At 35.0% G+C, this 59574-nt stretch overlaps 12 protein-coding genes across 18 annotated transcripts in view; 5 read left to right on the top strand and 7 right to left on the bottom strand.

Annotated features, from left to right (window-relative positions):
* Window positions 1-2625: 2625 nt before the first annotated feature.
* Window positions 2626-3253, bottom strand: LOC129942906 (single-pass membrane and coiled-coil domain-containing protein 4 homolog). Its single transcript, XM_056052032.1, has 2 exons — window positions 3096-3253; window positions 2626-3032 (listed from the first exon to the last, which is right to left on the bottom strand). Exon 2 carries the CDS (start codon window positions 3024-3026, stop codon window positions 2853-2855), a length of 174 nt encoding a protein of 57 aa, XP_055908007.1. The 5' UTR covers window positions 3027-3032; window positions 3096-3253; the 3' UTR covers window positions 2626-2852.
* Window positions 3254-3353: 100 nt separating this feature from the next.
* On the bottom strand, window positions 3354-4094 carry LOC129942905 (mitochondrial import inner membrane translocase subunit TIM14). The gene is made up of 3 exons (XM_056052031.1): window positions 3936-4094; window positions 3638-3877; window positions 3354-3572 (listed from the first exon to the last, which is right to left on the bottom strand). Exons 1-3 carry the CDS (start codon window positions 3936-3938, stop codon window positions 3459-3461), a joined length of 357 nt encoding a protein of 118 aa, XP_055908006.1. The 5' UTR covers window positions 3939-4094; the 3' UTR covers window positions 3354-3458.
* Window positions 4095-5608: 1514 nt separating this feature from the next.
* On the top strand, window positions 5609-14036 carry LOC129942902 (UDP-glucose:glycoprotein glucosyltransferase). The gene is made up of 16 exons (XM_056052027.1): window positions 5609-5791; window positions 5854-6065; window positions 6125-6725; window positions 6909-7104; window positions 7171-7384; window positions 7449-7666; window positions 7725-7940; window positions 8000-8641; window positions 8710-8889; window positions 8954-9194; window positions 11680-11971; window positions 12038-12158; window positions 12214-12527; window positions 12583-12877; window positions 12943-13176; window positions 13236-14036. The coding sequence occupies exons 1-16, from the start codon at window positions 5778-5780 to the stop codon at window positions 13881-13883; spliced, it is 4638 nt and encodes a 1545-aa protein (XP_055908002.1). The 5' UTR covers window positions 5609-5777; the 3' UTR covers window positions 13884-14036.
* On the bottom strand, window positions 13979-20719 carry LOC129942903 (arginine/serine-rich coiled-coil protein 2). Of its 3 annotated transcripts, XM_056052030.1 has the most exons (5): window positions 20510-20700; window positions 20025-20120; window positions 19509-19632; window positions 19181-19246; window positions 13979-14997 (listed from the first exon to the last, which is right to left on the bottom strand). In XM_056052030.1, exons 3-5 carry the CDS (start codon window positions 19521-19523, stop codon window positions 14083-14085), a joined length of 996 nt encoding a protein of 331 aa, XP_055908005.1. In that variant the 5' UTR covers window positions 19524-19632; window positions 20025-20120; window positions 20510-20700; the 3' UTR covers window positions 13979-14082. The 3 variants fall into 3 exon arrangements, with proteins under 3 accessions (XP_055908005.1, XP_055908003.1, XP_055908004.1); XM_056052028.1 differs by lacking the exon at window positions 19509-19632 and having other exon boundaries at window positions 20025-20105; window positions 20510-20719; XM_056052029.1 differs by lacking the exons at window positions 19509-19632; window positions 20025-20120 and having other exon boundaries at window positions 20510-20719.
* A 2136-nt stretch (window positions 20720-22855) lies between these two features.
* LOC129939293 (actin-related protein 2/3 complex subunit 4) lies at window positions 22856-23637 on the top strand. The gene has a single exon (XM_056047265.1). The coding sequence runs from the start codon at window positions 23006-23008 to the stop codon at window positions 23510-23512; it is 507 nt and encodes a 168-aa protein (XP_055903240.1). The 5' UTR covers window positions 22856-23005; the 3' UTR covers window positions 23513-23637.
* Window positions 23620-24248, bottom strand: LOC129939294 (uncharacterized). The gene is made up of 2 exons (XM_056047266.1): window positions 24091-24248; window positions 23620-24030 (listed from the first exon to the last, which is right to left on the bottom strand). The coding sequence occupies exons 1-2, from the start codon at window positions 24122-24124 to the stop codon at window positions 23726-23728; spliced, it is 339 nt and encodes a 112-aa protein (XP_055903241.1). The 5' UTR covers window positions 24125-24248; the 3' UTR covers window positions 23620-23725.
* A 1081-nt stretch (window positions 24249-25329) lies between these two features.
* On the top strand, window positions 25330-30604 carry LOC129942908 (lon protease homolog, mitochondrial). 2 transcript variants are annotated; one of them, XM_056052034.1, is made up of 12 exons: window positions 25330-25746; window positions 25804-26062; window positions 26150-26519; window positions 28041-28170; window positions 28239-28543; window positions 28644-28873; window positions 28930-29122; window positions 29179-29366; window positions 29433-29608; window positions 29668-30029; window positions 30090-30279; window positions 30347-30604. In XM_056052034.1, exons 1-12 carry the CDS (start codon window positions 25429-25431, stop codon window positions 30494-30496), a joined length of 2871 nt encoding a protein of 956 aa, XP_055908009.1. In that variant the 5' UTR covers window positions 25330-25428; the 3' UTR covers window positions 30497-30604. The 2 variants fall into 2 exon arrangements, with proteins under 2 accessions (XP_055908009.1, XP_055908010.1); XM_056052035.1 differs by having other exon boundaries at window positions 25331-25746; window positions 26201-26519.
* Window positions 30510-32383, bottom strand: LOC129942909 (venom protease). Of its 3 annotated transcripts, none has more exons than XM_056052037.1 (5): window positions 32259-32383; window positions 32073-32196; window positions 31918-32012; window positions 31718-31854; window positions 30510-31496 (listed from the first exon to the last, which is right to left on the bottom strand). In XM_056052037.1, exons 2-5 carry the CDS (start codon window positions 32149-32151, stop codon window positions 30626-30628), a joined length of 1182 nt encoding a protein of 393 aa, XP_055908012.1. In that variant the 5' UTR covers window positions 32152-32196; window positions 32259-32383; the 3' UTR covers window positions 30510-30625. The 3 variants fall into 3 exon arrangements, with proteins under 3 accessions (XP_055908012.1, XP_055908013.1, XP_055908011.1); XM_056052038.1 differs by having other exon boundaries at window positions 32073-32172; window positions 32259-32381; XM_056052036.1 differs by lacking the exon at window positions 32259-32383 and having other exon boundaries at window positions 32073-32252.
* Window positions 32384-40315: 7932 nt separating this feature from the next.
* LOC129942912 (uncharacterized) lies at window positions 40316-42750 on the bottom strand. The gene is made up of 3 exons (XM_056052041.1): window positions 42364-42750; window positions 42269-42299; window positions 40316-41122 (listed from the first exon to the last, which is right to left on the bottom strand). Exons 1-3 carry the CDS (start codon window positions 42532-42534, stop codon window positions 40974-40976), a joined length of 351 nt encoding a protein of 116 aa, XP_055908016.1. The 5' UTR covers window positions 42535-42750; the 3' UTR covers window positions 40316-40973.
* Window positions 41383-42267, top strand: LOC129942911 (general odorant-binding protein lush). Its single transcript, XM_056052040.1, has 4 exons — window positions 41383-41665; window positions 41736-41771; window positions 41916-42030; window positions 42109-42267. Exons 1-4 carry the CDS (start codon window positions 41465-41467, stop codon window positions 42195-42197), a joined length of 441 nt encoding a protein of 146 aa, XP_055908015.1. The 5' UTR covers window positions 41383-41464; the 3' UTR covers window positions 42198-42267.
* Window positions 42751-42852: 102 nt separating the features above from the next.
* On the bottom strand, window positions 42853-45132 carry LOC129942910 (transcription initiation factor TFIID subunit 6). The gene is made up of 7 exons (XM_056052039.1): window positions 44163-45132; window positions 43928-44097; window positions 43591-43866; window positions 43346-43537; window positions 43183-43289; window positions 43068-43117; window positions 42853-43011 (listed from the first exon to the last, which is right to left on the bottom strand). The coding sequence occupies exons 1-7, from the start codon at window positions 45018-45020 to the stop codon at window positions 42928-42930; spliced, it is 1737 nt and encodes a 578-aa protein (XP_055908014.1). The 5' UTR covers window positions 45021-45132; the 3' UTR covers window positions 42853-42927.
* A 2792-nt stretch (window positions 45133-47924) lies between these two features.
* Window positions 47925-59574, top strand: part of LOC129942913 (histone-lysine N-methyltransferase ash1) — a 13087-nt gene continuing 1437 nt past the window's right edge. Inside the window, exons 1-7 of one of the 2 annotated variants that reach the window (XM_056052042.1) lie at window positions 47925-48286; window positions 51942-52022; window positions 52089-52180; window positions 54117-54390; window positions 54456-58772; window positions 58836-59082; window positions 59146-59574. The exon at window positions 59146-59574 is cut by the window's right edge and continues 716 nt beyond it. In XM_056052042.1, coding sequence (XP_055908017.1) covers window positions 51954-52022; window positions 52089-52180; window positions 54117-54390; window positions 54456-58772; window positions 58836-59082; window positions 59146-59574 — 5428 coding nt within the window. In that variant the 5' untranslated portion in view covers window positions 47925-48286; window positions 51942-51953. The remainder of the gene's footprint in view (window positions 48287-51941; window positions 52023-52088; window positions 52181-54116; window positions 54391-54455; window positions 58773-58835; window positions 59083-59145) is intronic. The other variant, XM_056052043.1, reaches the window with a different exon arrangement.

The following is a 59574-nucleotide window of genomic DNA, read 5'->3' on the forward strand; positions in this document are numbered from 1 at the left end:
TTTTAATGTTCGTCGATAAAAATATTAAGAAAATTATTGTTTTATTGTATTTTAATTTGTTTTATTTTTTATTATTATATATATATGAATATGAATATTATATACATTTTTGTGCGTTAAACTGCTAAATTATTATTTATGAAATAAGAAATTGGAATTTGAATTAATTTCGTAGATCAGTGAATATGTTTATAATTTTTTTTTTAATAAATGAAGGATGTGATTTAAGTTTATTAACATAAAAAAATTGTTTTTGTTTACCTGGATGTGTTTTTTTCTAAAGCGAACGTAAGTATGTATATGGATGCAATCATATTGAACAAATCTTAACTTTTAAAATTGAGTCCCATAATGAATGCATAATAGTAAATATGGAAAGTTGATCTGTACCATTCCACGTTTCAAACATCATTAGTACATACAATTTTAAAAGTAATAAACCGAGGGACTGAAACATGTTGAAAGATATCCAACTCCTTTTGAGGCAGCATAAAACTAACTCGGTGGAACTCTGCCGGATAAGTCTGAGATTATTCAGCAAAGTTAATATGTATGAAAGCAATTCTCCTCCGATTTGTAGTTTTTACCAAAAAACTTACCATAAATCGACACTTTACAAATAAAATTCCTCTATAACAGCTCCTTAAGACAATGGGCGCATTCACAAAGCTAGTGGCTACGTAGTCAAAATTCAACTAGCTTTGTGAATGCAAAACTACACTACAAAGCTAGTCGATCTGGGACTGTCATATTGTTGACAAATGCAAATATATGAAATAAGAAACATTTTTGATTTGATAACTTTAACGTATCTTTACTTTGTAGCCGAATTTTGTACACTACGTCGGAGGGGAAATTTCAACTACTTTTGTAGCTAGATTTAGCCAATCATAATCCCTTGACTACGTAGCCACTAGCTTTGTGATGCGACCAATTATTCACCCATTCGTGTTATTCTTACCAACAAATTGTTAATAATAATAAGAATATTATTTTAAAAAACTTTAAATTTGAACAATTAACGATAGAGAACGATGAAGTATTTTTGCCCGTTATAAGTTCCCGGGCGCAATGTTCTGAACAATAAACATTTATTGGTATTATTTCCTGTGTATGTAAAGTGGAACAAAAATAAGGAACAAGTTATTATCAAATAGTTGTGGTTGTAAAACTAAGAAACATAACTTTGATTTTTTTGTTTGTAATATGCTCAAGAAATAACACGGGCGAAGATCTTGAACTCATCATTTTTAAATTACGGTTCTTACAAATTTTTAAGACCACCGCAGAAAAAAATATCAGTTAAGGAAAGCCAAACATTTGTCACACAAGAAGACATTGGGCTCTTGAGTTTGTACAAAGTCCACACGTTTTCAGCCTGGCTGATCATCGGCACGGGTCGTATAACACCTTAGATTCAGCCCAATTGGGAAGTTGAAGGGAAGGATATGTTTATAAATATATCCCAGGAAGAAAATTAGGTATTGCCAGACAGTGATACACTATACAGTCAGGGGAAAAGAAGCCATCAGCCAATATAATAGCACAAAGCCGATGGAGGAGGGGGTAAGGATTGGGAAAGGGAGGGGCGAGCGACCTTTGCTTTCAGGACTCTTCTGGAGAAATAATTCCCTAGAATCATTGACCTTTCACAGCTCAACAAGTTCGACGCTCAGGTAGAAGGTAGTTTAAGTTAGTTTTAAGTTTTATTTATTTTAAGTAGTTTTTAAGTAAAAATAAAAAAGGATAATGAAATTAGTTTTTTCTAATGAATACAAAAATAAATTAACTTGAATTGAAGTTAAATAGATCTAAGGACCAAAGGCATTAGTATTAAGTATATTTTTAACTTAGAGTGTCCGTATGGGACCAGTAAGTTAGTTGTAAGTTATGGTTAGTTAGGCTATTTTTATGAATTATTGTCTAGCTAGTTCGATCCCTGCCTATGTCACGGGTACTGCCTCTTGCGAGGAATTGACAAATTCTCCAAGAGTAATTTTTGTCATGAAAAGTGCTTTTTCTAATTAGCCGTTCGGATTAGGCTTAGAAACAGTAGGTCCCCTACAACCATAACAACAATACTTGCACACAGGAATGGCTGAGTGTCACAAGGCAATAGTTCTCAAAGAACTGTTGCGCCACCCAATTTAGTATTTATTTACTATTCATGTTCCACTTAATTCATTGATGTCACCTGTGTTCAAATAGTAAATAGGACTTACTTAAAATTTCAAACAATAAAATAAAAATATTCGATCGCAAGGGATGTCTTATTGGTATATACGTACATATGCCACTATTCCACACAAGTTTATTGTTTTTTTCGTTTGGCCTGTAACTATGGTAAAAATTCAAATATTTAATTTCGAAAAAATTTCTTTAAGGCCTGATATACCATAATATGTCCATATAATTCCTTGAATGTTTCATATTTCTTAAAATCCTTTTTAATATTATTTATGTAGCTTGACCATAAATAACCTTATTATCATTTTTTTATGTATATCTAAGTTATTTCCAAACGCATATGAATTTTGTTCATTTCCCTCCATTATTTCCGCTTACCTGTTGCTTTTGCTTTCTCTTCAATAGAAATTACATTCACAAAAATAAAAAAAAGATACATTCTTTAAAAATAAATTTATTATCGAACAAAGAGCTAGCATATAGATACGTTCTAAATCTATTATAGTAAAATATAGTTAATTCATCATTTAAAGTCCTTTAAATACGAGGTTCTACAGTGTTATTTACATATAGGTAGGTAGGTTGCACAAAGATACGTTAAAGACTATTGGAGGGTTTAAGGCAACAATAAAGGTAGGTTACTATTGTTGAAATTATTTTCTATTTTATGATTCCACAGGACGCGTTTTTATATAAACATAAACACTTATTAGTGCGACGATTGCACCTAAAATAGGCAGGACAACAGTACTTATTTTCTTTTGGATCTCGGCGTTTTCCAGTTTGCGTTCTTTCTTCTGTTTCCGGGTTTCTTTTACTTTGCCTTTAAGTTGTCTCATTTTTATCTAAAATTATAGATTTTTCAACTGTTTAAAAAGCCCGTAGCTAGAAAGGAGTATATAACTTACTGTTCTTCTCTTTCCAAGGACCTGTACTTTATATGGACTTCAAATAGTGATATGTGGTATGCAAAGTCAAGTGTAGTGTATACTATATCGCGAATTACTATTCACGATGACGATGACGTGTCGTGCAACAAGACCAGAGTAAAGGTACACCTCATGATTGAATTATGTTATGAATAGCCCAAAGTGGAATACTATGGAATGGTACAAATAAGAAACCATGGAGATGGACATAGGGAATAAACTTCAAAACAACACAACTCACATGTTTTATGCATTATTTTTATTTTTCAAAACATAATTTCTAACAATTAATAGTAATGTACAATCAGGTGTGTATAAATTTTATGTGTCATTGCTTTGAAATCATTTACTATTATCTAACAAATCTTTTGCTTCGTTTATTTTTGCAGCCAGATAGGGAGAGCCTCCGCGATCAGGATGATTCAAAAGCATTATTTTTTTATGCGCATCTTTTACCTGAAATGTCAATCAACACTTTTAAATGCATTTAAAAGAATTAGATGTCATTTTTGACGATTTACCTTTCCTTTAGATGCTGTTGGACTAACGCCAAGTATAAGAGAAGCTTCTCGTTTGTTCATTTTCGGATCGAATCCTCCTTTGTAATATTTTGAATTTGCTATGGATTCAGCATCGAATTTAGGTAGATTTTTGATGGCCTCGTTGATTTTAACGCTCATTGCAGGCATTCGGCGCATTATGTGCTTTCCTGCAAACCCCACGACCGCTACTCCTAGGCCCGCCAAAATGACTGAGCTAGCCTTAAATAATCAATAACAAAATATCATTCTGCATAGAATCACCAGTTTATTTGCTTACCATGTTTTATTTTGTGTTGTTTATTTAACAATTAATATTTGAAGATATTATTTCACAACTTAAAATTTGACTGGCGAAGCCAATATGAAACAACGCATACAAAAAAAATATTTAAGAAAATGACATTAAACAGCTGATAGCTAAATGTGATTCGATTCTGTTTTGTTTCGAATTGTACCAATGGTACTTTCGGACTGTTCCCGTTGTTAAACAAAGAAGGTAACGATTTAATACTTTTTTCCATAAATTGAACTTAACTGAATGTTAGGTTCCGCACAAAGATAGCTTAAATCAATCCAATGGGGGTTTTAATGATCTGATGCAACAATTATAATGCTTTATTTTTTACTAGACTGCGAACGCACCTTTTGTAAACTGTTGTAACCCTGTAAAAATGTCACCATTTGACATTTTGTTACGAAATAATTGAGTTTAGTCAAATATATTTTTTGAAGAAAAGACGCCAACAGTGTCTGCTGCTCGAGACTTTTTTTATAAAATATTTGTTCTTTTTGTTTATAAAATAAATTAAATAGAAGTGTATTTTCAACCTCGAATTTGTCTGCTATTTGAATGAAATCCAATAAAAAGTCTTCATCTGTTTACTTTTTTAATGGAGTTATCCCTCTCTACGAGCTTCTTGTTTCTTATCATCATTATCAGTTCGTATTAATTTCCATTTCAAGCACAAGCAAATATAAAAAGTGTATATTTTGTTCACACGACTTTTAGAAATACATAACAGCTTTCACTGAATGACATATGCTAAGCTGTGAAATATAATTGTAAATTTTATTCCATTGTATTTTGCTGTTGCATAATGTCTTTAGTATGATGTTGCAATGATGCAATGAAAAATTTACAAAAATGACTTTATCACAAACTCGCTTTGGCTTTAATCTTATTTCACAGAATCATCATCAAAAATCTTTCATGTGATTCATTCAGGTCAGCTGCACAACTACTGGGGCAATGGACACTCGTGGTTAAGTATTTGATCTTGCCATGTTTTAAGATTTATATTTTGTCTGCGATTAAAATTTATTTCTATGCTTGAACCCCCTGAGAATCGATGAATTCAAATTACTGATCTACGATTTTGCCCTAATGCAGAAATTCAATAACTAGTCCAGCGCCAGCAAGTTCAATAGCACCGCTAGACCTACATATATGTAAGTGCTAAATTTACTAGCATCTTTTTAAGTACTATATTCAGGGTTACCACTCGCAGGAAGAGAAGTTTTTAAAAATTGATGGTGCTGGCTGTTTTAATATATTTCGCGTATAATTTCTGCAAAGACTTTAAATTTCTCTTTGTTAAAGTACCTATAATGGTGAATATGACCAACACTAAGTTGCTGCCAACTTTGTTCAGCAACTTTTAGATGTCAGCCTTCGCGAACCGTCTATCTTTCGCTGACCACAAATTATTGAAATAACTTTTCTACCTATTTCTTAATATCTTTCAGTCCCACTTAATTTTGGTATTATTATATTGAGACATTTTAATAAAATCTAATGGATAATTTTGTTGCGCTAAATGCTCGTGAAGATGCGTTCAATCGAAACAGTACTTGAGTTTGACAGCAGACAGCACTGAACTAACTCCGGGTTCACACTCGATGTTCTTTTTTTTTAGTTCTATTTGTTCTCGTTGCAGCCCTCTTGTTTCTTGGTTGTATTGTACGGTGAGGTGATTGTCAACTTCTTTTGGCTGGTCATTTTTATTTTAGGGCATACGTGGTTAAAAATTAGTTAATAAACCACCGGTAGTTCGTGATTCCTTTAAAATAATATGTTTTAATCCAATAAAAACTTTTCCTGCATCAATAAAACTTAGTCATGAGTGCTTTAAGGTAACTTAAACAATCAAATCAGCAAGAAACATATTGCTACTTTTTTATTTCATGTTCTACAGGAAGCTTGTTACCTGCATTTTGTTGGGTGTTTTCTGCTTCACATTTACGGATTCCTCTAAAAGCTATCCAATTACCACCCTTATCAACGCGAAATGGGAACAAACGCCTTTGTACCTAGAAATAGCGGAATATCTAGCCGACGAAAATCCTGCCCTCTATTGGGACTTCCTTAGAGACATTGCTGCATTAGACGTTCCCCTAGCGCAAATAGGTATTGTTTAATATTTGCTACTACCACAATTATTGTAATGTAATATACACAATTTTAAGATACCGAATCAAAGCAGTACATCACATCAATGAATGTGGTCAAAAAACTACTAGGCAGCTCTCAGATTTCTTTACTTAAACTAGCTGTGTCTCTGCACAGCCTTACACCTCGAATTCAAGCGCATTTCCAAATTGCCAAGGAAGTAATTGCGAACGGAGATTGCATGACAGGCAATTTTGCGACGGTTAACAATGAAATTGCTTGCAGCGTTGAAGAAATGAGGAGCAAAATTAAGCTCAGTACATCGGGAAATGAAGAAGAAAACATGAGCTACGGCTTTGATCATGTATATCCTGGATCGGAGAATGCAACTGGCAAGGTAGTTGTCTTCTACGGGGACATAGGTTCGAAAGAGTTCAGGGCATTTCACAAGGCACTTGAAAAACGAGCAATGAAGGGCAACATTAAGTACATAAGTCGTCATTTCTTGATAAACCCATCGTTTAAAAAAGTTCGACTATCTGGATATGGCGTGGAGCTGCATCTCAAATCGACTGAGTACAAGAGCCAAGATGATTCACAAAAAGTTGTTGACGAAGATGTCAAAATGAACGAACCAGGAGAGTCTGAAGTAGACGGATTCGATTTTAAAGCATTAAAGTAGGAATGCGATTTCTTTTCGGGTTTTTAATGAAAGTTGTGTGTTAAATCTAATATGTACCAGCTAAACCTTTAAAAGGAACAGTTAAATTAGTCTAGATTCATGCGATTTAAGATGGACTTTCATTTAAATCTGGATTTAAGTATCATTAAACATTGATTAATTATTATTTTATTATTTAGAGACAAGTTTCCACATCTTTCCATCAACCTTGAAAAGCTTCGAAACAACTTGCTTGAAAAAAGCGAAGAAATTGCCCCATTGAAAGCATGGGAATTCCAAGACCTTGGCTTACAGGCAGCTCAGCGAATTGCTGAAATACAGGGTGATGAGGCGCTCCAGATTCTCCAGTTTACAGCACAGAATTTCCCAACGCAGGTAATCATATTATTTAGTTCAAGTATATTTGGTCCATTTCTACGTAAAATGTTCAAATTATTTTAGGCAAAGAGTCTTTTGCCACAAACAGTAACTGACGACCTGCGCCAAGAAATCAAACACAACACGGAAGTGTTCGGTAGAACTCTGAACATTGCTCCACCAGACGGAGCTTTGTTTGTCAACGGATTATTCTTCGATGCCGATACCCTTGATCTAAGTGCGCTCATGGAAACGTTTAGATCAGAAGTTCGAGTGCTCGAAAACCTCTACAGAAACAGTAAGTTTCTTTTTTGTTGTTCTTTTACAGTTGCTTTAACATTATTTATTTAAAACATTTGCAGACATTGAAGGTAAAGTAGCGTCTTCTTTGTTAACCTTGGACCTCTCCAGCTCGTCGACTAAAGACTTTGCTATTGACATCCGAGATACCGCCATTTTGTGGGTTAATGATATGGAAAACGATGTTCAATACCGTCGCTGGCCTGCGAGTGTTATGGATTTGCTCCGGCCAACCTTCCCCGGAATGTTGAGGAACATAAGGAAGAACGTTTTTAATTTGGTAACAAGAAAAATATATAACTTTTCTTTCATCCATAAGCTAAATAATTATGTTTTAGGTTTTAGTCATCGATCCATTAGATCCTGATAGTCGGTCAATAGTCAAACTAGCCGAAAGTTTTGTAATTCATCTCGCACCGATTCGATTGGGTTTGGTATTCGATACGAGACAAGAAACACAAGAAACTTCTGCTGATTATTTATCTATGTTCTGTGCATACAACTACGTCTCTCAGAAAAAAGACCCTCGTGCGGCCCTTAGCTTTTTAACCGATGTAAGGGCATTTTTTTAAACTCTTTTTTCTCTGATTAAAACTATTTTAAAACCTTTTAGGTATTTGCATCAGTGAAATCAAACAAAAGAATCACCCAAAGAGATATTCGCGCTCAGATCAGATCCACATTCGATAAACTATCAGTTTCAGAACTCGAGGAAATTCTAACCGAAGACTCAGACTATGACTATGGCCGCAAGCTGTCTGAAGAGTTTGTAGAACGACTCGGATTCAAAGAGGCACCTCAAGCACTTTTGAATGGTGTTCCTATGCAAAAATCCCTCCTGACTCCGGATGAGTTCGAGGAGACTATTTTAACGGAAATCATTCAACAGACCACGAATTTGCAAAAGAGTGTGTATCGAGGTGACTTGACTGACGGTGAAAATGTCATGGATTATCTAATGAACCAGCCGCATGTCATGCCGCGTCTCAACCAGCGCATCCTTTCAAGTGAAGATGTCAAGTTCTTAGATTTAACCGGAAACGCTAATAAAGACATTGCCAATGTGAAAGTGTTGGAGCGGCTGTCGAATCGTGATATGACTGCAACTTTGATGGATAACTTGAAATATTTCACAGGAAAGCACTCATCAGAGAAAATTGGCCAAAATGATGTACATTTCCTAACTTTGTGGGTTTTTGCCGACTTGGATACTCAAGAAGGAAGAGATCTTTTGTCTAGTGCCTTAAAATACACGGTAAAATTTATTTAAATCATCAACAATTGACAAAAAGTATTTTCATGTTTCTCTGGTTAAAAATGTAGAAATCAACAACAAGTGCTCGTGTTGCTTTCATTCCGAACGTGGAAGGTGGTCAAATGTCTAAAAAGGATAATCTAAATAGGCTGGTATGGGCTCTATCACAAACCGTTGGTGGATCTAATGGCTTGGAGGTGGCTCTGCAATGGTTAAAAACACCAAAGGGACCATTCAATGATGTTCCCGTAAGAAAAATATTCACTATTTAACCCTTTTAAGTCTCTCCAAATAATTTTCGAACACTTACAGGCACCAGTGCAAGAAATCATTGGATCAACGGAATTGCATTTGAAGATGTTACGTGTTTACAGTCAACGGGTTGTAAATATCAAAAAATCGGATCGCTTAGTGATTGCCAATGGAAAGATCTTTGGTCCCCTAGAGAAGCAAGAACAATTTAATATTGAAGACTTTGGTCTGGTAGATCGTTGCAATACTCATCAATATGGAGATAAAATTAGGAAAGCCTTACAAAACAATCAAGACGAAGGTATGCATAAAAATTCAAAATAAAAGTTAAGAATTTTAGGGTACATGACAGAATGTCTTTTACAAATTGTAGACTCAAGATTTAGTTTTTATCTTTTTTTAAGAGTTTAAGTTAGGTAAAACAAATCATTATACATATGTTGGTAGTCGAATAATTTTTATTCTCAGCTTTTCAAAAATTGAAGCGCATGACAAAAAATATTTTAGACTAAGGTTAAAAGTCTCAAATTATTGTGCTTGAAAGAAAAACAAAAGATATTAAAATCGCAGCAAGTCTAAGTTAAGGTGATAACAGAAACTTTAGCCTGTAAGCAAGTTTCCGAGAAAAAGTGCACAAAAGTAAACCTTTTACCAAAGTTGAAATAGAAATGGAAGCCACTTCAAATGCATTTCGTCTTGACGCCTTCGACTCCACGATATCAAATATAATTTCATTTGTCCGGCAGAAGTTTCCAAAAACGCGTTGGCGTTGTCATCAGGAAGCACAGGGATCTCCGATTGCTACTATGTACGTGACAGACGTGTAGGTGGCGGCAATCTCGTGACAGACGCCCTAAAGATCGAGTTTTTTTTAAAACAAATCTTCGAATAACCGATTTAGCCCAAAACAAAATGTATCGCATTAGAAAGCTCTTGGATACCAGAGTATAAATATATTTGAAAAATAAGTTTGTAACCCACTCTGCAGTGCGATAAAAAATCACGAATTTAAAAAAATTTATTTTTACTAGTGGAGATGTTAACAGAAAAATATTTACTTCAATAATACAAATACACCTGTCGGAGGCAATTGAAGTTACGAGTGTTTTAATAAAGTTTTCGAAAAAAACTTTAAGTTTAACTAGTAGAAGCTTTAACCAAACCATAGAATATCACAATAAAAGCCGCGAATGCTTCATAGCATTTTATCAATTGTATTGTCGAGATAATTTCTTGAAACGTATTTAAGGTAGAAAGGTTTGAACTACTAAAAATGAAATTTCAATTGACAGACCTTTAAATTAAATCAACTGTTTACTATCGAGATTTAAGTCGCGAATGCTTTTTTGTGCGTTATCAATTAAATTGTAGAGGTAAGTAGTACCTGTGTCTTGATAGTTAGTATGTGTAGGACTGTCATGCCATAGCTCTTGGGTTCAATCCCTGGCTGGGCCATATAAAGTTTTTATCACAGTAACTGCCTTGACAAATCCTTCAAGAGTAATTCTTGTCTTGAAAAGTCATTTCTCAAACTAGCCATCCCTGAAATGACTCGCACACAGGAATGGTCCAGTGTTGTAAGTTATTGGCTCTAGTTCCCAAAGGACTGTTGCACCACTTAATTTATGTCCTGAAATCTATGCCAATTCAAAGAATTTGGTTTAAAGAATTGAAATGTTAGTTCAAAATTCAAGAGATTTACATACATATCGTCAATAGTCTAAATATTTGTGTTGAAGTGTAATTTAAGAGAATAGGACTGTTCAACCTAAAGTTTTTTTTTCACGGGTACTGCCCCTTGCGAGGAATTGACAAATCCTCTAAGAGTAATTCTTGTCATGAAAAGTGCTTTCTCAAATTAGACTTTCGGAATCGGCTTATAAACAGTAGGTCCCCTTTACCCAGTCACTAGGCTCTAGTTCTTTACGGACTGTTGCGCCACCTAATTTATTTATTTTTAACCATAAATAATTTGATACATTAATAATGACTTCCGAGGCTTTCGGCGTTTTTTTTTCTAATTTCAAACCCTTTGTATAGACATATTTCAGTATTCGAAGTGTTTCACGTCTTCACAGGCCGGACGGCATGCATACGGCACCGTCTTGTTGTAACCAAATATTGGCCACATCAATATCATTAAATTTTGACAAAAAGAATTTTGTTATCAGTCACTGCTTGACTAGGGTCATTTTCAAAAAAGTATAGTCAAATCTCGCCACCAGTCTAAAAACCATACCATACCATACCAAACAGTGACACGTTGTGGAAGCATTTGTTTTAGGGATAACCAAAAGCGCCAATTTTGCAGATAAGCAAACTCATCAAGATGCGAATTTGTTTCGTCGCTTAGGATGATTTTGCTCTAAAAATCAGCTTCCATATTTTGATGCTAAACATTCCATTCAACAAGTTTAAATCTTCCGTACACCCTTTCTATGAGTTTAAAAACCTGATATTCAACAATTAAAGTAAACAAAACTACAAGCTAGACTTGTAGGTAAGGCTCACACCTGATCCTTATTTCTTCATTCTTTTCACACAATTGGTTAGCTTGGCAAAGAGGGTACCTCAATATATAATAAACTTGAATAATAATGTTAATTTTTGCGACAAAGTTTAGGTAATGGTTATATATTTTTTTTTCTAGATTTTTGGACTCGATTTTGCATATAGATATTTTATTCGAAATTTTTCCATTAAAGGTTTTTTAATTCTAGTTTTTTTGCTTTCTAGATTATGCATTTTCAAATTCCGTGGTTAACCCGAACTTTTATTTTTTTTAGATTTTGAAATCTCGAGTGACACCCTTTTGAGGATATTGTCAACTTTATTGCCAAGAGAGACAAAAACGCGATTCAATATTCCACAAGATGTGAAGGAAAATCACTCTGTCGTTAAATTGCCTGCCAAAGATCCAAAGCAATCACAATTTGACATTGTCGCTGTTATAGATCCGGCGTCCAGAAGTGCCCAGAAATTATCATCCATATTGGTCTTGCTTCGTAATACTATAAATTGTCAAATGCGCGTGTTTATGTTGCCGGTTGCGCAACATAGTGACATGCCAGTTAAAAAGTAAAAAATGATTAACATATTTTCTTCTATTATTCTGTTATTTGCTCTTTTTTGTTGTTACTTTAGTTTCTATCGATATGTGGTTGAACCAGAAATTCAGTTCTTGCCAAATGGTAAACAGACCGAGGGACCAATTGCCAAGTTTAGTGGATTGCCGGCTAATCCATTGCTTACACAAAACTTACAGGTAACTTACTTCTCTTCTCTTTTTAAAAGCACTTGTTAACCCTACTCTTGTTTAGGTACCAGAAAATTGGCTAGTTGAGGTTGTACGTGCGGTGTACGATCTTGACAACATTAAGTTAGCTGAAATCGGGGGACCAGTGCATAGTGAATTCGAATTGGAATACTTGCTTTTGGAGGGTCATTGCTTTGATTCGATGACGGGAGCACCACCGAGGGGACTACAAGTGACTTTGGGCACCAAAGACAATCCTACAATGGTCGATACAATTGTTATGGCAAACTTGGGTTACTTCCAATTGAAAGCCAATCCTGGAATCTGGGAGTTGCGATTGAGAGATGGCAAAAGTTCAGAGATCTATGAAATATCAAAGTAAGAATGGAATATAAAACCACAAAGTTATACCAACTTCCTCGTTTATTTCCAGTGCTGAAGGTCCAAACACGATCCACACAAACAACTTGACTCGCGTCATGATCAGTTCTTTGCGATCACATGTGATTAAGCTTCGTGTAGCGAAAAAACCTGGCATGACAAACATAGACCTACTGGGCGATGATGAAGAAGGAAACAAAGGCATTTGGAATTCGATAACAAGTTCTTTCAGTTCGGCTTCTGCTGATTCCGATTCGGAAACTATTAACATTTTCTCAGTTGCATCTGGGCATTTGTATGAAAGGCTTCTTCGGATCATGATGGTTTCTTTGATGAAGCATACGAAAGTAATTTTTTTCAAACCTCGGACAGACAAAGTCTTATTAATTTACATTGTGTTTTTAATTCTCAGTCTCCAGTTAAATTCTGGTTCTTAAAGAACTATTTGTCTCCACAATTTACTGACTTCTTGCCACACATGGCAAATGAGTATGGGTTCCAATATGAATTAGTACAATACAAATGGCCAAGATGGCTCCATCAGCAAACTGAAAAGCAGAGGACCATTTGGGGTTATAAAATCCTCTTCCTAGATGTTCTGTTCCCGCTTAATATTCGCAAAATTATATTTGTTGACGCAGATGCTGTAAGTATTAATGTAACTTCTTCCAAGTAATTCAATCTTTGACATTGTTTTATCTTTAGATTGTTCGTGCAGATATGAAAGAACTAAACGAGTTGGACTTAAATGGAGCTCCTTATGCCTACACTCCCTTCTGTGACTCCAGAACGGAAATGGAGGGTTTCCGCTTTTGGAAACAGGGCTACTGGCGCAGCCACCTAATGGGCAGACGATACCACATTTCGGCCTTGTATGTAGTCGACTTAAAGAGATTCCGAAAAATAGCGGCTGGAGATCGCTTGAGAGGCCAGTATCAAGCCTTAAGTCAGGATCCCAACAGTTTGTCCAACCTGGATCAAGACTTGCCGAATAACATGATCCATCAAGTTGCTATCAAATCACTACCTGATGAATGGCTCTGGTGCCAAACTTGGTGCAGCGATAAGTCTTTCAAAAAAGCGAAAGTCATAGATTTGTGCAACAATCCACAAACAAAAGAAGCAAAGCTAACAGCTGCCGAACGTATTGTCCCTGAATGGAAAAACTACGATCTCGAAATAAAAAAATTATTGGCGAAAGTTGAATATCACGAGAACATTGAACGAGATGAAAATCACGAGGATAGTGAAGAGAATGACGTTGTAATTCATGTCGAATACGAGGACGAAGAAGAAGACCACTTTCCATCAAAACAAGAAGACTCACATCCAAACGAACATAGCGAATTGTGATGAAACTAAAATTAAAACTCCAGCTCATACACATCCCTCAATTAGTATAAATCTGAAATCTTTAAGAATAAATCAAAAAAAGAAAAACTCAAAACTTTGTATTCGTGAGTTAAAGATCACAAAAAAAAAATATTCATTTTTTTATTAACACTTTTTGGTTAATTTTTCATTATACATAATTTTTATAACAACTTATTGGCTAATACTGTCGCGATTGGGAACCAAAGCCCAGACCGACTCCTCGCATGGTGTGTGTGACCTGCCGGGCGACTTCATACTGTTGTTCCATGTTGGAGAACATTGCTTGCCTAGATTTAACGTCAGGGCCCTTTTTCTCTTGCGCTGGGACATCTGCTGGACTATCGCCGGGTTTGGGTGCAGATTTGATGCCCATTAAACGCATAAACTTCGATGCAACTTTGCCATCAGAGTCCTCTGAGAATGTGGCATGTCCCCATTTAGCTGAGGTGTCCTCGGCCTTCTTCGCCCCCCAAATGAGCTTTCTCTTTTGCACTTGTTCTGCATATTTTGTGGGGTTAATGATATTGGGGTTGTAATACGTTGGGAGTGCAATGGGTGTGCCGTCTGTTTTGCTTATGACAACCGATGTTTTCGGAGCGGTATCACTAAGCGGTGGGCTTAGGATCGCTTGCAAATTAATTGCGCTCTTATTTTGGGACTGAGATACTGAAGTTGAAGCCATTGGTTCATCTTTCTGTTGTCTTCCACCAGTTTGAGGTATTGATGGAATTGTTCTTTGCTCTTTAGATGGAGAACGGGACCTTGAACGATTTCGACTGCGGCTGATTGATGTATTGTGGTCTTTGCTACCCAACGTAGGAGATTCTGATGATCTTCTTCGTCTACCTTTCTCGCGATGTGAACTATCTTTGGAATATTTTTCACGACGATGTTTGTCGGAACGATCACGACGATCCCTGTCGGTTTCACGGTGTTCATAGTCTCGATCACGTTCTCGATGGCTGTCCTTGCGTCTGCGATCGTCCTTCGAATCTCGTTTCTTTTCGTGTGATCTTTCAGAGCGTCTGTCTTCTCGATGGTGGTCTCTATTCGATGAGTGCCGGGAGCTCCTGTTTTCTTCTTTGTGAGAACTCTACATGAATGAAAATGTTTTTTTAGAGAATTCAAAATTGATCGGTAAACGGAAAGTTTTTCGATTTATTCATTTATTGAAGATAGTGATTTGACAAAAGCCTAAACAGCGGCTAAATGGGTGATCAGACCAATTATATGAATGATGTAAACATTTTAAGATCACATACTACATCATTGTTAAATATTAAACATTGCTGGACAATGAGCGTATACACAACAGCAACATCTAGAAAATGGTTCTAATGGTAACGGGTGACTGATGACCTGATCTCAATCTTTTTTTTTAGAATTTGTGGTGATATTTAAAAAAAAAGTTGAGCATTCAAAATCCATAAGCGATATGCAGTTTTAGGGCACTGTTCTTAAGGCTCTAGGTTTTCGTAACCATCTAACTTCAGAAAGACATTTTAAAATATAAAGTTTAAAACCATAAAACCGAAGTGTGCACTACTATTATTTTGATCATACATATGTATATAAACAATTCAGGTTCATCTGCCTCGCTAGAACTCAAAAAGACCGAACCGTTTTGGCTAATCTTGATGTCATAGTAGTAGTTCAAATTTAAAAGGTGAGATACACAAAGAAAAATTAAGGGAAAGTGCTAAAACGTATTAAATTTTCCTATACAAAATGTTCCTGTTATTATGAAACATTGCAGAAATAACACGCTAGTGTTTTTGCAACAACATCAAACTACGTATGTGTCTTAGAAGCAGTCATAACATTGGAAATGGCAAGGATCTTTGTCATGTTAAGAACTCAAATTTCTAGCTTATTTTGAGAAACAATAATTGGAATATTAGAGGTCAATAACAGACATCTTAATGCGACCATTCAGAATTATTTTAATCTATTAAAAAACGATTGCTTATGCAGTCATCTGAAATACTCGTCGCTTCTGATTATAACCAAGATGAAACAGAAGCTCAACTAGTTGATGACTTGTGTGATAAAGATCAATTACTGAAGATGAAACTGTTGAAGATATAGTTAGTGAAGACTTGGAAGATGAACATCATACTGTCAGTGATGGTGCAGCTGCGCTCCCTTCGCAAAATTACAACAGTTATTTTCAAGGCGAGGCTACTGTAAGGCGCAGCGAATGGGAGCGCCGACCTCCAAGTTTGATGATTATTACATGACTTATAGAGCTACTTCTGCTAATGAATTTTTAACAGGTATTCCGAATTCTTTTGGTGAAATCAATTCCTGTTTTGATGCTGCAAAATGGTATAAGGCTATTGAAGACGAGCTCTCTTGAATGAACGAAAACAAAGTTTGGCAAGTGGTCAGAAAACCAAAGAATGCGAAGATTTTGAAACCGAAGTGGATCTTCCAAATTAAAGTTACCGATACCGGTGAGCCGACAAGATATAAGGCCAGACTCGTAGTGAAGGGGTATTAACAAAAGGCTAGAATTGATTATGACTAAACCTACTCACCCGTTGCGAAATTGACAACCATACGAATTGTGTTAGCTGTCGGACTGTATAAAAACCTGATATTCCACCTATAAGATGTAAAGACTGCATTTTTACATGGTGAGTTGAAGGAAGAACTTTATATTGCTGTTCCAGAAGGCGTTTCCGAAGCAGATGGAAATGTTTGTCGCTTACTCAAATCCATCTACGGCTTAAAGCAAGCACCCCGTATTGGAACAAAAAGTTTAACGATTTTCTTCTTAAATTGGGATTTAAAAGATCCAATCACAACTATTGTTTGTATACCAAGATGGGACAAGAAGAAGATGACATCATCATACTTATTCTGTATTTTGATGATTTACTCATTTCTGGAAAAAGCTTAAGATAAATAGAGCAATTAAAGCAAAATTTGGAAAAGACATTCAAGATGTCAGATAGATAGATAGATAGAAATACATTTATCGCAAGTATCCAGCATTGAAAAAGTTTAGAATGGAAGAATGTAATCCTACTAGAACCCCGATGGAAAAAGGACTACAACTTAAAAAAAACAATAACTGAAATTACACTTGACAAGCCCTAAAGAGAATTGCTTGGAAGCTTAATGTATATTATGATGGGCGTTAGACCGGATATATGTTTTCCAGTTGGATACATGGGAAGAAACCAACAAAACCCAATTCATTGGCAAGCTCTCAAACGAATTGTTAGATTTTTAAAAGGGACTAAAAAGAAAAATCTTGTTTTCGAAGTAAGTAGTCCTAATCCTTTGATTGGATTTGCTGATGCTGACTGGGGAAGTGATGTAATTGATAGAAAATCAGTGTCTGTACGTTTAAAGTTTATGGGTGTACTGTGTCATAGTCTAGCAAAAAGCTTAGTGCTGCTACACCTGAAGCCATTTGGATCCGAGGCAACAAGACCTTAAGCAAATTAACATGGAACCTGCAATAATTTACGAAGACAATAAGGGATGTATTGGAATGACTACAAATTTAGAGAGCAAACAGTCTAAACATATAGATATAAAACAACACTTTATTCCAGATCACATTCAAAATGGACTGATTGAAATCAAGTCTATTGGAACTAAGGATCAACTTGCAGAAGTTCTTACAAAATCCCTTGATTAACACGTTTTCAAGATTTATGTTTAAGATTTGTTTTAAACGATTGAGAAGGGGTATTGAAAAACATAAGCAATCGTTTTTTAATATTTAATATTACCCATTCCTGACAACATTACTCGCACACAGGAATGGTTGAGAGGGCCCTAGTTCTCAACGGATTGTTGCGCCACCCAATTTTTTTTTTATTATGAGAAAATAAGTTTTCACAAATTTTCTGATTCCGATTTCAAACGTTCTTGATACAAAATCTTCCTTTGTTATATAAATAATAAAAGTTTCTTTCTTCCAAATGAATTGACACGACACGTACCTATACGTAGTTAATTAGCCCGCAGATGTTTTACTGTGCAATGGACCGAAGCTGGCTGTAGAAAAGTATGATTAACATAAAGAGGCCAAGTTCATCAAAATATAGAGATGGTATCTTGGTCTCTCGTATCAAAAAAATTTCAACGGATTTCCATTTGATCTTACTAAAATTTCCTGTGTGTCTCATCTTTGCGATGACCTTAAATAACTAATAAGGCCAATCGAAGCAAGCTTGCGCATTCAACTTAGAATCGCCCTATTTCGGGCATGTGTAATTATGGGCGATATCGTGAATAGAAGTCTCCCTCAGATTTGTTTCCCTCTCTAGAACATTGCGAACGCAAACAATGCTTCAAAGTTTTCCTCGGAATTACTTGCTATCGGGAAAAAATGTTTAGAAAAATTGAAATGTAATTGCAATAAATTTTTATTCGAACGATTTTTATTTCCAAGGAGATTCCAGCTTAATTTCTTTGGAACAAACAAAATCCGACGGAAAAAAAATTTCCAGGGGCCTGATTATGAGGTTCGCGGCGAATCGTTTTCAATTCGACCTTTCAAATTCGACTCGCGTCGTATTTCCTTATAAACGAATTAGCGCCGAAGAGAAAATAATTCTTTCTATATTCCAGTGATTTGACACTTTTTGCATTGACTTTCTTTTATATCCCAGTGATTTGAAAGCTTTCCAAACAAAGTTTGTTTTGTTTTGATTGAATTTGTGAAATTAGCCGGGATTTATTAAAAATTTTATATTTTACTGTGGATGAATTATAAAAAAAATAAAATAAAACTAACTCACATTTTTATATAATTACAATCAAGAAAGAATCCACGGGACAGTGAATAATAATGAACCCGCCAACAAACATTATGACATTTCAAATTCGCCTTCGAATTCGTTAATGGGTCGAATTCAATTCCAATCTGCAGGAAATTAAAGCTAAATTTACGAAACTTGTACCCATTCCATTGAATGATTTTTCATTCAGAACAGAAGATAATCTTTAAATTAACTCGGTTTTAATCGGTTCATCTTGTTTATGTTCACTTGTATTGGAGCTTAGTTTAAAATCTGATATAACATAACAGCTCAAAATAGCACAGTGAGCTAAAGTAAGTTTAAAAGTTAGATAGCTTTAAAAGTGAGCTCAACTTTGAGCTAAGCGTCGCTTACTTTGAGCTTGTTTGCAACCCTGTAGTTTACAAATATAGTCTTTAAATATTAATTAATTGATCGCAAAGAATCAAAACAATAATTAGTTCAAAAGAAAAATCGTGGGACTAACAATTTAAGCAGATTATAATGTTTAACCTTTTTTAAAGATGTGTCCTTGCTGTCTCGGTGAGACGAGGAACCCTGGCTTCTGTCCCGATTGCTCTAAAAGAAAATAAACAAAAATCGATATATTATTATTTTTTTTTTAAATTAACTCATAGATGATTATAATTAATAAGGCTTTTAATTAATGTTTTAATGTAATATTATTAAAGTTAAAAAGATGCAACCAAGATTGAATCGTCTAGATCGTTTTTTTTTCTTTCTTTTTGTCAAATTATCTGATCTTTTTTGTTGATGAAGATATCTTCGCATTTGCTTGTCCTGTAATAAAACAGTTAATTGGAATTTACTTTATACTCACGTTCTGAGGACACATTATGATTTTGATACAGGTTCAGTACACATAGGAGTTTAATTATTGTCTGGCGCAATTGCATTTGCACACAAACTAACTTCTCTATTTATCATCTTTGTGATTGATGTGACTTAGATGGGGTAGTAGTTGATTTGATTTGAGAATTGATACATAATAATAACACAGTGGATTTTTGTTAATATAATAATTTGTAAGCATAGGACATTTTTATATTATTTTCTATTTCTATTCAAAATTGGTAAATTGGCAAATTATTCGGTGCATTTTGTTTTTCTCTTCGTTATTTCTTTTTTCAAAGATCAGATAAAAACAAAATGCACTTCATTAACTTCATAATCAAGTAAATCTAAGTTATATTCTATATATTTTTAGAATTCTTGTTAAGGCCACAATATTATGGTATATAACGTCTCGCAGAAGTTTTTAAAGTTTTATACAAGATATTAAGAATTAAAAAAAAAAGTATACAAAAAATAAACTAATTGAATTAAAAGCGGTTACCTCTTCTTTGACATGACGGCTAGAAGAATCTCCTTTAATCCGCTTGTTCGGGTCGATTTCAAGCACCGGACAGCGTTCAGCCTAAAGAATTGGCAACTATTCAGAAACAGCAAACTATGTTATTACTTTAATACTAAAAGGAATTTGTTTTTTGTTTGTTTTGTGAATAAATTTTGATGGAAAATATTTATAATGACGAAACCATAGGGTCTCACTTGTTAAAGTGATATAAGGAGATAGTTCAGTGTCATGCTAAGTTAATGATATCACAGTTATACTATAATCGGTGTACAACAATTTGTAAAATAAAATACATTTTCTTTAAAGTATAAATAGGTTCTAGGTGATAATAATTATGAATAAAAAGAAATGTATTGATTTTTTGCAGTTTTAAGGAGACGCCATTTTTTACCAAAAATTCCCTCATGACATGTTATACATTTTCTTAAGATAATTTTTCGGCTTAAATTAGGAAAAATATTTACCACATTTCTTTTGGGCGAGTCTTCGCATTCGTCCTCGCTACTGTAGTTTACAATCCTTTCCATCTTTTAACAAATATGTTTGGATAAAGAATAAATCCTTTGAGAGCGATTTATTTTATCCACTAGAAAAATAAGATCAAGATGAAAGATGATTGAGGTTTTATTTTTTTTTTTCAGAGCTTCCACTTCTAGCTGATGAATTCAAAATGACAGCAAGCAGGAGCTGTAAATAGGTGCGTTTGGCAATCTGAAAGGCATTCACAAATTGGGTAAACACAGTAGACGCGCGTGCCATTCGGTGCTAGACACAATTTCATAGCAGTGCGACTTCACTGGAGACTTTCTGTCTCTGATATTTATGGTACATTTGTGGAAAAATTATGTTAGGACTTCTCACTTCTTATTCCAACTGCAAACCAATAACGGAGTTGGAAAATTATAATTTTTAATTGTGTTATAATTTGTTTAAAGACAATTCAGAGAGTTATAAGGAATTAAGATGTATCTATTTGGAAAATATTTAAGCTATTGAAACTTTTGATTTTCTCTAGGACCCACAAGACCTTAAAGCCTAGTACATACTTGTGAACCATCTCGTGAACCTATACAAATTTCAGTTTTTGGTTCACCCGTGAACTTGCTCGTGAAGCTGAGTGGAGAACAAAGTGGAGAGTTTTCGTTCACGGGCAATTCACGTGCAAAATGTACGGGAACTGTTGGTGAAGCTTTGACATTTGGTTTGTTCATGTTCACAACGTGTACTCACAAGTGTGTACCAGTGAGCAATGTCAAAAGTTCACTTTCTCCACTGGCGAACGTTCACTTCACGAGGAAGTATGTACTAGGCTTAAGGTGTTCATGCAATGAATCATGAACAGTCAAATGTAAAATCGAAATACTAACATCGTATTGCTCTATGGTGACGGCAACATTAGCAAGTGCAGTGTTTATTTTAACTTAATTTTTGTGAACATAAAAAATCTTCCAATGCCACATTGCAGTTACGGTGAAGTGAAAAGAACTGCTTTATGATAAAACTGTAGATTTTATTTACAAAAATATGAAATCGTTTCATTTATCTCTTCACCTTTCTGCAGGAATATTTTCGTGTTTAAATAAATAAATAAATTGGGTGGCGTAACAGTCCGTTGAGAACTAGAGCCTAGTGACTTGCAACTCTCAACCATTCCTGTGTGCGAGTAATATTGTCAGGAATGGAGGGACCTACAGTTTATATGCCGAATCCGAACGGCTAATTTGAGAAAGCACTTTTTCATGACAAGAGTTACTCTTGGAGAATTTGTCAATTCCTCGCAGGAGGCAGTACCCGTGAAAAGACTTTATATGGCATGACAGTCCAACGCTCTAACCATCATGCCATGATTTAGATTATGGATAATATTTTGTATGAAAATAAATATTGGTGCCAGGCAACTTGAAGTCTTTTTAATAATAAAATTGATTTCCTTTTAAGCTTGCTATACACGATAGAGCCAAAAAGAAAAAATGGACCGAAGACTATACAAAATCGACTGTGCGTTTAGAAACTAAGATGGCTCAGTTTGGCTCTGTCGATTCATTCATTTCAGCAAGAAAAAATTCCAAGAGCCTAGCCGAAATGTTTAATTTATTTTATAGAAACTACATGGAGGGGACTAACAAAAAACTCGAATTCTTCACACTGGTTTTTAACAGTTAATTAGCAAAAGGCTTTTAAAACTGGGTTAGTAGAACATCCAGATCGCACTCTGTTTGACGTATCAAAACGCAAAAATCAGATGCGAGTTCTGACCGTCAGATCCCTTTCTGTTTGACCCATAGAGAAATATATCTACGTAAGTGTATTTCTCTATACTTTGACCTGTCTTAGGATTTTATTTTCCTTATTAAATTTTTGAGAAAATTTGTTCATAGAAATCTAGGTGCAACGTCACCCACTAATTATTTTTACTCGAGGAACCATAAGTTACGAATGCAAACGAATATGGAATTTTCCGTTTGTTATAGTCAATTTAATTTAAAACGGCTTTTTTCCTGGTCTTATGTGCCATACATCATCATTTAATTAAAGAAATATACTAATTTTTTCTAGAAAACCTACAATAACTCAAATTTAATATTTAAAAAAGTTTCCAGAAGTTGTATTTCGGGAAACTCAGATATTTCCGATAACTTGGAACATCTTCGAGTGGCTTCCAGTACCTTTAAGTTGTCGGCAACTAAGTTTTTCAGTGCTTGGTGAATACAGACCATAGCCCCAGAAATTATCCACGTATGGTTCAGCCTTAACCCATCTCTTTCAAACGCCAATTTTCCGATTGACCATTGGTGAAAAGTCAACGTCAAAGATAAACGTCAGTTCCATGATTGGCTACGGCTTTTGAAATTGTAATCAGAATTAGAGTAAATTTTAGGTGTTGGTTTGCTAATCGGTCTAGTGAGTCACTTAACTTTTTACATTTCTTTATTTTAACAAAACTACAAGTATTTTATGAAATGGCTGCAACTCTGAAACCCTATTTGACTGCAGTGCGCCACACACTGACCGCTGCAATGTGTTTGACCAATTTTTCGTCACAAGTGGTAGAACGGCACAACAAACCAGAAGTGGAGGTTCGCAGCAGCAAGGAGCTGGTCCTCACGCCCGTCGTTATCTCCCGCAATGAAAGGGAACGAGTATTAATCGAGACTAGTGTCAATTCCGTACGCGTCAGCATCGCAGTCAAGCAAGCCGATGAAATCGAGAAAATCCTCTGCCACAAGTTCACCAGATTCATGATGAGAAGAGCCGAGAGCTTCGTGATTTTGAGGCGAAAGCCAATCGAAGGCTACGACATCAGTTTCTTAATCACAAACTTCCATACCGAGCAAATGTACAAGCACAAGCTGGTAGATTTTGTAATAAATTTCATGGAAGAAATCGATAAGGAGATAAGCGAAATGAAGCTTGCAGTCAATGCCAGAGCACGTATTTGCTCTGAGGAATTCTTGAAGAGATTCTAACTTAAATACAAATGTTTCCATTTCTATAAAACTGATATCATTACTTTATATGTACTAGAAGTAGCTGTCCTCGTTTTTCTTTTTTTTATTCGTAGAGGAATACAATATTGTTATTTAAACTGAAACATTCTTTTAATTATTGCATAGGAACAGTGAGTGTCTTAATAATACGCTTCTTAAAAACTATTTTCGAGATTTGCAGATAAACTTAATTTAAATTGGCGGTGGTATTCCTAAACCTTGAAATTCTATTGCAGCATTTATGGCTTGCTGGTCAAAGAAGTTTAAGTCGTCGTCCATGCTTGCAGCTTCGATGGTCTGTACACTTGGAAGCATCACTCTGTTTGGCCTCTGTTGGATACCATGCGACTCTATGGCCATATTGATGGCTGACTCTTCTAGGATTTCCGAAACTTGAGGCAGATTTCCATCGATAATACTATTCAAAAAGTTGTCGAATTCACACCAAACTATTGCATTGCGTTGCCATTGATGCAACTCATCGTCAGTCATCAAATCTGCAATGAAAGCAAACTAAAATATCTGTTTTGATTTATGCATTTAATTTGAACTGTTACAATTGCTCTTTCGTATATATCCGGCCAAATACATTTTTCTATTTTGATGAACCTTATTTTGTTTACTAGGTAATTGGAGAACCTCCTTGAAATTTTCGTCCAATGGCCTGCTCTTGAAAATATTTTTGTTGATTTGATTTATTTCAATAATTTGACAGCTTGATAATACACACAATTGAAGATCTGTTCCATTCAATTATTTGCAGGTCTGTTTAGTAACTGGAAGCTCTTATGAACGACAGTCTTAATATTAAAATAGTGTAAAAAATCAAGTTTTATAAAATATGTTGCATGTTATAAAATCAGTGTTTTTAAAAATGTGCCCAATGAAAGAAAAACTAATGTCATTAATAAAATGAAATTCTCTCAGCAAAATAGCAGCCACAAATATCATTTTAAAACTGTATCCTTTTTTCTTTCCTCAATAACTTCACTAGTTACATCAACAACAATATTTGTTACGCGACGCAAAACAAAATTAGTATAGGATCAGGGATCTCGGTGGGCTTTGTGATCACCACTTGAAGAAATGCCATGGCCACAAAATTTGTCTTCGAAATGTAATGATGTATGTAGTTTTTACTTTTCAAAATTCAAAAGATGGCAGCTTCAAATAGTGAGCTATTCAAAATAAAACCTCTTATTATAAAATTGTTTATATATTGTTCACATTTGATTTCGACTCATTTTTATTTTTTCTGGGTTCATCAAATTTCTCATTTAATTTACTTATCAAATTTATGAGCTCTAGACAAAAGTGCCAAACAAATTTTTACAGATCGTGTTTGCCGAGACTCATGTTTCTGTTCAATTAGATTTACACTGGTTTGCCTTCATAACGTGAATACTTTTATAATTAAAAAAAATAATTAGTCAAATGCTCATAACACTCCTATAGTTTTGTTTTTGTAACTATCTGTAAATTGACATGTTCAATTAAAAACTACGATTTTTATTATATTCTTGCAAGTATTATATTCTTCTACACTTTTTTATATTTTATTTATATTTCTTTTGATATGTATAGTTTTTTATAACTCTTTAACTAACCCCTTAAATATCATGAATTCGTGTTTATCCAAAAGTCACGTCTGGAAATTGCGCCCTGCTCTAACTTTTCATTTTCATGTTACTCCACATTAAAATATCAAAAACAAATTTCGAAATAATATTTTTTCTTTTAAAACAGACTGTTAAAACTTTTTGACATGTTGAAAAATCCGAAACTGACATTTCAATTTAAGCGAGCTATCATAACCACATAATTTTGCTTCAAGTTATTCCATCGGCTATAATTTACTTCTAAATTTGCTTCTACTTTATAAAATAAAATACAAAATGCTGTCGCGTTTTGCTAAATATCGTACAATTACGAGAAGCCTAACATTACTTACCCAAAATCGTTCATCAATAACCACTAGGCCGTTTTTATATAAAACACAAATCACTAACTCACGAAACCTCACTATTTTGTGTTCGAGAAATTACTGCAGTGCAAAGAAAAATGATGATGAAATTGACGAATCCAATGGGTATGTTATCAATAAAGATCCACAGCTTCCTGCGACAGTTGCTGTTCCAGAGGTTTGGCCACATGTGCCTCTTTTGGCTACCCGCAGAAATCCTGTCTTTCCAAGATTCATGAAAATTCTAGAGGTAAGTCGAATCGAATGATTGTTCTAGAAAACACTCATCTATTGGACTCTTTAAAAGGTAACAAATCCAATGGTTATTGACTTGATAAGGCGAAAAGTTCGATTAAACCAGCCCTACGTTGGTGTCTTTATGAAAAAAGATAGCGAAAATGAGTCGGAATTGGTTGATAAGCTGGATGATGTTTACAAGTTTGGTACATTTGCACAAATTCAGGAACTTCAAGACTTGGGCGATAAATTGCGGATAGTAGTTGTTGCCCATAGGAGAATCAAAATCACTGGTCAAATGTTGGAGGATTTAACACAAGAGCCAAAAGGTTTGTTGATGGATTTTTTATGTAAACGAGGAAGTTAGTGTTTTGCTTGGTCCTCACTTCATTAGTGTATGTTAATTTGAAATTTAGAAAAAATGACAATACATTACCCGATGTTTAATCTTAAAATGAACGTCTCAGTTGATGAAACAGATATCGATCGGCGAAAACGAAAATCGCGTGCTGTGCGGAATAATAAATCTAATCGTCAAGATACTACAACTACAGCTACTCCACAACCACCAGTATCGCCTAAGGTTCCACTGTCTTCGTTGTATAATGACTCAACGGTAGATAAGGATGCTACCGGAACTGACCAACCACCTAAACAGCCCGTTTTAATGGTGGAAGTTGAAAATGTAAAACATGAACCATACACCCAAACGGAAGAAGTTAAAGCTCTCACTCAGGAAGTCATTAAAACTATTCGGGATATTATAACCATGAATCCGCTTTACAGGTTTGTTTAAAATTATTTCATTTTGTATATTTCTGTTATAGTAAATTTTCTTTTTATTACAAAATTGTTTATACTTAAACGCCTATATTTTTAAATACTTACAGTGCCATATCAAATTATTGGCACACCACGATATTCAAAATTTAAATTGACTTTTGAGTCTTTACAAAAATTTCATCCTTGTAGAGGTTCTGCTAAAAGAATAATGAATAATTTTGGTTTCAGTTAATAAAAAAACATTTTGCTTTTCAATTTCATCGATCATTACTCAAATGAAAATAATTTAAAAATAAGAAATCCTAGCATCGTTCTTTAAGTCTAGCTTATCGTTAAGTCTAGCTTTGAAAATGCCAGATATACCAGTCTTCCTTGGATTTTGAATGCTCTTCACTTATAAGATTGTCCAAGGAGGCAAAACAAATATAAAATTTTAATAAACGCAAATTGATTCTGAAGTAGAACAAGAGTTTCGGGGATAAAGTGCTTTTTCTGAAAGAGTAAATACAATGTTCTTTGATCTGATGGAGAAAGTCTAGACAAAATAAACCGGGCGCTTATGTATATTGAAACATGGTTTCGTCATCTACAACTGCGTATTTACTGCAGGTTTCCAGCGACGGCAGTTCTGGTTTTTAATCTGGCAATGCTATTTTCGAAGTAAGTTTTTTTGACAGAACTTATTCGAGATATTCGCGAAGATATAATGGCAAACCCTTATCTTTATAATACTTGCCTTTTGTTCGCATTTCATATATAGTATAAACTATTTACTATAATAAACTATTTACTTGACTTGGCCATTTAATTATATGCGTTTTATTCTTTCTTGAAAACTACACGTTCCACTCTTAAATTTATTAAACTTATAATTTGCTTATAGCTTTTATTTTTAAGCGAACAGATTTTTTAGTTAAATTATTTGTATTTGTTATTAAATAAATGCCACTTACATTAAACAAAATTTAAAAAAAAAACATGTTTGCAAAATCTAAAAAAAATATTTTAATATAAGAATTCGTTGTGTCCCAATAATTGAGTGCGCTAATGTATCTATATTTTAATATTAAGGAGTATAGGCCATGTCTCCGAAATTTCAAAATAGCCTTAAGTTAAAAATGACTGTTTTGTTTTTAACCTTTTTTAAGTACTCTTGATCTTATATCTTAAGACCTAAGTTTTTAAATGTATTGAATTCAAAATGATACATTGCGATCAAATACAAATAAGTTCTAAAAGCTATAGTATAAGAACCTTGAATAACATGTTTGCGCGTCCAAAAATCAATGCATCTTTATTGTAAAAAAGAAAATTATTTTCCTATTGCATTCTTTAATTTTATGTTAAAAAAAGGTCTTAAAAATGTTCTCATATCATTAAATTGTCGCTAATAAAATCATCCGAAAACCAATTTTTGTTTAAATTTAAATTAAAAATTATTGTTGTTCTATAATTGTTGTTCGTTTTCTTCAAAATTATTTATTCAAACCGTCAAATATCAAATGTTTTTCCTTTTTTCTAAAGAGAGAGTTTACAGCAAATGCTTCATCAAAACCAACGTGTAGTCGACAACCCAGTTTACCTGTGTGATTTGGGAGCATCTTTGTCTGCTGCTGATCCGGAAGAATTACAAAAGATCATGGAGGAAATGGATGTATGTTGCAATAACCCCTATCCCATTGAAACAATTGTTTTCAAAAATGTTTTTTTTTTCATACATAGATCTCCAAAAGACTTTTACTAGCTTTGGCACTTTTGAAGAAAGAATTGGAGCTCTCAAAGTTACAACAAAAAATTGGTCGCGAAGTCGAAGAGAAAGTTAAGCAGCAACATCGAAAGTATATCCTTCAGGAACAACTTAAAGTGATAAAGAAGGAACTCGGAATAGAGAAGGACGATAAGGATGCAATCGGGGAAAAATACAGGGAAAAACTGAAAGATAAAACAGTTCCTGAGAATGTTATGACTGTAATCGACGAAGAACTGAACAAATTGAATTTCCTAGAAAGTCACAGTTCTGAATTCAAGTGAGTCCTTGAAATCCATGAAAAATGATTTCACAACAAAAAATCGTTGTTATAAAAAATGTATTTTTGATGAATGTTTAAAACCTATCTATCTTTTCAGTGTAACGCGCAACTATTTAGATTGGCTTACTACACTGCCATGGGGTGTTTTAAGTGAAGAAAACTTAAGCTTAGACCAAGCCACAGAAATATTGGAAGAAGATCATTATGGAATGGAAGATATTAAGAAACGTATCTTAGAATTTATTGCTGTGAGTCAACTTAAGGGCAGCACTCAGGGCAAGATCCTTTGCTTCCATGGACCACCTGGTGTTGGAAAAACAAGCATAGGTAAATTTTATTTTGACATTTATTAACCATTGAACTTAGTTTTTTGTATTTTACAGCAAGATCAATTGCAAGGGCACTAAATCGTGAATATTTCCGGTTTAGCGTTGGTGGAATGACAGATGTAGCTGAAATCAAAGGTCATAGACGTACTTATGTTGGAGCAATGCCTGGAAAACTCATTCAGTGTCTTAAAAAAACAAAAACCGAAAATCCTTTAGTTCTTATTGATGAAGTTGATAAAATTGGAAAGTAAGGGTTGATATCAAAGAGAAAATATGATGGATTTTAAAATGTATCTGTTTTAGAGGTTACCAAGGAGACCCGAGTTCAGCACTGTTAGAACTTCTAGATCCTGAACAGAATGCCAATTTCTTAGATCATTATCTTGACGTTCCAGTTGATCTGTCCCGCGTATTGTTTATTTGCACTGCCAATGTGACAGATACTATTCCTGAGCCATTGCGTGATCGAATGGAAATGATTGAAATGTCTGGTAAGGTCATTGGAAGTTCAAGCAAGCAAGTTAATATGTTGCATGTTTCTTGTTTTTCATCTGTAGGATACGTTGCGGAGGAAAAAGTAGCGATAGCTCGACAGTATCTCATTCCAGCAGCGATGAAAGATTGTGGTCTCAATGAAAGCCAAGTTCAAATAACCGAAGAAGCTCTCGGCAAACTCATCAGAAGTTATTGTCGCGAATCTGGAGTGAGAAATCTTCAAAAACACATTGAAAAAGTAACTTCCATTACTTAAATATCTTATCAAAACTTTATGTAACAAACATTTTTGTTCAGGTTGTTCGTAAAGTAGCTTTCAAAATTGTTAAAAAAGAAGCCGATAACTTTGAAGTGAAGAACGATAACCTCACCGTATTCCTTGGCAAACCAATCTTTTCTCATGAGAGAATGTACGACCAGACTCCCGAAGGTGTTGTTATGGGGTTGGCATGGACAGCAATGGGAGGATCTTCCTTGTATATTGAGACAGCACGCCGTAAAATGGAAGAGTTAGGTAACGATGGAAGCTCAACGTCTGGATCACTTCATCTTACAGGTCATCTTGGCGATGTCATGAAAGAGTCCGCACAAATTGCCTTAACTGTTGCAAGGAATTATTTAAGAGATGTCAACAAAAGCAACACATTCTTAGAAAAGAGGTAAATAAATAAAATCAAACATAACTTATTTTTGAATTTAACGAGAAACTCTCCGACCAGTCATATACATCTCCATGTACCTGAAGGTGCCACGCCAAAAGATGGCCCGAGTGCAGGTATAACAATAGTCACGGCACTTATGTCCTTAGCAAACAATAAACCAGTGCGACAAAACATCGCAATGACTGGCGAGGTATCTCTGAAAGGGAAAGTTCTACCTGTCGGAGGAATAAAGGAGAAAACTATTGCAGTAGGTTTAATTGATTTTGCTACGAAGAACACATAATTTTTTTCATATTTTCGATACTTTCTTCAAGGCAAGACGAAGTGGTGTAACCTGTATTATATTACCAGAGGAAAACAAAAAAGATTTTGCCGAACTACCTAACTACATAAAGGAAGGATTGGAAGTTCATTTTGCTGCGAACTATGACGATGTTTACAAAATTGCATTTGCATCAGTTTAGAGTTAAAATATCGTTATTTTATTTAGTTGTTTAGGTTGTGTTATTTTTATTCTTTACTTGACGGATTAAGTGATCAATAAATATACATACAAATTTACTGAAAAATTACTTTAATCGAATAGATCATAATTAATTTGCATTTTCAAGAATCCAGGATAAATATTTATCAATTCGTGTATATAGTCCGGGACGATTTGTTTCACCACAACGTAAGCCCCACGAAACGAGACCGATTACAACCCATCGACGGTTGGGTAGTTGAGCCATCAGAGGTCCTCCGCTATCGCCCTGGCACGAATCACGACCGCCTTCAGCAGCTCCAGCGCACAGTAAAGTGTCGTCAATGCGTTCCACAAATAGCTTCTCGCAAACATTCTGCTTCCACACAGGAACACTCACCTCCATGAGAACTTTCGAATGCGGACCACTGAAGAACAAGGTGCCCCAGCCCGTAACAATAGCATTCCAACCTTCCCAATTCTCTCCAGGTGGTGGAATACATATTGGCCAAATGTAGGTATTGAATAGGGCCGGTCTTTCCACTCGGAGTAAAGCTATATCATTTTGATAAGTTTGTGCATCAAAGTCTATATGATGAATTATGCTATTGACACGAAAGTCCCTCGAACGAGTTTCATTGAAAAGTTCAAAATCGTATTCGCCCAAGCGAACAAATATATCGTCTCTTAAAACATTGTGCACACAATGCGCCGCTGTCAATACAGTTCTATCAGTGATCAGAACTCCGCCACAATGAATATGGGGCACATTATGACGAAGAATTGCCGCCATCCATGGCCATTCATCCGGCTCGGCGGGTCTTCCACCAGCTATCCGAGGAAATTGTTTTGTCGTTATGCCACAACCGCGTTCTTCAGGTCTGTTAACGATTCTAGTTTCTCCATTTATACGGTTATCATTGATGTTTGTTATTATTTCAGGAATAGATATCGAATTAGCCCCCGAGCGGTAATCATCTGGGCAGCAAATGCCAATGGAACTGTTTAGTGAATAAACAAAATAGAAAGTATTTTATATATTTAAAAAAAAATTCTTTTTGCATTTGTCGAAACCGTTATCTTTGGCAAGGAATTTGACCTCATTTGCATTAAAAAAGTGAATGTGGGCTTGGAGGTCTTATCAGTGTTTGCCAACAAAATGAATCTGGAGTCTTAGGTTGGTTTCAAATGAGAAATAAATATAATTAAAAAAATACTTAACGATTTTTCAATGACACATAGCTGATCGACAATTCTCCAAACATCATTTTTGAGCTCCGGCATCCGGCAGTACATAATATGCGTGCAGTGTCCAGGATGCCCAGTTGGAGTCATACATTCTGAATACTTTTTATTCGGCTAAAACAAAATTTGATTTTAATTTTTACAAAGCATAATAACCACTTAAACAAAAACAACTACGTTTTGAAACACTGCTTGTCGTTTGAATCTATCACTTGGTGGATGTCCTTCTCCCAAAGACAAAGAGTCTTTATTATTCTGCCGATCCAACAGGTCTTGAAAATAAAATTATAGGTATTATACTTAAATTCAATTTCGAACACAAAATGATTCACCTATATATGAACTATCTGAGCCGGAGCTATTCTTTATCCATGATATTAAAACTATCACCAAAAACAGGAACTTCTTCATTGTTCCTGTGTATTTTGAACACTGCAACGGAAAGAATATATCGAACTGGATACAAAATTAAAAATAACTTAGGTCCGACCGCAAACGAATTCCCTTATCACTCTTACCCAAACGACTGTTTGTTCCAAGTGCAAAACAAGAAATTAAAGTACTCGTACATGTACATAAGTAAAACCAACAACAACAATAATTAAATATTGGTAGTTCTCAGTGAGTGCGGTTTCAAACAAAATATCATCATTGTTACGAAGTTTTTCGTTTACAATTTCTGAGTTTGCTATCCCATTATGTATATATATATATTTTTGTATATAGGTATTTATACATAATGTAAGTATAATGAGAAACGAAGTTTAAACAAGTCATTTTTGAAGACGTTCGTGTCTGAGAAGTGGTTATTTTGATGCATGCATTGAATAATAATTTTATAAATTATACATTTTATATACGTACATCTGTTCAGCCACTGGACGTAAACCTTTCTTAAAGATGTCATTTAAAGCCTAGTATAGCTTTGTAAAATAACAACAAAACAAATTAATAAAGTTGAAACTTGAGTCAAACAAAGAGAGTTGCCACCTTAAGACTAGTTGCATGAGCTTGGCAACATTCAAAATAGATAAACTAGCCGTTATTTAGTACCCTTGGTGACGGTGATGGTTACTGACATGCCAGAGGTCTTGGGTTCAATGCGAGGAATTGACGAATTCTTTTCTTGAAAATGATTTCTTAAATTAGCCATTCGGATTTTGCATAAAAGCTATATGTAGGTCCCCACCAAACCTGATATGACTCACACACAGGAATGGATGAGAGTTGTAAGTCGCTAGGTCCTGGTTCTCTACGTGCTGTTCCGCCACCTAATTTAATAATTTTTGTAAGACATTATTTTATTATAATAATTAAAAACAGGAAAAGTTGTATTGTTTTTAATATTATTAGTTAGGCACCAGTTCTATAACAGATTACAGAATCTGAAAATTTAATAAGTTGTAAATAATACTCTCACGGAGATAGAAATATATTTTCGAATTATGTTAATGTCTCATAAAAATTTTTTTTAATTGTATTATAAATTAATCGGAAACTAATAAAATTAAAAAAAAAACAGCTTTTTAAAATTCTTGGACATTCATTTCCCAAACCCGAGCGTAGAATTTAAATATTTCAAACACCAAAGTTAAATGGGATCTCTCTAGTGCAAGATAAAAGTCATGAGGATGTTTTATATTCTTACTTTGCTTTTATATTCCGTATTATTAAAATTCGTTGTAATAAAATTTTGTATTAATTATAACGCTCTCATTCTTGTTTAACTTCACATGATAATTTAAGCAAGTAAAGTAAAAAATAGCAACATTATACTTAATAAGAAATAATATTACCCTTTTTTTATTCAAGTTTATTAACAATAGTTCGTAACTTAAAAGTGTTGGCTAGGAACAATGCCTCGAGGAGTAGATACAAATCTTCGTGCTCTTGGTGACAATTTATTAAATTCCTCTATTCAAGAGGATATTTGTAGAATTTTCAATTTAAAATTATAAATAATAATTTCCTAATCTTTCTAACATAATACTACAATTACACGCAGGTCCCGCATAATAATATTCTATAGTTCTGAGTTTCCTCAAATGTTACTATACACATTAACATCCAATGCCCAGGAGTTCCAGCTTTGATCCTATCAAAAGTTGCGTCGGACTCAAATACTCAATATACCATTTTTATTCATTAAACGGCTGCGAAAAAAGTCGCCATATTTGTACTGACCTGTGAAATTAAAAAACAAAAGTTAAACAGTTCCAATATAACCAAACCATATAAAACTACTGGTTCCTAATTTCAAACATCTCACCAAATATGATACCAAATAATGATGTCGGAAAATGGGAATACAAACTTTATTCGTAGTGACCGTTACGCAATATGGATATAATTCTTTTCGTATTTTTATACAAAGTCGAAATTTTATTTGAAATTGAGTGTGAAACAGAATTAAAAACAAAAATAAAGGTATTATAACCACAGTAATAAATAATAAATTGGGTGGCGCAACAGTCCGTTGGGAACCAGGGCCTAGTGACTTACAACTCTCAACCATTCCTGTGTGCGATTACTGTTGTCAGGAATGGAAGGGACCTACAATTTTAGGCCAAATCCGAACGGATAATTTGAGAACGCACTTTTTCATGACAAGAATTACTCTTGAAGGATTTGTCAATTCCTCGCAAAGGCAGTACCCGCGAAAATAATTTTTTTTTTAAATTAAGGTGGCAAAGGCAGGGATTGAACCCAAGACTTCTTGCATGGACAGTCCAACACACTAACCATCATGCCACGGGTACTAGCTACAGTGGCTCCCACGAATAATCGGACAAAGAGAATTTAAAATTTAAGGAGCTGGAGACGTTTGATGAGAAGCTTCTTTTCAGCCTAATCAACTTAAATTCCTTCTTATCTTCGAATTTTTTTCCACGGACGGAAGCAAATAAGGAATTTTCTTACAAACATACTTGCGCTACTGTAAAGCTTGTCTCATCAATACCTCGACACCTTGGGAGAGCTCTTTAATCGAAAGGATACGCCACGAAGTACTAAATATTAAAGCATCTTGCACATGTGCTACGAACTGTGAATTTTCGCATTTTTTGACTTTTATTTCACAGGGGCTTTATTTCTATTCGCATCAACACCAAATTGAATTACCCTTTTCTCCATATTTTCCTCAGCCATGATCTTTCACACAAAAACAAAACCAGAGTGGTATAGTTTTGAGAATATGTAGTGCGCGAGCAATTTATTTGTTGCAGTGTGGAACGCGAATAGAGTTTGAAGTTTGACAGTTCGTAGCAACCACACTGCAATACGTTACTACCAAACTGTTTTTACAAAATATTCCTGTTTTAGAGAACAACAAATTTTATTATCCTAACATTATTGTCAATTGGTTTCTTATAATTTAAATATGTTTTTGTTTGAAATTGACTTTTTGAAATAAGTTAAATCAAGTTCGTCGTCTATTCGTTTATTCGTTGTTCGTTCTCATGTGTAAAGCACTATTTACATGAGCACGACCAACGAATGAACTAATATTCGTCGATTTTGACATTTCTTTCACATGAGAGTTTTTAATTCGTCGCAAATGAAATTTGAAAAGGACCCACAGCCAAACACCATTCACAAACTAAACCAAAACAAGAATAATTTTTTTAGGTTAAGTACACACGATTATTTTATTCGTTGCGAGTTTGGATAATGTAGAACGCGAATAAAGTTTGACAGTTCGTATAAACATACATTTTTTTCGCGACGAATAAATTTGTTTTCTTAAATTTATTAATATATGGTATTGAAAAGTAAAAGTATGTATCATAAATCAAATAAAAATTATACTGCCATCGTTTTGTTAAGAATTTGTGTGAAAATATGTCTTCAAACGTATATAAACTCACATTTTGTAATTCATTCGTTGGTCGCGCTCATGTGAATACTACTTTAAGCCTTTAAGTGTCCGATTTATGTATGAGGTGTTAAATTATAGAGTTCCTCTTGTTTTAAATATATAGATTTACTGTTTAAAGGCTTAGATTTTAATTCTGGCTTATTAATAATAACAATATGTTTTAAAGTCATATATATAATTGTATTAATGCTTTGCACTGTACGTATATTTTCTTGGAGAAAATTCATATTTCATGTGTCCGATTAGTTGTGGGAGCCACTGTATATACAAAAAATTGAATACTGCAAATGTTTGGGAATTCTGCATTTTAAATTATCTAAATAATAAATACAAACAATTTGCATTTCCGTGAAAACTCGTTTGTGGATATTTTCTTGTATACAAAAGCATCTATAAACATCTATATAAGACAGTTTTTAAAGCATCTATAAACATCTATATAAGACAGTTTGTAAAGGAAAGGTTAAAAGTACTGGCCTCAGGCGACTACTTAGTGAAAGAGCTGCAATAATCTATATAAATATATATCTTTAATTTACACCGCTTTCGATTAGATCGTAATAAGATTTCGACCATTTAGCAAAATTAAGATTGAAACACAATTTTTAAAATTTGGTTATAATAGTTCTGTAAAACGAATCTTTTACAGAACACATATGTACATAAATGTGTTATACGTTCCATTAAGTTCAGACAAAATTTTTAAAAGACATACATACATTTGTAGATGTGGAACGACCACTTTTAGTTCTTTTAACTACAAATTTAGATACTTAGATACTGGTCTTTAAAACATCTTTAGAGCTACTTTAAAAAAAATGCAAGATTTTTGTAAACTTGTATTTTATATCTATTTTGGTTGTGCTTAAAAATGATAAGAAAATAGTTAAAAGTTATTTCGATAGTTAACCATTATCAATTTTTCGTTGTATCTACTACTCCTCTCTCCATCTATGCAGGCGGAACTAAAATTCACCCAACTAATTTGTATCTCGAAGTATCCTAAGGTTTTAGACAAGGTGATGGGCTGTACATCGTACTCGAAAGAATAGTGCAGAGATCACACGTCAACACTAGAGGCACTATCTTTAAAAAGTCTGTCCAATTACTAGCATATGCTGATGGCATTGACATAATCGGAAGAACTCAGCGTGATGTCAATTGGGCTGCAAAACTGGGTTTAACGGTTAATGAGGGCTAAACAAAGTACATGCTGGCGTCAAGAAAGGACATACAATACCGACTGCTTGGTCAAAACGTCACCATCGACAGACGTAACTTTGAGGTAGTCAAGGACTTCGTCTACCTAGGCTGCAAACGCAGAAAACAACACCAGCGCTGAGATCAAACGCAGAATAACTCTTGCTAACCCCTGTTTCTTTGGACTAAGAAAACAATTGAGTGGTAAAGTCCTACCTCGAGGGACCAAAGTGTTGCTATATAAGACCCTTATCATCCCCGACCTGCTATACGGTGCAGAAGCATGGACTATGACAAAAGCAGATGAAAGCACCTTGGATCGCTTCGAGAGAAAAGTTCTTCGTGTGATCTACGGTCCTGTATGCATCGAAGGGGAGTGGAGGAGAAGATTGAATGACGAGCTGTACGGGCTGTACAGTGACGTAGACTTAGCCAGGAGGGTAAAAGTCCAACGACTAAGATGGTAAGTAAGTAAGTACCCTTAGACGCTCTTAATTTTCTTTGAAAGTGTCCAGGCCTCAGGGCCATAAATGAGAACCGGGACGATGAGTGTCTTATAGATGGCGATTTTAGATGCTCGATGGAGGACTTTACTACTCATTTTTCGATCGAAGATTGGAGACTCGAAATAATTACTAAAAATTAATTCCACACCTCATTTCTTAAAACTATGAAACCAATAAATTCAAGGGTTCTGAAAATTTCATATACATATTTACATACATAGATTCAAAAAAATTCAATGACAGACAATTTCCAGAAACTTAAAATAATAAAATAGTTTAAACTGTTTCTAGAAAAAAAATATTTGTGCTTTGCAAAATCATAATACAGTTTGTTGTAAAGGACTATGATTATATTTTACCTTTTCCCTTAAAAGCACCGTTTTTGGTTGTTTTAAAAATGTATTTTCAAAGAAGTATATTTTAAAAACCTGATTCTTTTTACACCCAGTAAATACATCTACTCCCACAGACTTTACAAGAGAATCGAGTACCCTACTTGATGCATTTTTCGTAAGTCACTTAAATAAAGTTCTTCACTTTGATCAACTATCTGCGTCTTGTTTCTCACATCATGATCCGCTGCACCTAACTTTTGAGTGTGAACCTTTAGTTCCTTGTAATAGTTACAGCTTTAGGGACTTCAAAAATATAAACTACTATCGCTTAGTACACGACTTAATGTCAATTGATTAGTCTCTAATTTTTAGAATGTTATCTGTTCATGATCAACTTGCATTTATTCAGGAAAATTTATACTTCCTTTTTATTGTTCACGTCCCAATTAAAACAAAAATCTTGAGGTGCAAGGACTCTCCTTGGTTTACAAATAATATAAAAACACTAACAAACATGGAAACGTTTTAAACTTGAAGTTTTTCGGAGAGCTTATAACGATACTTGAGAAACAAGTTGTGCTTAAATTTAAAAAAATCAAAAAAAATGTTATTATTCTTCTCAACTAAATCCTTCTTTGGCTAGTCATAAGATTTGGAAAAATCTTAGGGATATAAGTGTTGGTAAACATACAAATAATTCAGATAATGCTATCAACTGTGATGAATTGAATGCAAAATGTACATCTCTCTCATCTTTTGAACACAATGATAGCTCCATCACTTAAATTTGGAAGCTGACAGCCAAACTTCTATAGGCTTTAGCTTTTCCAATGTGAATGAAGAAAATGTTTTTAAATTTTGCTTATCTATAAAATCTAATTTAGTGGGTTTTGATGAAATTCATCCAGTGTTTTTAAAAGCGCCCTTTCCATATACCTTAAAACCTCTTACTTATCTTTTCAATTCTATCTTAACAACTGGAGTTTTTCCCGCAATTTAAAAAAAAAGCAAAAATCATTCCTATACCAAAGAACCCTAATGAGTAACGACCAATAACTATACTACCTTTTTTACGAAAGTTCTTGAGAAAATCTTAAGCATAAGACAATAATTGGATTAAAATGAAATGTTATGCCGAAATCAATCCGGGTTTCGTCCAGGTCATAGCTGCACAACAGCTCTCATAAATGTGAAATTGGAGAGAGTCTTGATAAGAACCATGTGACATTCCTCACACTTTTAGACTTCTCAAAAGCATTTGACACCGTTGACCACCATATTTTATGCACCAACTACGGGATAAATTCCAGTTCGTGTCATCATCAGTAAAACTAGTTCCTTCATATTTATCTTCAAGGTATCAAGCAATCGTTGCTAACAATCAAACGTCTACCTTTCTTCCGTTTAGTCGTGGTGTCCCCCAAGGATGAACTTTTTAACCTCTTCTATTTACCGTGTATATCTCAAGGATTCAACTTGTAGTTTCATAAATATGCTGACGACGTTCAACTTCGATATAGCTGTTCTCTAGGTTTAATTGAAAATGGAGGTTATGAGATAAATGAAGACCTAAATAGGGTCCTAATCTGGTCTTAATCTAATGGGCTCTGTTTAAACCCAACCAAATTAAAATGTCTTATTATTTCCAGAAACCCATTAGAAACGACATATTTTCCTCCAATACTGCTTAACAATATTCCAGTTCAGTTTCTTGAATTTGCGAAAACTCTATTAGTAATAAAACAGAAACCTTACCTGGACAAACCACATAAATACGACAATTGGAAGAGTGTATGGAGGCTTACCAATGTTCTGGACCACCCAAAAAATTACCCCAATTAAAATAAGAATGATATAAGCTAAATCACTTCTCATTCCCCTCTTACTATACGGTTGTGAAATGTTTAGTAATTCTGATTTTAGGGACAAAAGGAAGCTTAATGTTGTTTATAACAGTGTGGCAAGGTATGTCTTTGGTCTGCGGATATACGAGTATGAACATATTTCTGCACATTTGAAAATAATACATGGAACCTCTCTCGATAATGTATTTGCTTTAGGAATTTTATTAATGCCTAATAGTATCCTGCAAACAAAATAGAGACTCTCAATGATAAACTTTTACGAATTTATTACCTTTCTATTGTTAAATGCAACTACTCTTTCTTTTGCATTAAATTTTTATTTTTCAATGTGAATCAGTTTTTTTTCATTAACATCATAAATATTTTTAAATAGTATCTTAATATTGAAACTTGCGCTATCTTTAAAGATATTGTGTCTTATTGCGTAAGCTAATTACATCGAATAAATAAATAAATGTGATAGAAACATTGAAAAATTTACTGTTTTCGGACAGGCAAAAATTTCATTTTCACAACCAATGTGATTTATCAGAAATTCTATAAAAAGAATATTTTGCATATGAAAAGAATAGAAACATAAAATTTACACAAAAATGTATACTATGTCGAAATTCGGAGCCTTTTGTTAAATAACCTTATTGTTGCTTTTAAGTAACAATACCTGTTTTCATTTGTATTAAGCTGTACTTACGATTTAGTGATTATTCACCATTAATTTTAAAAAAGAAGATACAATGTTAAATACGTACCTTACTAGATAGAAAAATAAATTTGACACAAAAATGTACACTGTTTCGATATTTTATATTTTTTATTTTTATTCTACATTGATTTCACATTTGTACACAAATTACAATTAAACAAAAGGAAAGCATAAGTTTTATTAGATCACAGTACAAAAAACTATTTTTTTCTTACTATGCATTGCTTTAATAAAGTGGACAGTCAAAAATTAAAATTGTTTTTCATAATTTTAGGTACAAAGAACTTTTTAAAACTAACATTCAACTAAAAGGAACTTAAACGCTACATTAAAATGGTGGGAAGAGTTCAATATACGTTCCTGGTTCTTTTTTGCATTAAATGCATTCATAGATAAAAAAACTTATAGTGTAAGTTTTGTTTTATTTATTTATATATTATAAATGTAAAAAGTATATATAATAATAATATAGCTTGTGCAGTAGACTTTTTGTTAATTTTTAATTTTTATTTTATAATTGTTCGCATCAAGCTTTAGAATAAAAAAGAAAATATTGAAATATAGAAAACTTGTTAAATTTATATTTCTTACAACATGTATTCAAAAAATGTCTATTCACTTATTTTTTGATTGTTTCTTATTAGATTTTATATATTTTAGTTTTATTCCTTAATTGCTGCTGCTCTTGCAGTGTTGAACCATAATTTGTCGATTGTGCTGGTTATAGTCGTTGTAGATCGACTTAATTTATTTAGGTTGGGAAGATCGCTTACGACGCATTCTTTGTGCTGGAGCCGCAGCAGAGTTTGCGCAATTACAAATTGCATCGAACAAACGAACCACAAATCCCTTAGCCCTGTTAACTTTTCCATTTTTCAGTCCGCCTATCGTGAAACCTAAGGAAAACAAAAGGAATTAATAAGTAGGTACGTACCTATTTGAATTCGTTTAATCTTATGGCTTCTATTCAAGTGTTGGATTTGTCACTAATAGTACGTGATTAAATTATGAGCGATGGGGGTGGATTGTAAGTATAACTTTTCTATTTGAGATGCTTAACGTCTCTGGCTTGTAATTAAAAAAGATGCACTTCTAATTAAACGCTACACACCGGCTCGTTAACTTAAGAAGTCTATAAAAACTTTTGCTGTAAGCATTCATTTGTTCTCAAAAGTAACTGCGCTTTTCAACTGAAAACTGATCGAGAAGTTAAATACGAACATTCAAGGATTGGAGTCATGAACAAGGATTCAGTATTTTGGTTAACGAGCATAGTGTTTTCAACGCTTTTATGGGAAACGGTTTCTGTCACAATGAAGCAATTCGAGTCTTCGCTGGATATGATGCGATCCGGATGTGCCCCAAAATTCAAGGTTACCATAGAACAACTGGACGATATGCGGTATGGAAAGTTCGTTGAGAACAACATGGAGTTGAAGGTGTTCAAAAACAATATATAAAAACAATTTTCAAAAATGTAACATAACTCTTTTCTTTTTGTTTAAATAGTGTTATTCGAAATGCATCGCTCAGTTGGCTGGCACAGTGAGTTAAAATGTTCAAAATTCGTGTGTCAAAGCAATCAATGTCTAATTTTTGTTTTAACATATAACTCAATAGATTGTCGATTGCATAGCACACACATTTTGTAGAACAATTAAATTTACCAATAGAATTATACACAATTAGCTTACAAAGAAAGGAGAGTTCAGCTTTCAAAAGGCTCTTGCCCAGATACCCATAATTTTGCCGCCAGAAATTCAAGGAACCGCAAAGAGTGCGCTTGAGGCTTGCAAAGAAATTCGTGAGTATTCAATGTTTTTAATTCTCCTGCAATACTCGTTTATAAAGTTCTTTTAATATTATAAAATCTATATTTTAGAAAAGGGCTACACTGATACGTGTGAAAAAGTTTTCTATGTTACAAAGTGCGTCCATGATTTTGATCCATCAAGTTTTAAATTCCCTTAAAATGCATATACATATATTGTACCTAAAAATATAACAAAGATTCCATTAAACATTAAAGAAGAGCCACTTACTTTGGGTACATGTTTTTTCCTTTCCAGATGTCTGAATAGAATTAGAACTTAAGTTAATAAAATTGGCCTTCGACTTTCGTATAAACGAATCTTACCTGTTGCAAATCCTGCGATTTTTTGTGTTGAGCTTCAATCTCTGCAGTTTTGATGACATCTTCAATAAACTTAGACAATACCTCCATTTTTTCTGAGTCATTTTTGAACTTATCGATTTGCACCTCAAACGGCTCATTTTCACTTTCTTCGGCTGCAAAATGTGCTTTCATGTTTGAAATTAAAATTTGTTTAAAGTTTTTGAGTCGTTATTTATATTTTTTTGGAAAATTCCTCTGCAATCGATGTAATTATTATTGTGCAACTTTGATTTCAGACGTTTCAACACTCACTTCTTCTAAACTACTGATAAGAAATATATATAGAAGGACATCCAAATCAATAATTTACGACCTGCGCATGGCAAATACTATCGTCTTGGTTTGTTACATTCTCTGTTAACACTTTTTTGTGCGGAAGTAATGTTTGAATTTACTTTTGATGAATGCTGTTATAAGTTTAAAAAGTCCAACAAAGAAAAACAAGACACGCATGTTATTTAAATGATATTTATTTTAATGCAAACAGATTTTTGATATTTTTTAATGTTTTCTTGTACGAATTGCCTATTCCAAGTGAGATAGGTCGTCTATGTCGGGAATTGGCCTTTCTTCAGTGTCAATAATTACAGAACTGGGATCCACAGACGTCTGGAAAGAGTGTTCTTATTGTTATTTAGTCCAAACGTTTGCAAGATAAAACTTACCCTTAGACCCACAGGAGTGGTGTTTCCGTTCTGCTGAACTTGCAGCATGCCTGAAATTAACATTTATTTGTTAGAATCATTCATACGAGTTTTTTTTAAATTATGAGGTTACTACCAGACTGAGGCGTAGAAGGACGCTGTTGAGGGAGAATGACATATTTCTGTGTCTGGCCCACTTGCACTTGGGAGACCGTTCTCAGCTGGGCGATATTCGAGTTCGGTCTAAAAATAATAATTTTTCATAAGAAACTACTTCATTTTGTTGACATCAATATTACATGTTAGACGGTGGACGCGGAGTAGCAGTTACTTGTGGTCTTCCTATTGTTGACGCAGTCTGGGCAGCTGAGGTTATAGGTGCGCTTGATATGGAATTGCCCAAGTTGCAGGGGACAGTTGCTGATATTGGTGCATTTCGGGCTTTGATTACAGCCTGATGCAGAGTTGGACCCAGGAAACCGAATTCACTCCTTTCAATTGTTAAACTTTATTAATTTGATTGTTTTTTTTTTTGTATTCTTACTTGTATTCATCGAGCGCATCAGGTGGATTACGCATAACCTTTAAAACTGGTGCACAACATTTCTGAAGCATCGCTCGAATGTGACCGGCTGCTATTTTGTCTGTATTGCTTAATGACGTGCCCTGCAAATGTATTTCAATGCGTTCCGATACAAACTTTAGCCTCGGAACAATGAACACCTTTATAACTTCACCCCCTAATTCGGAGAGACCAGCAATAGCTCCGTACAACGAGGAGAGATGCGTTTTATCGTTTTGAAGTGCTTTGCTAAATATTCTGCAATATCATTGGAAAGTCATAAAACAGTTTTTAATCTTTACTTTTAAACAATTGATACCTTGTCACTCTTGTCTGCAAGTTGTTTGTAGATGTGTTGAAATTTTTACAAATTTGAGCCATCAAACGAGCGGCGAAGTCTCGTAAGGCCCAATGGTTGTCCAACTCTGGACGCATACAAAGTTGTTTGGAAACAATACAAGTTGAAACTGATGGTATCAACTCGTGTAGCTGTATTGTATACAAAAAAATACAGATAACAATTGCAATATTTTAAACTTAGATAAAAGCATTACATATTTTTCCAAATATAGAGAAGGGTTGTCCAGCAAAGCCTTAACCATTCTCATCAAATAGATAAGAAGTGCCAAATTATTTTGTACCACGTTCACTTTGACACCCTCCGCAATAAATGTGCACATACGAGGAAGCATTTCGTGTAGACCTGGATCTGAGGCCAAACTCTGTAGCGCTTCACCTCTTCTTGGTTCGTCGGCTCCGACACAAGCTTCCGTAATCTCCTTGTAATAAAGCTGTTGCTCCACTGACAATTCGTGTGTTGCCAATTGTTTGACATGAACTGTTTCCACGTTCTTCAACTTATGGATCTTTCCTGTAGCTGGCTTACCAGCGGTGTCTTTCGTTACACCCTGTTCCAGTTTTACAACTGGGTTGACAGAGTCCAAAGCTTGTGAGTCCTTGGATAGTGGTGGCGGGTTCTCGGGGATAGTGGGCTGAATCCCATCCACACACAACCAATGCGAACGTAGGGTTATGTCGAGGGGAATCTTCGGTGGACCTGCTTGCACTATTTCGTTCAGATCCATTTCCTTATCTTCCACAAAGTGCAATTCCCTACCACCACCCGAAGCAAAGCGGAAGGGGATAAAATCGTTGGATGTGAATCCATATTGAGGCTCAATGTTGCGGACTTTGATGGCATTGTCAATGTCACCAAGGCTAAGTTTCTCGCGTTTAGAGTGGTGCATAAATTTAGCGGCGTCTTGGACAATCTTCTTAATTTTGAAGGAAACATCGTCGGCTAGTTCCTTGGCTGCATCATCAGGAAGGAATCCTACGCCGATGCTTTCTGCAATTACTTTGATGGACTCAGCAGATAATGTTGTGCCATATAACATATTAGAACCACTCATTTTTGAAAACTTTGTTAAAGTTTAATTATTATTAAATTATAATTTAATGATTTGTTTACTTTATAACTTCTATCAAAAAAATATCGAATTGACACTTGACAGCATTTTAAGTTGTTCTGAAGCAAAAGCATTTCTTACCCTATTCGACTCTACTTTTGAAGGTCTTTTTTGAATCATTGAAACACGGAGTGTCATTTCGCTCATTTTACGATATTTGGACGCATCAACAAAAGTTTCTAAAGTACTATTCACATGAGCACGACCAACGAATGAACGAATATTCGTCGATTTTGACGTTTCTTTCACATGAGATTTTTTAATTCGTCGCGAATGAAGCCACAGCCGAACACCATTCACCACCGAAACCAAAATAAGAATGATTTTTAGGTTAAGTACGCGCCATTATTTTATTCGTTGCGAGTGTGGATAATGTGGAACGCGAATAAAGTTTGACAGTTCGTATCAACTATAATATTTTTCGCGACGAATAAATTTGTTTTCTTAAATTTATTAATATATTATATTGAAAAGTAATAGTATGTATCATAAATCAAATAGAAACTATATTGCTATCGTTTTGTTAAGAATTTGTGTGGAAATATGTCTTCAAACGTATATAAACTCACATTTTGTAATTCATTTGTCGTTCGTTGGTCGCGCTCATGTGAATACTACTCAAGTCTCATTTGGTAAGGCTAGGCGCGCACATGCAACTTTTTCGAAACCAAATAGTTCGATCGTTAGTTGCCCAAAAATCACGCACATAAGCAACTCCGAAAGTATTAAACGAAATAAACCAATACATAGGAAACATTTATTAACATGACTCAATTTTTCTCTCTTGCACTTACAGAAAATTATTCAACGATTTAGTGGAATGTCCGAGCAGTAATTCCTTGTGACACAAACTAAGGAATTAGTTCGAGGTGATAGTCTAGTTTGTGTCAAAACACAAACTAAAAAGTTGTTTGAATGGGCGACAGAATGTTTTCTGCATGTGCATCATCATATAAGTCTTTCGTGCTCAGTTTAGAAACCAAACAGTTTTGAAACTAAAAGTTGCATGTGCGCGCCTAGCCTTAGACTACTCCGAAATATTTTAGAACTCTCGAAAGCAAAATTAAAACGAAGCAGGACAATTAAATGAAAAGTATTCGCTGCTAAGGTGCCTGGGTATAAACATTGGTTGCCAATGAAAAATAAAAACAGCATTTAAGAAAACCAACAAATTGTGCATTTCGATGCTTAAATCTAGCAGGCGTCTTTTTAGCCGTGTGGTTTTTAATATGACAATACTTTTTCTGGAGTTGGTCTTTGTGACAGCTGTCATATATTTTATAATAAATTTGATTAGCCATTTCAAAATGAATAGACTTTGTCGTGAACAACATCTGCGAATTTATTATCAAAATAATGGTTTGGTTCACCCGACGAATCAATTTACTAAAGGAAAATTTGGTGAGTGCATTATCTAACGGTGTGAGCCTATGTCACGCTCTCCAAGATCGTGCTTTTTAACGCGGCTGGAATAATTTTTGTGGGTATACCTATTTGAATAAGTTTGTCTACGCCCCTTGGAAGATCTATAACATTATGTGTAATACGTAGTATTTATTCTTGAATAGCACACGACTAAAAAAATACCTTTTATAAGCAATATGGGCAGCGAACGCCAAATTTTTAAACTTATGATCAAACTCATGTTCAAATCTTAATTCTTAAATAAACTCAAGCGACATACCGCACCGATCATAACACCGAAGCTGTTAATTTTTTTCATCGTGACCACCATCTTTGTTGTCTTAAACTTTAATAAATAGTTATGTTTTACTATAAAACATCCTATCAAATATGTATCTTATTGTCAGTGGATACGAAAAAAATACGTAACTCGAATTCTGGAGCTGAAAAAACAATTGTAATGCCATGCCAGCAAATCTGACAAACTAAAGCAATTCGCCTTCACCCAACAGGCAAGTTTCAAAAATTTTGTAATTGTGTTTTTTTCAAGTTCAGTTAACTTGTCCCTATACTTTCTTTTAAATGAATGAAATTTATTTGCGATTCTCAAAATCAATACACTGGTTACAAAATCCGACAACTATGCAATGCAGAGGATGAAATCAAATAACTATCATAGCACCATAGTAAAAGTGTCTTAAAATCCCTCTCAATTCATTAGAAAAAAGATGGTTTGATGAATATTTGACGTTTTTGGGTCCAAGTGTGTCAAACAGGCTACAACACATTACTTTTCATTTAAACTTTACCCATGTTGACTTACTCGGGACATCACTGAAATTTCTAAAAATTTCAAAAAAAAATATTTAAAAAAAAAACCTAAAATCTCGTTTTGTCAAAAAAAACTTTCCTTTTTTTTCTTTCGATGTGCAATTATTGAAATCATCCAAGTTTGACGAGCTGGCTTTTATGTTCTTAAACATGCCTGTCAAACCAACCTAATATTTTGGTACCTATGCAGCACATTTAACAAACCGTTTGAGGAAGCTTTCATATTTTAAATTCCAACCCTCTTTTTTGACAAACATATTTAAGAATGTGAACCCCGCTTTAGACCTTACTTTATGAGATACTTTAGCAGATACATCTGAGCATTTTTATCGATAAACTTGCAGTATAACACTTCCTATTACATTAAAGATTTATGGTCTTTTATTTCTATGTAACTAATGTGATTTCAATAATTTCCAATCTCTTGATGTGCACATTTAAAAATGTGCAGAGCAGTATAAATGCATAATGAGTGAACGTCCTTAAGCAAAATTTAATAATTTCAACCCTGCGAATGACTCTCTGGACACCCCCTTGCCATTCCGAATTGTATCCTATCAAATTTGACATGAGCGTTTTCTTCCGATTCGGAACAAATATAACTTCGGAACTGCTTAGCGCCAGTCGACGGTTCCATCAGCTTTGATGGGTCTGTAAAAAGTGTAATTTGTTGTTTTTTTATTTTTATTTTTTTAAGAAAAAGGCATTACAATTTCAATCAATTTCATTAATCTTCTTCGGCATTAAATCTCAAATCTATCAAATTGTTAACATTAGAATCGTATTGAAATAAAATTGCATAAAGTTCGTTAGATGGCGTGGTTCGAATTTAAGTAAAATATCGTCCTAAAAGTGAGTTTCTGTTGCGAGGAATATTTTCAGCACTGTGAACTGTGACTGTCGTCGACGCTTATAAAACGGCGCCATTTTAGAATGTGAATAATAAAAAATTAACTAAAAACATTTTTGTCTCCGTAAGTTTTGTAAACAAACTTATTCTTAGTGTTTATTCAATTAATATAATTTTGTTTCTATAACAAAGATGATTAATAATTATTTATCTGGTGAAATGGTTTTAACACCTAAAAATGTTCTCATAGTTTTTATAAAACTTGACCTAGATTGAAAAATTCGTGTGGCATATTAATCTATTAATCCGAGAAAATAAAATTGCACTTATACCCAATGTTCATTGCAGAATACAATAATTCCTCATAAATTAGTTTTGATTAAATTGAAGTAAACTTTCCAATTTTAAAATACTAGCAGCCAAGACGCTTTTTTGTTTCCCTGTAGTTTAAGGTAAAATTTTGTTCTATGTAGAAACTCTTTTTTAAAGCACGAAGCTTTCAAAGTAGAACATTATTTTTTTTTTAATTGAAATTTCAATATGACTATATTTGTGCCCTAATCGGAAGTCCCACATGAAGAAAACTAGCGGGCGGGATTCCAGACTTAGGTGATGAGTGATGACATCTGCGATTGGGGTATATTTGCTTTCCCTGAGCGAATAACATCTGCTGGACGCTTCTGGTGCGACCGGTTTTAAAGTCTCAAACTACCCGCCGCAAAACAAACTGCGAGGGTCACGAAAATATTCGTCTGTCTTTAATTTGATAGGTACCATGCAATTTACGGGCAAGGATTGCAGAACCGTCCGCATGCTCGCAGATTTTGAATAGTGTTTTGTTTTCTATTGTTGTTTCAGGATACCAGGTTAAAAAAGAAAACAATTTATGAGGAAGAAAATGTTTTTACTTTAAAGGGAAAGCAATTTCAAATGCATCATAAAAACAAAGAATTGAATGTGACCGGCTAGACTGGTATTGTCCTGTTTCTTTTTCTTTTTTTATTGTGGGAAAGTTATTAAAAACCTACATAGTTAAAGAATATATTTGTACCTAGTACATTTGGAAAACTAGTACGTTTGTTTTTGAAATCCAAAATAGAACCATCCTTTAATTAAGTTTTGATCTAAATACCTACAGTTTTTGTTACTAAAGAGCTATCTATAAAAATTAAATCAATATTTTCCATTATCTGAAGTTGTCTGTTGCATAAAGTAAAGTTTCTTTTCGTAGATATGATCCCACGCAGATAGATTGAATTTGTTTCTAAAAATAAATAGGTATGTTTGCAAATCTCAAATCTTTTCACTGATGATTTTGACAGTTATACAGGTATATGCACATAGTATATATTACTTTTTTATTTTTTTTGGTTCGTTTGTAAAGGTTCCTTAAACAAATTTGGCAGAGGCCTAATATAAATGATGCTGCATAGTTCTTTTGTTTTAAAACACCTTTGAGAAGAAGGGTTTGTCAATTGTTCTAAAGTATATTTCTCATTTAGTTATATGTTGGGTTTGGGATAACATCACACTTCCATCAAAAGCATCTTCTGTGGAAGAACAACTACTTCTTAATATGTATGTTATTATGTGTAGTCGTCACATAAGGACAGCCATTTACGACACAAAATAAATAAAAGTAGTGAATGGCCCGCCTAAATTCTGGCGCAAAATTTCAAGGCATTATTAATCAAAACATCCATTCGTTATAAAACTGTTATCTTATTTTTCTTAACATTAATATGTATTGAATAAATGTCAATTTCGTTTCAGTTTAGCTTCTGTTAACATAGTTGGAAATTCCAATCGCCGTAATTGCCTTAATGTTAATTAGGGAGAATCTACTCATAAAGGGCTATCGACGCTCAACACCCGACTCTAAAAAGTTATGGTGAAAGAGTCAAACGGCTTTTCATCATGATCATCAGCCCGAGGACTGGAATTCGGTCCTGGCTTAACTCTACTTGTCTCTCCATTTATCTCGATCGTGAGCCCACGCGATATACTTGCGAACCTCAAAGTTTCGGGGTTCCTGGTCGATGCCATCTCCCCAGTATAAGCATGATCTGCAACTCTGTTGTCCACTTCCTCGGGGTGGTTCCTTTTCGTTCACGCGAGCTAGGATTGCCTTTTAGTAAGCATCTAGGTCTCGGGCCGATATGTGAGTACTGGAAAACCAAATCTTGTACAACAGCAGATTATAAGTTATAGTAGATTTTTCGATTAAAAAATCTTTGACCGACTGAATAGTTGGTTTGATCGACCGCCGTATTTCTTCTTCTATGTTGTTATCGGCTACTACTATTGACCCAATGTATTTGAAAGAATACACTACTTGAAATTTATGCTCCGATATTTTGATGGTTTACTGAAGAAGTTTATAACAAGAGTTAATCAAAACAGTTCCATAAATATCTATACAAACAATCCTTGTCACTGTAGGTTATATGGCTAAAATATTTAAGGCATTACCATGATTTAAGGGTGGCCAATTTTAGCGAAACTATTTTTATTATTAAGCTTATATTGCTAAATAATTGAAATAACAGTTAATACATAACATGCGGTTCTTATCTTATGGTGTTTTATATTTTGTGACAGAACTTATGGCACGACTACGTAGTTTTGCAATGCAATTTTTTTGTAAGCAAAGTATCTTTTAATATCAACTCCTTCAACCTTAACGTTACTTTTTAAAAAAGTTTATAGAAGGTGGCAAACGTTTCTGAGTTTTTTCTGGCCAAATCATACAAATTTCGTGCCTACATACTTGACTTCAAAAACTACAAATTTGACTAACATTACCGATTTCCCAGGTGTTCAACATTATCTTTCATCTTGAGTGCGAAACCAAGGTAGTTCGTTTTGTATTCTTGTCAGATTGTTATATATGTACATATACCTAACTACATCTTGCGAGTATACGTACTGTATTGAAAAAGAAAAAATTTAGGAGAGTTTGATGACCTCTTGAATTGAATATGTAATTTCTTTTATCCACCCTTAAATTATAAAAACAGCCAAACCAATAAATAAAAAAAATTGAAACAGAAGGAACAAAAATTTAAATAGCCTGCATTCGACTAAGATCTGCAAAAAGGAAAAAAAAAAAACAAATTATTTCACATTTCCAGTTCGATGAACACAGTAATAACACTCAAATGTATATATTATCTACATATGTATCCTTTCGGTTTTAAAAACTTACTGCAACTCAATTTGGAATAGACATGTTGATAGAATTCTATGAATTCAGTTTGCTCTATATCACAATGTTTTCATACAAAAAAGCCATGTTTCTGTAACACGATTAAATCCAAGATTCTTATTAAACTTTCCAAAACAGCGTTGGAGAATATAAAAGTACTTTATTCTGTTTATATATCTTTGCCTATGTATGTTACTTAATCTTTTGGGATTGCAGTTTTGAGATTATTTAAGCATTTAAAAAGTTTTAAAAGTTTAGACCATTATTTAATACATTGAATAAATACTAACTCAAAAGTTAAGTCTTTGGTGGGTGTGAGTACGATTTTCTTACTCTACTGCATAGTACCTGTATATTTTGTAAATACTAAATACATACATCAAAGGTTACATCTTAAAATAAGAGAAATTTGCTTAACTAAATTTCCGGGGCTTATTTCCATTACTAACAATTAATGAACTCGTGTCCGTTTTATAGATTATGACTTTGGCAAGAGTATGTAAACAAAAAAAATATTTCTTATGATGGTTAATTGTTTTTGTGTATAAATAAAAACATTACAATTTTATAGGGACTCGAAATAATGAAACACAAAAGTCATCATGAAGCGAAGGTTGTGGCTCAAGCAGCACCACAGTCGAGCGAAAATGAAGTATGATGCTGATAACTATTAAAATTTAGTTTTCAACAAAATCTTAAACATATATTCTAATTTTAGGAGTCGGATTGCACGGCTACAGAATCGAGCTCGATGTCAGAACGATTGCATAAGAAAAGACGAAAAAGTACCACACAATTTAGCGTCTTAAGGTAAGATACATCAACAAAATAAAACAACACTTATGTATTAACATATGTCCTTAGCTGCATGAATATAATATCGTCAAATAAAATTCAATAATAATATCCTTGCATGTGTATATAATTAAAACTTTAGCTCTAAGTAAAATTGAGTATGGGTTGTGAATAAACGGTCACTGTCCAAAGTATATTTTAAACATCATAAAACGCATCTAGAAGAAGCATAAAGAATGTCCAATCTGACGAAGGCTTCTCACCATCCAAAGACGCTATCAATATAAATGTCGACAACGACATAAAAAAAAAGCGAATACAAAATTGACAAAACGAAACCCATCTCCCATCGCTACAGTTTTTAAACAGTCAAGGCCTAACAATCAGCCAACAGAACGCCTCATCGTTACATTTTTTGAATAATCAAAGATTAGCAATCAGCAAACCAAAAAAGAATATCTGATCACCCCGTTTCGATAAGCCTTAATCACTGTGCTTTAGACCAGTAAAGTTCACAGAAGATCAAATTTTAACATTACAGCAGATCCTAGAAAATCATCTACACTGTATGAAGTCCTGTCCAATTTTGGCCCTGCCAAACTCTTCTTTTTCTGATGTGTTGGATGTCTATGGAGAATAAGCGCTGCTTTGGTTGGAAAGGTTGGAAACGGGTTTCCGAACCTCTTCATATAAAATAATGTTTTAGACAAGGTGATGCGCCGTCATGTGATTTCTTTAAAATCGTTATGACAGAATAGTGCAGAGCTCCCACATCAACATCAGCCACACTGTCTTTCAAAAGTCTCCAATAACTTGCGCATGCTGACGATATTGACATAATTGCTAGAACTCAAGACGATGTCAATGGGGCTATTGTGAGCATTAACGAGAGTAAAACCATTATACATGCTGTCATTAAGAAAGGACATTCAACACCGAAGTTTCGGTTAAATCCTCACCATCGATTGATGTAACTTGGAAGTAATTTAAGAACACATTCTATGAACACAGAAAATAACACCAGCCTAGTGCTGAGATCAAATGAAACGGAGAATTGCTCTTCCTAACCGCTCTTTCTTTGGGGCAATCATTCACCTCCTGCTAACGGTGCAGAGGCATTGACTATAACAAAAGCGTACTTAAGGATAAAAGTCCCACATCTGATATGGCTGGGTCACTTAGAGCGTTTGGAAACCAACGCTCCGGCCCAGAAAATCTTGAAATCCACCCATACAGAATAAGGTAAGAATGAAGATTTATATTAACCGATAGCTTTTTCTCGGTCCTTTTACGAGAAGCTTTCGTCATTCTTCAAGCGACTAAAGTTCCAGCCAAGCATCTTAGCATTAATCAATGCAATTCACTATGTAAAAGAAAAAACCGGAATCAAATCAGTTATAAGATATCAACCTATAAAATTGAAAAATATTAAAGTAATGTGGACTCCAGGCCATGTTTCAATATGACTCACCTTTATTCACTTTAAAATTCTTCGCCAACGCCAATCTTCTTAAACTCAACGGAAGGATATCTTAAAATATCTATCTGCACTGCAAGAATTAAAATCTACGCCGATGTTTGAAGCAAAAAGTTAATAACTTCTAAACTTCGACTTTTGGACACACCAATGCATTCCATAAACGCCTCAACAACAACGGCTCCCACCCTACAAGCAACGCCCCTTATGACTTCAAATATATTTTGGACCATTGTCCGTTGTCGCAACACATAATTAAAAAGAAAAAAAAAATTAGAAACGACTCAATATATGAAATTCGCATGAATTTTATACCGAGTTTCAAAAAAAAAAGATACAAAATTGTAATTCGAATTCCCAACCAAGGAAACTACTAGCCGCAAAGCTTGTTAAATTTTAAATTAGTTTTATATATTGTAATTGATTTTTTAACAAATATTTATAAAAGTAATAATATTTAAAAAATAATTGCAGGTCTGATACTGATGGCTTGCGTATGAAAATATCAGCCATCCGAAGGAAAACCACTGACTTGAGACAGGAGGATGTGAAAAGCCGTTCGGAGAACAACAACATCGAGCCATCAAAATCGAACAGGGACAAAATGTTGGCCCCATTAGAATCTGCTACAAAGCCAACAGTTTCGGCGTTAAAATCCTGTTGCTCCATTTATGTTAAAGAAAGTGATTCAAGATCGGAAGCTAGTAGTTCGGGAAAAATAAAAAAGTTAAAATTAAAACGAAAAAAGGTGAGTTCAGCAAAGATTTTCTTAAGCATTCATTTAACTTGAGTCCCCTATCCAAACCCATATAGACAGGAAAACACCATGATGCAAAGCAGCTTCCATTTGGGGTTATAACACAAAATCCCCAAACGTTATTTAAAAACACGAATCATATAAAGGATCGACCGCTAAGCAGTTTAAACCAGCCTTCTGTGCTTCCCGACGACAATATAGGACTGTCCTCAAGTGATAACGAATTGCCAGCTTTAGTTAGTGCAGCTATCAAATGTGTAGAGAGTGATTCGGACTCTCACTCAAATTGTACTCAACCTAAAATCCAATACACTTCAAGTTTGCTTCAAGATTTCATGGAAAAAACGCAGAAGTTATCAGAGAGTGCGAACAAAGGAAAGAGAACTAATGAAATTGCAACAACGTCGACGGCAAGTACAAGCCTTCTAAATGGCGGTGAACAGACTCAACTGCTGCGGAAGAAGCGCGGAAGACCGAAGAAATCTGCGAACGCCCCAGTGGTCAATGAATCGGCCGATTCGGGCGTAGTTTCGTCCCATGCTCAGAGCATATCTCCTTCGCCAAAGAATCTAATTGAGCGTTCTCGGTCACATGCAAGAGTGGAGAGAAATATTTCACCCCCAAAAATCGACATTGTTAATTTGGAAAAAAGAGTATATGCCATGAACGAGCGAGTGCTCTATCCGCCTCCGAAGAGCAAGATGAGAAAGCAACAAGCTGCTGCTCCAAAACAAGCTCCTGTAAGCGTAAACAATAAATCCTTAGCAATAAAATCGAACCACAAAGAAGATACACTGGACCCCGTGTGGCGGAAGATAGATGTGAACTCGAAATTTCGCAGGCCAAGTGTGAGTGGATACAAAAGTGATGGCTGTGGATTCTCCACTACAGTTTGCAGTAAAATATTAACTGCAAAGAGCGGCTATGCCAGCGATTACAGCGTTCGGAATAACCATTACTCCGGGTACAAGAGCGATGCCAGTGGCAAAAGTCGTTGCAGTATGAAAAGCTGCTACAGTCGAGTGAGTAGGGCTAAGAGCTGTGATGGGAAACGGCGGACGAAATTCCGTCGCAAGCGGAGGCCAACTTTAAGCCAATCAAAATCAGTGATTAACATAAACGAGCAGGATATTTTGCAATTGGCCGGCCTAAGTCTTGGACAGAGTAGCGAAGAAAGCAGCGGGTCTGTGGTGTGCAAGCCAAAAATTCTAGTTGAAGACGCAGAATCGACGAATGTCTACAAAAAGTACGGTGAGATCAATCGGTACATCACAACAGGCGAGTACTTTGGTAGGAGTAAGACGTCTCATTTCGCTGGAAGTAAACATTTAGAGACCTGCAATGTCGACCAAGAATCTCAAGATCCTTACAACTTTTTGGGTTCAATAGGCACCAAGCTCTGCTCTCGTTCGAGGAAGAGCTCAGTCGCTATTGAGCTGCCCCCGCAACTGAGTTCATCTCGCAAACTGAAGTCAAGGCGGTCGTCTGTTGCGAGTTTCTGCAGCAGCTTCTTTTCCGGAGTTTCCAAAGTCAAGAGACGACATCGGAGGAAGAGCAATAAATTTGGTTGCAGTAAGATGGTGGTCGTTGATTCGAAACTCTTGACTGAAATAGAAATCATAACTAATTCTTTCCCGATCATGTGCCGTATTCATTGTGATAAACCGGTAGCTAGTGGGTATGCCAAAGAAAAGGCGGGCAGCGAACGAATAGCTCCACAAAAGTCATTATACCAAAACAAACGAAATCTCAAGAAACGGAAGCTAAGCGAAAACGTAGAGTTTGCACTATCTAATGGAATAACATTAGCAGCAGGTGCAACAAGCAAGAGACGTCACAAAAAGACATGCAGCTCAAGCCCCGACGATCACAAGCTGCCTCTCAAAAAGAGACACTACCTTCTGACACCAGGCGATAAAACAGAGAAGGCTTCAGTGGCCTACGCTGCAGAAGCGCTAAAATCTCACAAAGAAGCGACTGACCTCAAAGCAAATATTCATGTGGCAAAACCCAGTGGTAGAGCAGTTTCTACCCGAGCTGCCGTGACACCCAAAAAGAGGCATCTCCTACAAACATGTGGATCTGATGGTCGAAGTAATTCCCCGAACTATGTGAGCGACTCCAAGTCATATTCTTCTAAGAATGGGGCAACAGACAGTGCCCCAGCTGAAGTAGTTAATAACAAAAAACGTAATCGATTGGAGGGGTTAGTCTCAAAAATTGCAAGTGCTAGTAATCTTAGTGAAGGTCCATCTTCACTTGGAAATGAAGCGTCATTCCCCCCGCCGGGTATTTTTGAGCCATCAGTTGAATTGGAAATTCAAATTCCAATAACAAAATTAGGTGAAAATTCGATAATTACCAAAGCTGAAGCGGAGTCCCCCTTGGATCTGTTAGACTTGCATAACAAAACATTTCCAGAAGCTTCCTCAAACGGCAAGGCAGAAAGAGTTGTGGAATCATTGCTCAATAAAACCGGATGCAATTTTATGCTGAAGAGAAAACGAAAGAAAATCAACAGAACCGGTTTTCCAACCGTGAAGCGTAAAAAGAGAAAAGTTAGTGAGCTGTCTGCAGCCCTCGAATCGGAGAGCAAAACTGCAACTGAGCCAAACAAAGCAGATCCAATTTGTGACCGCGTCCCACAGGCGGGTGAGACAAGCGCCACATTTTTGGAGCGTAATCGAACACCGAGATTGTCGGTTGTTAGTCTTGAACGTTTGCAAGGGACGAACAAAAAACAGATTGCACGCGAGTTAACTCCAAGTAGAACTCGTTCGGCCAAAACTTCAACTACAATGTCGGCAGTTAAAAATCGAAAGCAGAGTAAATTACCGAAGAAGGATCAACCTAGACCTCTTTCCAAAAAGAAGGATCAAAGTGTTGAACCGCTAAAAACAAGTGTTAATCCTCTTTTGAAAATGACCTTTCCAACTTGTAAGATACGTCTTAAGCGTCGTATAACAATCCCACAAGCGGCAAAGAAACCAGCGGCACTACCAGCCATTGACCAGATTAAGAAAAATGAAAAGGAAATAACCTCGGATAAGGATCAGCCAGAAAAAGCACCTAAAGCAACTATGAAGAAACCCGGATCGGAAGCCACTAATCTTCTAGAACAGGAACCACTCCCCCTTGCTGCATTTTGTGATGCTACTAACGCAATTGATTCGGAATCGTCTTCATCTGTGTCAGTTTTGAGCGAGGATAGCAAATCAACTTCTCGCAAACAAAAGTGGAAGAAGAGCTATCTTGTGGCAGGCCTTCTATCCGATTACTACAAAGTAGTGGATCCCGCAAGAGGAAAGAAACCCAACTTGAATCAAGTCAAAGAAGCTAATTTTGAGTCAGTATTGCCTGTGAGTCTGCCTCTGTTACCTGCGCCTCCGTATTGTGAGAAGTTCTTCCGGCGAACGGAGACTGATTTCCAGCTTCCCTACGACATATGGTGGTCGTACACCAATGGGAAGCTCCCTACCAGAGAAACTGTGCCTAGTTGGAATTACAGGAAGATCAGGACAAATGTTTACCGCTGTGCGGAAGTGAGGCCAAACACGAACAACATTGACCGGCCTACCTGTAACTGTAAACCGGATGTGGGATGTAGCGATGATTGTCTAAACCGCATGGTTTATACAGAGTGCTCTCCTTCAAGCTGTCCAACAAAAGAGAAGTGTAAAAATCAGAAGATACAGAGGCATGAAGTTGCTCCAGGTGTGGAGCGGTTCATGACTGAAAACAAGGGATGGGGTGTGCGCACGAAGCTGCCAATTAAGAAGGGAACATATATTTTAGAGTATGTCGGAGAAGTTGTGACTGAGAAGGAATTCAAGGATCGAATGGCGACGCTCTACATAAACGACACTCATCATTATTGTCTGCATTTGGATGGTGGGTTGGTAATTGATGGCCATAGAATGGGCAGCGATGGACGTTTTGTGAATCATTCGTGTTCACCGAATTGTGAAATGCAAAAGTGGTCTGTGAATGGTCTTTCGCGAATGGCTTTGTTTGCCGCCCGAAATATTGAGGCTGGAGAGGAGATAAGCTATGATTACAACTTTTCGCTGTTCAATCCATCCGAGGGTCAAGAATGTCGCTGTAACACTCCACAATGTCGTGGAGTAATTGGTGGAAAATCTCAGCGAATAAAGCCTCTCGTGGAACCGCCAAAACCAGTTGAAACCTCTGCTGGACAGACAGATGGAAGGCGAAGTGGTCGACCGCGAAAGAGGCAGGGATCAGCCCGTAAAGATGTTATTCGTCTTCAGTCTAAGGACATTGTAATGACGCAGATGTTGCAGCCGTTGTCGGAGAAGGACAAGAGGTTGATTGGTTTGCAGAGAATCTTCTTAATAAGGAACTTTGAAAAGGTAAGATAACATTTTGTTTTAGATCGAAGTTTATGTTTATGTTTGTCATTTTTATCACGATAGGTTCGTCGCATTAAGTCAAAAGGATCGCAATTGGAAGTTAATAAGGTAGAGCAGGTTGCATCCGCAGCTCTCCAGAGAAGACCCTCGACACCTTCTTCCATTGCTGTACAAATATCAGCCTTGAGGTCACCGAGGAGCATTCAAACTCGGTGTCTAGCGCAGGCTGTTCAAGACCCCGAAGTTGAAAAAATGGCCAAAATGGCAGTCATTTTCAGAGATATATGTTCGGCACTAGAGGAAATCAAGGGTAAGTCTTTAGATCAGCTTTGTGAGTAAAATTAATTTATATTATTTGTGTTCTTGTGTTCAGATGAAAATGGCAAGCCAGAAATTACCAAACTGTATCCAACAATGATGAGAAAGAAGGGAAAGCAATTAAAACAACAAGTCAACATGCATAAACCTGTTGATTTAATTACCATCCAGGCTAATGTCGAGAAAGGCTACTACAAAGTTCCGATGGAGTTTGACGAAGATGTGGAAAGTCTGCTTTCGACAATGCGAGAGTTTCATAAAGAAAACCCCGAGAAGCTTTCAATAATTAAGAACATTTCGGAACTGTACTTCAAGACAAAGGACAACGTTTACGATCAATTAGTTGAGCTAGCTCCTGACAAAAACAGTTTAAAGAGATTCCGACCGAACGCTGGTGTTGAAAAGCCCCCAATGGGAGTTGTTAGTAAGAATTTTTCGTCAAAGTCCAAACACACAAAAGCAACTACAGAGGACATCATCAGTT

This window comes from Eupeodes corollae, chromosome 1 (genome assembly GCF_945859685.1).
Source record: "Eupeodes corollae chromosome 1, idEupCoro1.1, whole genome shotgun sequence".
NCBI classification, from domain to species: Eukaryota; Metazoa; Arthropoda; class Insecta; order Diptera; family Syrphidae; genus Eupeodes; species Eupeodes corollae.

Coding starts and splice junctions, on each gene's coding strand:
- LOC129942906 (XM_056052032.1), bottom strand. CDS start 3,026: ATGAGACAACTTAAAGGCAAAGTAAAAGAAACCCGGAAACAGAAGAAA.
- LOC129942905 (XM_056052031.1), bottom strand. Junction 3,573..3,637: donor CAACAGCATCTAAAGGAAAG/GTAAATCGTCAA, acceptor TTGACATTTCAG/GTAAAAGATGCGCATAAAAA.
- LOC129942902 (XM_056052027.1), top strand. Junction 9,195..11,679: donor ACAAAACAATCAAGACGAAG/GTATGCATAAAA, acceptor TATTTTTTTTAG/ATTTTGAAATCTCGAGTGAC. Junction 12,159..12,213: donor TGCTTACACAAAACTTACAG/GTAACTTACTTC, acceptor ACTCTTGTTTAG/GTACCAGAAAATTGGCTAGT.
- LOC129942903 (XM_056052028.1), bottom strand. CDS start 20,572: ATGGAAAGGATTGTAAACTACAGTAGCGAGGACGAATGCGAAGACTCG. Junction 19,247..20,024: donor GCCGTCATGTCAAAGAAGAG/GTAACCGCTTTT, acceptor ATTTTCTTTTAG/AGCAATCGGGACAGAAGCCA. Junction 14,998..19,180: donor AGGACACATCTTTAAAAAAG/GTTAAACATTAT, acceptor TCATTCATGTAG/AGTTCTCACAAAGAAGAAAA.
- LOC129939293 (XM_056047265.1), top strand. CDS start 23,006: ATGGCTGCAACTCTGAAACCCTATTTGACTGCAGTGCGCCACACACTG.
- LOC129939294 (XM_056047266.1), bottom strand. CDS start 24,124: ATGTATTTGGCCGGATATATACGAAAGAGCAATT. Junction 24,031..24,090: donor ATATATACGAAAGAGCAATT/GTAACAGTTCAA, acceptor CTTTCATTGCAG/ATTTGATGACTGACGATGAG.
- LOC129942908 (XM_056052034.1), top strand. CDS start 25,429: ATGCTGTCGCGTTTTGCTAAATATCGTACAATTACGAGAAGCCTAACA. Junction 26,063..26,149: donor TTTAACACAAGAGCCAAAAG/GTTTGTTGATGG, acceptor TTTGAAATTTAG/AAAAAATGACAATACATTAC. Junction 29,609..29,667: donor TTCAAAAACACATTGAAAAA/GTAACTTCCATT, acceptor ATTTTTGTTCAG/GTTGTTCGTAAAGTAGCTTT.
- LOC129942909 (XM_056052037.1), bottom strand. CDS start 32,151: ATGAAGAAGTTCCTGTTTTTGGTGATAGTTTTAATATCATGGATAAAG. Junction 31,855..31,917: donor GACAAGCAGTGTTTCAAAAC/GTAGTTGTTTTT, acceptor ATTTTGTTTTAG/CCGAATAAAAAGTATTCAGA. Junction 31,497..31,717: donor CTATGTGTCATTGAAAAATC/GTTAAGTATTTT, acceptor TTCACTAAACAG/TTCCATTGGCATTTGCTGCC.
- LOC129942911 (XM_056052040.1), top strand. CDS start 41,465: ATGAACAAGGATTCAGTATTTTGGTTAACGAGCATAGTGTTTTCAACG. Junction 41,666..41,735: donor AGAACAACATGGAGTTGAAG/GTGTTCAAAAAC, acceptor TTGTTTAAATAG/TGTTATTCGAAATGCATCGC. Junction 42,031..42,108: donor TGAGGCTTGCAAAGAAATTC/GTGAGTATTCAA, acceptor TCTATATTTTAG/AAAAGGGCTACACTGATACG.
- LOC129942912 (XM_056052041.1), bottom strand. CDS start 42,534: ATGAAAGCACATTTTGCAGCCGAAGAAAGTGAAAATGAGCCGTTTGAG. Junction 42,300..42,363: donor AATCGCAGGATTTGCAACAG/GTAAGATTCGTT, acceptor AATTCTATTCAG/ACATCTGGAAAGGAAAAAAC. Junction 41,123..42,268: donor GGAAAAAACATGTACCCAAA/GTAAGTGGCTCT, acceptor TGTTTTCCTTAG/GTTTCACGATAGGCGGACTG.
- LOC129942910 (XM_056052039.1), bottom strand. CDS start 45,020: ATGAGTGGTTCTAATATGTTATATGGCACAACATTATCTGCTGAGTCC. Junction 43,538..43,590: donor GATGCGCTCGATGAATACAA/GTAAGAATACAA, acceptor AACAATTGAAAG/GAGTGAATTCGGTTTCCTGG. Junction 43,290..43,345: donor CCGCGTCCACCGTCTAACAT/GTAATATTGATG, acceptor TATTATTTTTAG/ACCGAACTCGAATATCGCCC.